This window comes from Esox lucius, chromosome 21, assembly GCF_011004845.1.
Source record: "Esox lucius isolate fEsoLuc1 chromosome 21, fEsoLuc1.pri, whole genome shotgun sequence".
In the NCBI taxonomy this organism is placed as follows: Eukaryota; Metazoa; Chordata; class Actinopteri; order Esociformes; family Esocidae; genus Esox; species Esox lucius.
The window spans coordinates 23018406-23081407 of record NC_047589.1 but is presented as its reverse complement, the minus strand read 5'-3'; the positions used below and the strand labels follow the sequence as shown (position 1 = coordinate 23081407).

Here is a 63002-nt window from a genome sequence, read left to right as displayed (position 1 = left end):
CACCTTGGCCGTAGATTCACATGATATACCCAAGACCAGTCAGGTACTAGTTTCACATGATATACCCAAGACCAGTCCGGTACTAGTTTCACATGATATACCCAAGACCAGTCCGGTACTAGTTTCACATGATATACCCAAGACCAGTCCGGTACTAGTTTCACATGATATACCCAAGACCAGTCCGGTAATAGTTTCACATGATATACCCAAGACCAGCCTGGTACTAGTTTCACATGATATACCCAAGAGCAGCCTGGTACTACTTTCACATGATATACCCAAGACCAGCCTGGTACTAGTTTCACATGATATACCCAAGACCAGCCTGGTACTACTTTCACATGATATACCCAAGACCAGCCTGGTACTACTTTCACATGATATACCCAAGACCAGTCTGGTAGAGACAGACACAGAGACATACACCTTGCTAGTCTTCCAGCTGTTGACCTCCACTGACCAGGGAGGGAGGCTTAAGTAATTAGTCTGGATTGAAGGACATTCAAAAGTAGTGTGCTATATACAGCATACTGCCAGTTCAGATGCGCCCCTATGGTTTCTACATAGATGGAAACCTAAGAGAAAGAGTGCATAGAAACTCTTCCTCTCTTTTTTAAAAGAACGGCAGATGTCCTAAACATATGAGCAGAGAAGGAAAAAAAAATAAAGAAAAAGATGCATGAGGAAATCTGTGTCTCTCGTTGCCTGAAACCTGGTTGCATAACCAAGGTAAATAAACCAATGACCTTGATGCAGTTGTCTACTGTGAGTGCATTCACATCTTCTGCACTTCGATGTCATGAAGGCAACATATTTCTAATAATCTGTCAAGGATATCTATTTTAGGTAGGTTAAATAACTACAGGACAGCTTATTATTGAAGAATATAATTTGGCTAACAATTGACCGTGATAACATCATTATGTTGTTATTATATAGTTATATAACACGTATTTCTACATACTCCATTAGGAACGTTTTTAAATCCAAGTGTACATCAATTGTCTAAAATTACCTCACCTTGCCCGAAAAAAAGTTATTCATAAATAGACTTGAGTGTAAAATAACTGGTTATGTAAACGCAGCTTTTCCAAGCATCAACAAGACGTCAATCACATCGCTCCCTCCTATCCGGTATTTTCAGATCAGTGCGGTTGTAGGAGATGGGAGGTAGTAACAACTGTGGATTACGAACACCTACCACATCAGTAGAGATGTGATGGACTGGCTGTGCCCTAACCTGACCCGAACTGGGAAATGTCTAAGTGCCTTGGACAACATCGACCTACGACTTGGTGCGAACTGAATGAAGGTACATGACGTACAAAACCACCGGCTGCACGCGCGTAAACACACGTCAGGTCAAGATGCAGGCTAAAATATGCGTGTTTGTTTGGATGACTCAGCAGCCAGGTTTCATGCTTTATTAGTTTTATATTAGGATATATAATGTGCAAATATATTCAAATAACATTTGAATTTGCAGTGTGCGAACTAAACATGACAAACAGGAATTATATTAACTGATCGCGAGTGGCCAAAACAAATAGGATCTGTAAAGTCGACTCTTAATAGACAACGTCCCTAGGTAATCACCCTATGGATTACATTAAAAGGCCCAGACGCTTGGTAAAACCAACAGAAAATAAATGATGGCTAAATAAGCAGGTGGGGTTAGCAATTAACCCAGCAGGTGCCCTGATCAATAGTTGTATGCAAAGATAAACATTTCTAAGCCAGGTTTGAAATAAATCCCACTTTTATACTCTATTGCAGTAGTATTTGAGTATTATAGAAACAGAAAATGTACAAATGTCATGATAAAAGCAATGTGTTAATATTATACAAACAAAATACCAGTGTTTGAGAAAAAGTAGTCTTGCACACACAAACACAGGAGGACAAACAAGTTGACAGGGAAAAGTAAGAAAAACAGCAGCGAAAATGTTGAATAGCCTGGGAACTCAACCACCATACGTCCTGATCATTAGTGTACTGTGGAAGGGAAATAATTGTGATGCCTTTAATGAGATCAGTGCTAGTACCCTATATCTATATTAGGGATGTATCAGTCAGAAAACTGCTGATAAAATCAGGCGTTACCAATGTTTCAACATTTCTATACCTGTACATCCTGGCATAAATGTATTTAATCTTCGGATGATGCTTCTAGTTTTAACAAACTCAAATTAAAATCTTTGCTATATTTTCTTTATTTTATTACAAATGATATGATATACACATTCTCTATCTGTAACGGTACATTATAAAATGCTTGGCCATAGCAAATGTTGTAAATAGCATATTAGACTTCAACAAAGACAAATATATAATAAAACAATAGGACACTTTAAAATTGTAAAAATTACTGGAACATATTAGATATCTATTCAGCACAATTGGTCTGAAATAACTGGACAAATTTAAAGCAATCGGTCAATACCAATTATTACATTTTCTTCCTATAATCAGCCAATACTGATTGCTGGTAAATGTACTGGTGCATCCCTAACATATATAAATATATAGCTTTAGGGTATGTAAGCACAAACATGACATGAATAGATGTATAGGTGACTCCCCTGCCTGCGTGGTCACCTCACCTGCCGGTTGGATGGTCCCCTCGAGGTGCGTCTGTCATTAAAACACAGTGACAGTTGTCACTTTGGCTCAGCGTGCGCGCCGTGTGTCTGACGGCGAAGACACCGTGCCCATTACCATACCTGCCCCGGCTCATTCCAGTCAATCACTCGGCGCTGTGGTCCGAACCCGTGGACAACGCTGACACAGCAGCAGTCAGGTCCGCGCGCGCTCATCGTGTCAGGTGTCCACAGATCCCCCGCCCCAGAACCTCTTATCACACACAAACACATACAGGCAACGTGGATCAAATCCCGTGTCAAGCTGCCACAGAATACAATCCATGCGGCATAGCGGTGTATTCTCCAACCTCCACCAGCTCCCTCTGGGTCTAGATGTGGCCTTGTCCGTCTTGAAGACACGTGGCTTTAACCAGTTGAGGTCGTCCAGTCAGCAATCGGAGGAGCCCGGCAGACCTGGCAGAACATCGCAGGGATGAAATGTGACCCCCTGTGGTACATCAGTTTTTTGTCTGCGGTGCTTTAAAATGTTTAACATGTCATAGTGGCTTCCATTGTAAGTCGACCTCTCGTAAGGCCGTGTCTGTGCTTCCGTTCACTTTATCACTTTATAACCCACAGCATCAACCTCAGACGACGTGAATGCTTCAGGCTACAGTATGTAGGACTGAATTGTTTATGTGTTGCATAAGACGAGGCCTGGAGAGTGTGCCATCCATCCTGCAACGATGGTTATTGAGTCGTCTCTCAGTCCCTGGGGGTGTTGGTCAGATATATGAGTGAGACAAGGGGAACTTGTGTTGTATAACTTGGGCTGTCAGTGAAGGTTGATGTGGCGGGGTGACATTGCAGACGGATGGGTTGGCCACGCCTTTCCCATACCTCTGTTAAGTGTACCGGAATGTGCCTCCTTTGCATTCCCATTCTCAGCCAATCAGATGCCACCCCACGGTGAAGACTACCTGGCGTGAGCGAATCAGTGGATGGCAATAAGGGATAAGGGAATGTGGGGATGACCACCAGGGATCAGCAGATTTGGGTAAGAACAGGGGATGAGGGGATGAGAGGATTACCGCTGGGGATGCAGGTATGAGAGTAAGGGATGAGGGGATGACCACCCGGGATGAGGGGATGACCACCCGGGATGAGGGGACGTAAGGAAACAGCAGGGTGAGCAGTAGATTGGAGCAGCGCCTGGAAAGCAGTGTTAAACAGAGAGGCAGTGGGAAGGGGCTATTTGTTAAGAGTATCAGTCTTTGGACCAGGATACCAAGATATCCAGACGAACCAGCAAGTGACAGCGCACTCTGACTGGGCACATTCAGCTGCACTGGCCCCATGGGTGTCTTGGTGTGCCTTTCTTATTAGAGCCGGCAGTGCTGTGTGTGTGTGTGTGTGCATACGCGCCAGTGGGAAAGCTACAACTGGCATTTGGGCTTCATTTGACCAGGCCTGATGCCGGTGAATAGACCCACGCACAATCACCACACCACTCCCACTTTAACACATGATTACACAAATGTTTTTAATTGTATTTTGCAGTGTCGTACATTTGTGACTGCTCGTCTAACCGGTTTATCAGTGTTGTGTTACCCATCGTGTTGTTTTGGACCCCTTTGAAGAGTAGCTGCTGGTAAGGCAAACATCAAGGGGGAGACAATTAAATAAAAAAATAGCTAGCAATAGCCCAGCAATTTTATTGGCCCAGGAGAGTGGGGAACCTATTGAAAATGTTACAACCTGGAATTCACTAGGGTCACATTGACATAGCTGGTGATAATGGTTAGGGGGATGGGAAAGGTACAACCCAATAACCAAGGGCTTGTATGGGAGGGAATTTTATTTCTGGTTTGGGTGAACTTTGGGCAAATGTTTTTCTGATGCTCTAACCAGAAGCTGGCGTGAAATTGTCTTGTCCTGTCAATTACTTAGTCTGGGGATTATTGGCTGTGATGAAACCAACTACGGTTGATTTAGATTTAGGTGCCATGGGACAGTCGACATGGAGTGTGGTTCATGCCTTAGTTATAAGACCTGCAGGCTGTCATTTGTTTTAAATTCATTATTATCATTAACAAATCAGGTCAACAAAAGACACTGTGGATTTATTACCAAGCTACTGTTGTATTTACTGTGTCAACACAAAACCCAATCTCTCCCTCTCCCCAAGTCTTTTACTCGGGATTCCTCTCTGTAATTTACATCTCCCTCTATCATTTTCTCTTCCTTAAGTCCCTCCCTCTCTCGCCATGTGTTAAAAGATATGGTGTGTGTGTGTGTGTGTGTGGTGATAGGGGGTGTCCGGGGGGAGTAGTGTGTTGCTGTATAGCGTTGCCATGGTAGCCCGTTCCTGATGAGGTCTTGGCCCAGGAAAATGAGTGTGTTCTCTGGTGGGAGTCTCTGACCTCACTCTCGTGGGTTAATCCTCCTGTTTGTCTTCCACCTAACAGAGATGACTACAAACTGCAACGCTCAACCACACAATCAGAAATTGTTTTGCACTTCGTATACAGAGTGTCCTCTAATCATTTGGACAGTGAACCCCCCCCCCCCCCCTTTTGGCTTTATATTCCAAAAGATTGGAAATCAAATCAAAGTTAATATAAGGTTTAAATGAACATTATTATCTTTCATTTGAGAGTATGGTTAGTTAATACTGAACATAAATCGCCTACCAGACACTGGATATGCGCTGCCAGACCTGCACTGCACCCGTCTTCAGTTATTTGTTCATTTTGACATCAAATTAAAAACACGTTCAATTGGATTTAAATCTGGAGGTTAACTTGGCTAATCAGAATTTTTGGCCCTGTTTTTGAGGCTACAGGTTTCTATCTGGCAGCGTACCCTCTGTAGTTCTCTAGGTTGGCGAATGGTCTTGGCTGACATCCACCAATACTTTCCAGTGTTCCCAGTGTTTCTTTTTTTCTTCATTATGGTAAGCATTTGTTACGGTTTGCGATTTGCTGTCCCTACCACTACTCTATTTTATCCCTCTATATAAATGATGTTCCAAATTGTTTAGCTAAATGTCCCAATACCTTTGTTGCCCTGAAACAGAGAGACAAATACCCTCCAAAACAATCTGCACCTTTAACCTTATAGAAATGTTTTGATTTCAAATCCAAACTAATAGATTAGAGAACCAAAAGAAGGCACAGATGCAGGAACGTCCCAATAATTTCAGAAGCCATTAATTCAAGTCCAAACACTATACCTATGCACTAACACATGCTCACAGCCCTGTGGAGGACTACCCTGTAGTGACTGAGAAGGACCTTGTTGAATCAAGGAAGAGACTGATTGGCGATACCATCATAGGCCTGGGACTCATTTGGACTGACACATTGACATAAATCAATGACCACGCATAAAAGCTTAACAGTAGCCAAAACCAAGCTCATCACTCTCAGCATGGCTTCCATTACTTAAATGTCTGCACTGTTGCATGAAATGACGCGCAAACAAAAAGGACGATCACGCGCTGCCATTCAGTCCACCCACCCACCAGGGTGCTCATCCCATGTGCTCTAATCGTTAAACACAGTTCATCCGTTGAGTTCAACGGCCCACAGAGTAAACAGTTAAAGCCATCATCCGCTACCGAATCGTGTGGCGAGGGTCCGTCCTCGACGAGCTTCCGGGAATGTCCAATCAGCAAACAGCGAGAGGGGGGCCTGGGACGACCGGGCCGCCGCAACAGCACCACCGGAGCCCCGCTGCCCCGCAGACAGTGTGTCAGCTCCAGCCCGGCGCACTCAGCCGTAATGTGAGTGGTCCTCAAAGCCCAGCGCGTGGTGCCATCCTCCAGGACACCTGACCTCAGAACATCTCTGCATTTCCCCCTGCCTTTCCGGGTGGCGTTGTCACTCTAATTTAATGAGACACCAGGCCAAGGTCAAGGGACAGAGAGAAATAAAGTGAGAGATGGAAGGAAAGACACGGAGATGGGAAGCAACTTCTCCTGAAGTTCATTATTTTGACAGCAAGGTCAAGGGAAAGTGAGATGGAGAGAACCTTACAGAAAGGGAGTGAGATGTAGAGAACGAGACCCTTCATGGAGTCCATTATGTAGACCATTATCCACTGGCCTTAACTTCTATTGGAGGCCCGGGATACACAAAGCATAATATTATCTGTCCTACTTCCCAGCACTTAAGAAAGTTAATTGTTTCTATTTTTGATGGGTCTAGTTTTAGGAATAAGACAAAGGAGGCAAAAGTGGCCTAAAAAAGACAGACGCGTATTCCAGGAGGCAGGACAAGTCAGCTATACAAGGCTATGCTATAAATATTCATGAACTAATTTCATCAGTTTGTATAGATATGACTGTGGTCATATTGATAAAGCACCAACCATACAATACTGACTGAAATGGGGTGGGACTACACTTCATTAACTTAATAAGATAACAATTCTTTATTTATTTCCATTGCAAAAAGAAATAAAACATCTTGCTACAACCGCCCTAATGAATATGACCATGGAAATAGTAAAGCAGAAACCAGTTATTATTCCCCCAGTCATTCTGTAAGCCCCTTTAGGGAGATGACATTAGGAGATAATGCGGAGCATTCCAAGGCCAATGTAATTTATGGCAATGGGGACAAAAAGGCTATTCTTAATCACAGATCCTTTGACCTGAGCCCCCCCCCCCCCCCTTTCATGTCCCTCAGCCCCACCATCTCACAGCTCCTGCGTCCTCTACATCAACACACGCACAATTCAAACCTGACTTCTGGGCTACAGAGCAGGATCATAAACCAGCTGGTATCAAACTGCACTGTCATGACCAACTCTTAAGACATGCTGTAATCGGCTCACTAATACAATTGCACCGCTAACACTCTAGAGTTGTGTGTGCATAACCCAACACCCCCACCTGCTGGCCACAGCGGGTAGAAAATCAGAGCGTCCAGAATAAAGCAAGCATGCTGTCGGCTTATGAAAACAACACAATGGGGGGGGGGGGGGATTAACGATTTCGATATATCTGTTTTCACTGTCCTTACCCAGCGTCTAGTGTTTTCAGATCTCAGCAGACAAAGGGGAAGGGGGCAAAGAGAGGAGAGGAGAGGAAGCTGGGACAGGACCATTTAGAGCCTCGATGGGAATGCACGCTATGGAGGTATTCAAGCGGGGAGAAACTGTGTTTGGACGTTGACAAATGTTTTGTCTTGGCTCTGTACTTGATGTGTTGAAATTGCCGCTAAATCAGATTTTTCTTTTAGTCCAGGATTAGGTTTAATCTGTGTCCGCGAAACCCGCATTTGGAGATCAATTTGTAGGTGGGGAGCGTTTTTTTTGGAAACGGTTCCTGATTGGCTGTGTAGTTGGGTGGCTGTGCGAAATTGTAACAACCTTTTTATATGAACAGGCATATAGGGGTCCATTCAGACAATCAATAAGTGCTCAAATAAATTAAAAGTATAACAAGTAATCTTTCGCTCTGTTAAGATGGAAATAATAAATAGGCTAATACTGGTACTGGCAAGCATGGGTTTACCTAACGATATCGATCGCATTTAATGCTTCATACTGTAATACAGCGAAAAACGAAAATATGCAGGTTCACAGAAAATATCTAAATAGATATCAACAAGGGATTCTAATTTACACAAATTGTTTGAAAAATAAAAGTTCTCACCCAACCAGAAGTAAACATAAACCACCCAGGTCAGTAAACATTTCTGCCCGTTTGCCATTATCCACCTATCCTAGGATGCCACCTTACATAACCTTTGCGAAGGAAGACGTCGTTCACTTATCATGCAAGATAGCGCTATAGTCGTATGCCAGCTATCCAACCATGACGGGCTAATTTTCTATCTCTGGGGGTCTTCACAATCCAGAGGACTGCTATCAAGCCATCTATAATGTCAAATTCCACCTGCTAACTATAGCCAACGTTTCCTGACTGGTAAAAACGAAATAAAACAAATGTAATGTCACGTCACAAACAAATAATGATGTACTTAAAATTGTACAGATTAATAATTATTAAGCAGTTAGCCTTCATTTGTCAGTAATTTTATATTCTCATTACTGGTTACTTTTCAGATACATTAATGTCATGGCATTCCTAAACGACTTCCACTGCCCACTGAATTAGCCTCTTCTGTTTCTAAAAGGTGGTAGAAGTGAAACAGGTGGAGGCAGCTACATCCTTTTGAGCGACGTGGACGTCCAGCACGGTCACATGGACGTCCTCGCTAAGGGGAGCCCTCGAGTAGAATTTTAGCAGGACGGACAAGCGACAAGTGACGTTGGGCGGGATGTTGAGTGGGACGGTATGGACGGGAGAGGCAGCTAGACCCCGCGTAGCGACGTGGACGTCCATCACCGTCACATTGACGTCCTCGCTAGGGGGAGCCCTCGAGTGGATGTTTAGCATGACGGACGGGGGATCGGGAATGATGAGCGGGATATGGAGCAAGACGGACAGCGATGAGTGATGTTGTGTAATGCAAGCCGGCGGATACCATCAGGGCTGCAGGTACAGGCTCATGCTACCAGTAGTGACAATGACACCAGTAAAACGCAAAACTAGAGAAGAATACGTCAGGAAGGATAAGGACACCATTATAAAATCATTACAGTTTTGAGGGTTGTCTAGGGTCGTCCTGCTAAACATCCACTCGAGGGCTCCCCCTATCGAGGACGTCCATGTGACCGTGGTGGACATCCACGTCGCACGGAGGGATGTAGCCCCTACCGAACAGGTGAGTAGGCTACAGTTCTTGCATTGACTGCATTACAACAAACGCACGCAATTCATCTAAATGTGCTGCAAGACAAATAATCAGTTGAGTTACCTTGCATTATGGCAAGAAGGCAGTCCAGCATGCATTTTAAATGGGCTTTCCTTGATTGCACTTTCCAAAATCTCAAAACGCCATGGTTCTAGAATTCTTTAATGTCCCCTGGCTAATCGCTATAACCCAGCGGTTTCCCATGATGAAACATCAGCAATACTTATACTTATGAAAAAATACCAGACTGCCTCAGTGGTGCTGCCCACAGACACCATAATAGGCCCAATATAAATATAAATTCTCTAAGCCCGAAACACCCTCATACTTAACCGATCAATGTTTACCTCGCCAGGCCACTGTATGGTGCGTGCATGGATGCGCTAATTGCTTCAATGACACATGGTTTTATAAGGGAATTCACTCCGCCACTGTAGCAGATTGGGGATGCTAATTACAGCCTTGGGTTAGACAACGCACCTGCTCCACATACAGCAACAGCACAGAGAAGAAACTCGTCCATGTCACACAAAGCCACCGCAGTACACGGGACACACACTTCCAGATTTGACGCACACGCACAGGAGAGACTCGCACGTCTCGACTGAAATAGACTGCACTCAGTCACACGGTGTCCACACCGCCCACGGCACCGCTGGAGTCCCATCACTTACTGCTCTGCGAGACTGGAAATCCTGGGGAGGTCGTGGGCAGCAACTAGTGGTTTCTACATCCTTTTTCTGATTGCTCTCAGCGGCGGAATCCCGCCGGATAGAGCGTTCCTGCTCGAGACACAGTTACAGGCAGTTTGATGAGTTTCAGCTGACTTTAGCTGCACAGTGATGCGCTCTGAGTTAATTTTGGCCAGGTTGTTGCTCTGACCACCAGTTACCGGTCTTTGCCAAGAAACGTAAACTTAATGCACATGTTTAAAGTAACCTGATATAAGGCACAGAGAGCCGTACACGTCTGGCGTAATATAAACAACAACGCCTCCTGGCAGCAAAAACATACGTCGCAATTGGAAGGAGTGCGGAGCAGGTCAATCTGAATTTTATACTCCATAGCGCTTAAGAGCCAAAACCGGTCCCTGAAAATGGTGTGCTATGTATGCCATGTACTGCTATGTATGTAATGTACTGCTATGTATGTAATGTACTGCTATGTATGCCATGTACTGTATGAGCCCATATGTCCCCTATGTCATGAAGACCACTCCCTTTCAAACATTTCATAGCTAACGGAGGCATGAAAGGGATCCTGCATGAACGCTGAACAATACATTACACCTCTGGCTCAAAATGGGATGTGATTCGCAAATAACCCAGACTTTATCTTTAAGAGTCTGTAACCTACTGTGTATCCTGGAATACATTACCCAATTTAGATTTGTCATGCCAATCCAAGAGTTTATTAGTCTTGTTAATTGTGTACAGTTCCTAAATCAAAGGGAATTCTACGTGAAACTGTCATCTCCTTCCACACAGCAGACAAGTGCAAGATATACCCCATTGGGGGCTTGAGACTCCCAGAATCAACGTGTGCCTTCATGGCCGGTGTTTAATAACTGTATTTTATACAGCCGCGGAGTGTCTATCACCGAGCGCGCCCGGGTTAGATGGCTTCATTGCACTTGAGCAATGCTTATAATTTGCTACCGGGTGCTTATTGCTGAGCTCACTGATGCTTACCTCATAGCCAACTGTAAATAGTTCAGACTCATGAATGCATGTGCACATCCAGATCCCCACAACGTTTCAGCATATTAATAATCCAATATCAGCTAAAATTATTCAGAATGTCTTTCGCTGTTTTAAAAACGAAATCACAGCAAAAAACCACTAAGAGCCTACGTATCCTTAGAAATAAGCTGTCAAGCCTCTTTCCACTTTTATATCTGGGGTGTGGAATTTAAGACAGGGTTGTGAAAGGCTGGAAAAGGTATTTTTACATGTGTTATTGTGTTTGTGCTAATAGGGCTACTCTAATAAAACATGAGTTGCAGAGCCAAAATGAATTTCATGTAGCTGCGAAGAACAGAAATATTGTTGGTCATGATAAGACATAGATATTGATACAATGACAGATGAGTATTTTACAATGTTACCATTGACAACAGCAATAATGCCATTCTAAATAAAAAAATTATCAATAATGTAACCCACATCCTAATGGCTATTTGACCAGTTGCTCACTCCACAGAGCCACAATGGACCTTCACATAATCCATGGTTGTGTTCATTAGTCAGCAAACTGATAAGAACGGGCAGAGCTGGACTTGTTTGCCTCAAGGAGGATGAGCCAGGTTCTGCTCTTTGTTTTCTAGCTCCTTCTTCTTCTCGTGGTACAGTCGGAGTAGGTAGTCATCTGGAACAATGCCCTTCTCTTTCAGCTCTGCCATGCTCTTCTCCAGCTTTGTTCTGGTGCGGGCACTACCCACCTTCCTGCCCGTGAGGTACAATGTGAACTCCTTAAAGTCCATCAGGTGGCAAGAGTCCTTCTCACACAGGTTAGGGAGGCTGTGAATCGTCTGCTCCACTTTGGGGAAGAAGATTAGGCCTGACATCTTCTCCAGCTCTGATAGGCTCACCTGGAAGTCTGTCAGCGGGCGTTCGAAGCCGATAGGCTGGTTGGGTACGACGAAGGCTCCAACAGCCAAGTCCTCTGATTGGTTGTTTCCCAAGGTACCGGAAAAGGATTTGTTTTTCCCAGCAAGAATGATTTTGAATAGGTGAGTGGGGACTGCCACGTCATCTTTGCCTATAAGCTGGACAAAAAGAAGCAACACACGGAGTCCAATAATGTTAAAATGAACATTTATGCATATGGCTTATTTGGTTTCTATCTGTGCCACTGAAAATCTTGCACTATGCTGTTGTGATGCAGGGCAGCCTGTTAGTTATGGCAGCCTCGTAGAAGAACAGATGGACCATATCCCTTCAGTGTCCTGAGAACTTAAAGACAGGTACACCCAGATTCATGGTCATCGTTGTTTGCTCATGTCTAGATTAAAGTAGCCTCTTAATTGCTGAAATAGTGAATACTGAAATGCTTTGTTTCACAATAATATCTTGGTTTTTATTTGTCTTTTAATTCAATGAGCAATAACAATTTCCTGTCTCACTCAAGTACAGCATGACACCGAATCTTTTTTGGCTCAGGGATATGATCCAGTATGCCTTCAGTTACTACTCAGCTGCTCTGACTGGTAGTCTATCTGCAGCTCAAAATCATAATTTCATAATGATTTTCCAAGAGTAGAACATTTTACGTGAACACAATTTGTTGTATACAGTGAAATGTATTTTAACCACAGTCGCTTGCTTGATTGCCTTACTAATACAATGAGGCCAGGTGCTACAAGTATAACGGCCCGCTATGACAAAACCTAATGCACAATGGTGTGTGTCCAATCAGGTTGAAAGATTAAAGTGAGAGGTGGGGACAAATCAATAGAGAAACTTGGCATACCATTCCCTGCTTTCTGTCCTCCTGAAACAAATTCATTAAAATGAATCCTTTTCAAACAATGTAATCACATCCACAACAAGACATCTGAGCGCAACGGCAGACTGGTGATGAAGACTGGATGGATATGAAACTTATTACTACCATTTCCAAACGAGTGTGTTTGCTCAAATCAGAGTTCCATTGTTTGTGATTTTGTGGTTACAAAAATATATATTTGTATGCATTCTAGAGCACTGACAGCACCCATGCATTTGTGGAGTCTGTTAAACTAAATAAAATCTATCAAAAGCACGGATGTTTGGAAATCCGGTTTGCACATCGGCTAGGAAAACTGCCTAGTAGGGTCCAAACTTGGGAAGAAACCTAGAGAGGAACCAGACCCTGAGGGGTGGTCAGTCCTCTTGTGGTTGTGACAAGTGAAAACCGCTGCATAAACTGTACGTGAAATATTACACTGCAGAAAAATGTCAACAGTATGGGAATTGGACAAGGACTAATGCAAAGCAATGGGGACTTCTCAATGGGTGAAAAAACAATCAATGGAAAAAAACAATAGTCTTCCACTAACCCAATCTCCAAACAGTGATTTCCCATAAGGACACAGGGCAAGCCTTCTACACAGAGATTTCACTGCTCTCTTACACTCTCTATTCTCTCTTGGTGGGTGCCCTGTTTCTGCTGATAGGGGGGACTGGGGACTGTGGGGTCTCCCTGATAAACCGCAGGGAGACCCCACTTCTGAGGAGATCATCTGGAATTAAAACTTAAGTCTGCACCCCGGGCCTATTTCAAGGTCACCTCACGATTGTTGTTAGGGGCTGGCAGTGCCAACCTCAAGTGGGCAACCACATGAGTCCCGTCAAAACCTCCCAATCCCTTAGGGAAGGACTGCCTGGCACTACACAGGGGGCACGGTCATGGCAGAGCGGTAGTAACAGGAAATCCTAAAAGGATCCATCTGTGTGGTTCAGCTCACAGGCAAATCCCAGGTGGGTGGAGTACAGCCCCTTACATGGCAGATCTGAGTTATGGTAACAGGCCCTTGGAGAGCTTCACCGGCGGACGCAAACACACTTATATCATCCTTTTTCTGGTGGGGCTTATATAATATGATAACAATACAAATAAACATTATGACACAGATTTACGATTGTTAGATTATTTTTTCTCTGTGAAAATAACTGAACAACCATTAGCAGAACATAGCAAGGGTTGTACGATGTGGACTAATTATTATAATATTGCGAGAGAGGAAGATTCTCTCTCATGACAATTTGGATGTCGTTGAAATGTCTCCCAGAATGAACAACAAATGTGTAATTGAGCCATCAGCGAATGTGATGTTTTGTTCACCAGTGCCATCTAGTGGCCTTGAAGCAGCAATATCCCCAAAAAGAACCATGTGTAGCTTTCCCTCTGTTCACCAACTTGTGGTTAAACTCCTTAATGCCGACGGGTTGGTTTAGTACATCGGCAGTATACACTCACTAGTCACTCCATTAGGTACACCTATCTAGAATCAGGTAGGATCCCCTATTGCCTCCATCTGCTTTAAGGTTTGACGCACTGTTTGTTCAGAAATGCCCTTCTGCAGACCACTGTGGTAAAGAGTGGTTGTTAGACTGTCGGCATGATTGATTCTGGCTATTTTCCTCTGACTGGTCTCATTAACGAGGGGTTTCTGTGGCGCTCACTGGACGTTTTTTAGTTTATTGCACCGTTTTCTGTGACATCAAGAAACTGTAATGCGTTAAAATACCAGATCAGCTGTTTCTGAGATATTTAGAGCCACCGCATCTGGCAACAACAATCATATCACAGTCAAGGGAACTTAGACCACATGTCCTCCACATTCTTATATCTAAACCTAATGACCATGTCTTCATGCTTTATATATCAAGTTGCAGCCTCATAATTCACTGTTTGGCTATTGGATTTAACAAGCAGGTGTACCTAATAAGGTATGGTGATGGTGTACCACAGCAAAGTGCTGTCTACAGGCACTTGTTTTGTTGTGCCTAAGAACAGCTCTTAGCTATGGTGTATTGGCCAAACACCACACCCCTTGTGTCTGGTTGCTGAATTATACCAATGATCATTGCCATAACATTTGCAGTAGGGGCTATCACACAGACTAGGTTGACTGCCAGTGAGTGGACTGTGGTGTAGGGTGAAGTTGCCCCAGTCAATAATCTTGGGTCAGATTTGTATTTTCCCAATAATGGTTCAAGTTGGATATTAAAGTGCTATATTTCCAAAATACTCTGTTACCTGGTAGCACACAGTCTTTTTCCCATCCTCCCCTTCTTCAGGGAGAGACAGAGGTCCTGATATCACCCACACGTCGTCAAAGCGCTTAGCCAGATCCCGGCAGTACATTTCCAGTCTGAAAAATGAAACAGTCTTTATTTTACTGGGTGTTACACACAATCAACAGTCTTTATTTAAGTGGGTACTACACACTCAACAGTCTTTATTTTACTGGGTGCCTAATTACAGTCGAAAGTGAAAAAACGATTAATTCCAACTAATAATGTGTCATTTAGCAGATGCCTTCATCCAACTCATAAACATGCTGCACACATTTTACATACGAGTGATTCCAGGAATCAAGAATCCTACAAGTGTCTCAAATGCCACGTTCTACCAACTGAGCTTCAAGGAGCTAAAATTAGGCTTCAGCTTTCATTTCATCATAGGTTGTATTCATACAGGGTTTAGAGCCAAGAAATATAAGAATATCCATTTTTAGAAATAGGTTGCTATCTACCTGTTCCAAAAGCCGGCGTTGTTTTCGTAGTTCTGGGGAACAATGTTCGACAGGTAGAAGGTCTCAGCCATTGCCTGCTGTTAAGGGGTAAACAACAGGAGAGAATTAAAGGAGACTAACTCACCACCAAAAAAGCACTGACTAATAAAAAGAGAACCAGGGGTCTCCCAAATTTCATAGTCACTAATTTGTAGAGCCAAGCTAACCAATGCAAACTAGTTTGATTCTTGGAGCCAGGAGTGCCCTGAAGGCAGAAACTAATATGATTGGTTGACTCAATGGAGAGGGCGAAGCTTACATTCCCACTCGTATATCATATAAGGATCTTTCACCAAATTGGCCATCATTGCCAGGGAGGGAGAAACATTGTCAGCAGGAAATGTTCTGGTCTTTCAAAACAGCAAGGAATTTCTTCATGTGTGATCAGAGGACAAATGTTGGACGGTATATATTGGTAGCCTACCTCTGAAGACTTGTTGTCTCCTGCAGGAGCCATGTGGCCCCTGGACCAGCCACTGCCCAGATAGTCTGTGTTGTGTGCAGAGAAGGATTCTGGGATACTGGGGTCTGGCTTGAACTTACAGTGCTTTCTGTCAGCTTTTCCTGGGGCACCAAGGACAAGGGAATTACACCAAGGATTTCTCTCGTACTGTATCTATCACTGTTAGAATCAAATAAGTAGCAAAATTAGCCTATTACCTAATAGTTTCTCATGAGACAGGTGCTCTGCCACCCATCTTGGAGTTTTCCTGGCTTGGTCATAAGACAATGTATGGTTGGCGTAATAACGTATCTCAGCTCCTGTCAAGGGGAAGCCATACCGGCCTATGTCCTGCTGGGCCTGAGGAACTACAACAACGCACTGATGTAATTTACAGACAGACCTCACACACAATAGCTACATTTATGCAGTACGTGAAAATAAATCGGATCGGCGTTTGAATATGGTTGAGCTTGTGAGCATACGTACTTGGCAAGTAGCTATGGCAGCTGCAATTTTTTTAAAAGTCATGTTTCACTACCTTTCTCTCTCTGGTCCTCTGCATCTTCTTTGTAAAGTTTAATAACTGCAACACATGATCCAGTGGAGACGGCAGCTCCTAACACAAAACCGCCGACAAATCTGAATAATTTAACATTCGCTGCCATCTTTATAAAAATTATTGGAGAAAAAGCGTTCAATTGTTCTTGTTTATTTGTGGAACAAAATTGCGCTTAGTGTTTATAATTTGCCGGTTTCGATTTTCATGAGCTTTCTCTAGACCACCAGAGCTGAGAGTTTGGAGAATCAAGATAAGCAAAAAGTGATTCTCAACCGAAAACCGTATTGACGCTTGTAGCTGGCACAATGGCGTCAAGGAAGCACGTCATCGGGTCGTGTCACAAATTATGTATTACTTCCATATAATTATGCAATATTTGAAACTTTAATTTAACTTTACAAAGCAATGCGAACCTTATGTATATGTGAAGCCTTGTGTCTTTTTGTCTGAATGTATACCCCTGTGTTCAATGTTCTTGGTAGTTTTTTTTGTTTTTACTTTTTATTAGTCTTTTATTAGTTATCCCAGGAATATATTTATTGTGATTATTATTTCTAAAATAAAATATATATATTTAAGTATTTCTCCCATTGACCTGGTTTGCTCGAGTCTGCCTCGGGTTGTGTTCCCGGAAGTAAAACGATGTTACGCTTCTGAGTGTCACATTTTTCCAGAGATATTAGAGAACCGAGGGTTAACGCCAAGGTACTTGCAGAAGAAAACATCACCCTCTGCTGTCGGCGAATTCCATACAATATTAAGTTATTGAAACAATACTTTTGGAAAGGCGTATTTTATTAACCGGAACACTCTGCAACAGCACTTTTCAATTCAATTCAAATGGTCTTTACAACTGAACAATATTGCCAAAGCATTTTACATTGTAACGATAATCATTAAAAAAAATTAAATAAATAAAAAGGTTCATCCAGTTATTAACACATTTCTATATATATATATATATATATATATATACTTTTAAATACAATAAAAGAATCACATATAATTATTTTGTGTGTGTTGTTGTGCATCTAGGTGTAGTTAGTGTAAGATTATTGGGTGCAGGATTATTGGGTTAACTGGCTGTCCCTACGGGTATGGCATGATGCAACATATTTTGCACCATAAATGGCACAGTGGGTCTTCTCACCCAATATGCATTGTAATGTTTCTACTTCAGTCCCTGTTCTGAATTCTCTATGTCGTTTTTTCAATCTGGAGGAAGAAAGTTGCCTGCAGTTCTACATAATTATCACACCTTAGGAGAAAGTGTGTTTCAGTTTCAACTTCATTCTGTGGGCAGAGTAAACACAACCTGGCATCTCCAGGTTGCCAGACTTGTCTGCGACTGGTCTCTATGGCCAGGCTGTGTTCGCAGAGTCTGTATAGTCAGTGCTTTCCTCAGTTTTCGATCAGTCACAGTGGTCAGATAGTACACAGTGGCAAACTGTCTGTTTAGAGCCAAATAGCATTGAAGTTTACTTTGTTTTTTTGTAGTGTCTTTCCAATATGAGATATATTTTTCCTTATTTGGTTGGGCCAGATGTTTGGGTGCTGTCCTGAGGATTTGTTGAGTTAGCAGGTGTTACTTATCCTCAGTGAACTTATCCTCAGGACGAGTTGGGTAAGGGGCCTTTTTTCTATGTTCAGGTCTTGGCATTTCAGGGCTTTATAGTGGTAGGAGTGGGGGTCACTGGTTTGTAAATTATTATAACATTTGCTGACTCTTTTTTGGAAATTAATAATTCTGCTCTGCAGGCATTGTTTGGAGTTTTTCTCTGTACCTTTAGGATGCTCTTGCAGAATTCTGAATTAAATACTTCAATTGGGTGTTTGTCCCATTTGTCAAATTCTTGATTTGTTAGCAGACCCCACACTTCACTGCCATTGAGTGCAACCTTACTTTATGTGTTTTTCAGTGTAAGCCCTGTATCCCCAGTTAACACAGATCTCTGGCCACATGAAATTAAGGCTATTAGTAGCGTCCCGTTAAACAACCCTCCACGCTATTCTAAAAAAAATGCATATTAGTTCTAGTGGGCTTATATTATTTTCCAGAATTACCTAGATCTTACCTAGATATCTTGCCATTGGATGTGCTCTCAAGGGGTAATAGAAGCCTTAGCTGATTGAAAGTTCTATTAAATGTTTAAGATCACTACTGTTATATTTTGATGAAGCGTGTAAACGTTGGCCACCCAAAGTAGGCGAAGGACACGTTTAAATGAAAATTAATTTACAAAAAAAAAAAACATCAGGAACAAGAAGAGATTACACATCCTGGTCCACTAGACAACTCCTTTCAGATGTCCTTAGAGGAAATTGGGTGCAAGGGGGTGAAAGTGATCTATAAACTGTAATGTTGTTTTGAGTACACATAGTATCTGACACCCTCAAAGCTGTTAAACTCTAGGCTCGGGCTGGGGCACTCAAAGACATTCACAGACTTGCCATGAATAAACATTTATAGCCTTGAATTAAAATGAATTGTTTATCTTGAAGTTGTATGTTTTATGCCATGTTGCTTTATCTCAGGCTTATCCTACCTACCAGAATTAAAATGTGGATTGAGCAGCAAGCTAACAGCTATGTGGGAACTAAGTAAACAGCGAAGTGGGTACTTTTCCACAAAACACCTCAAGCATTGATGTGCAATGCCAACTTCTCCAGTGTTTCGGTAATGTGGTACCACGCTGTAACAGCATGTAGCAAACCTGTTTAGATGCAGTTTATGACAGAGGGGAGCCATCTTGCTCATTGCAATATCTGCAGGGCTGCTCGTGGCAACATCCTTTCACAGAACTGACCTTGAAATGCCTTCTGGCAAAATGAATTCATTCAGTTTTATTCAAATATTTAAACAGTTTTTATTGTTTACTTTCATATACAAAAAGATAAAATTGAAATAATCCTTTCTAGTTTTTTCCCTCTAACAGTCAGGGTGTTGTTGTTTCACACTGGGCAAATACTACATTCATACTGGTTTATTCTGGCACCAAGTGCAAAGCAAGAAACAGCCACACCCCAAAAAAACTAGGCAAATCTATTTCAAACTCTGGATACTGAGTTCTAAAATTACCACAGTAAAAAGGAACAATGATCCACTGCAAATTAAAGAACTATGTTACAATGATCGTTCAAAAAGTCCTCATGTCATTACAGCAATACAATGGATGTTGGATTTTTCCAGGGCATTTCGTATATAAAACTTTTAAACATACTCTTCAATCCAAAAGAGGGGTTACAGCAACAAGCTCAAATCTCTGTATACATTTTGTCTTATACAGATTGTTTTTAGTATATTTATGTTAAAATCAGTAGTACAAGCCATCTCTGCTCTACAATTTAGCTACAATAGTGAAACTTAACGTACAACATTTACATTTCACATACGTATCCTGGTCTAGAAATATAACTTTTAAATAAGACCCCTTGACAAAACAATAAAGAACACCCCCTGATCCATTTGCCGAATCCTGCACCCTTCTTTTGGTGGTTCTAGGAGAAAAAACAGTGAATCAATCCTGGTGGTGGAATAAATATATTTTTTGTTTCGATTGGTTGAATACCTCCAATGTAGAGGAGCCACAAAAGAGCTGGGGGGGGGCATTATGCGTTATGTTCTACCAACCAAAAAATCCCACCTTGTTTTAATGAAGTTAAAGAAACAGGCACTGTATGGAATAGTGGCGTTTTGAGGCACAGCACAAGCTTCACTAACCTTGAAGCTACAAATACATTTTGGAAGTTTTTAGCATGTAGCAATTGGCATTCAGAATCAGTAGTTCTCCCCTACTGGGGACTATCGTAATACTTTAAGGAGGAAGTTGAATGCTTGGCCTCATAGCTCCCTGCTGCTGCTGTTTGACACCAGACCTGAACACTGATCTCTGGGAAAATCTTCAAATGGCTTCAGACAGTCTCCCTGTGCACAGTAAATAAGGTAGAAACACAAAAATATGCTCATAAATAGTTGGGAACTATAAAAATAAGAATATATGAGGGATTGATAACCAGTCTAAGGGTAAATGGTTATTAGCGTGGTAAGGGCATTTTTGCTTAACATAACAGCCAACGGAAAGTTGCAACAAATTAAGAAATCCTCAGTCAGTAGCCATCACCAGAAACAATGTTTCAATAAAGCCAGATGAAATATTTAGCTGTCAAACCAGTGTACACTAACAATATTAGCGGGGAAAGTAACGGAGGAAGCACTTGAAAATGTTTTTCCATACAATACAATTTCTTTGCTGAATTGAGGTGGGATGGGGGGTTAGCGGCAAGGAAACGTTTTTTTTCACATTGTCAAGGGGTTCATCATACATGTTACACCAGTACAAACGAGGTTTCTTGTTGGTATGACGAAAGTGTACATCATTTTTCTGTAGCATTGATGACTATCCAGCTAGCAACACTGTTTCACATGAGGTCTGAGGTAATTGGTTCCTGAAAAGCCTGGATCTAAGACTGCATCCAGAATTACAGCTGGTCGCTTTTTAAGAGTTTAATATATATATATGATAAAAATGATATATATATATATTTATATCATTTTTGTCAGGTACTGATAACATAAAGCGAGTGGCAATGCAGCAGTGGCTTAAGCAATAATGAGGAAAATAAAGGCACGATATCAGAAGACCTCGGGTATTCACTCCGGGATAGCAATGTTACTGATATTACATGCTGTTTATATTCCAAGACTTCCAGATTTGTCATTATGAACCCCAATGTGAGTACTGGTAAAAATATACAATTGATTTTACCTAATTTACCATGCACTAAAGCTAAAATATTAATTTGGAAAGACCAGTCCGGCTCCCATCCCTCCCATCTCTTCCTGGTCCTAAGCTCTCAGATAAAACGCTCAACTAGAAAGACGCAGATTCATTAAAATGGCACTAGAGTAAAATCCCAGACAATGATGAAAGACCAGAGTAATACTTGCCTCTCCCGTCATAGCGAAAATTCCAAAACCACTGATTGGTAATGCTTAATTAACTTTAACACTGACCATAAAAAATGTAAAAAATTAAATCTAACTACACACAGCATATGTAATGCTTAGAGTGCTTTGAGGACACTATTTGGATAGAAATTGCAGAAATGTACATTTTGAAGTCTAACAACTCTTTTCGCAGACCTTAGTCCATCATGAACTCTCCTTCCTTCTCAAATGAATTCACTAAAACAATTAAAAGAGGAACATTTGTTTTAAAGCAGGTCAACGAACGGTCAAAAATGTAATATTCATTTAAAGGGTCCAAAGGGCAGAACAATATTTTGTCTGAGCTGTTAGAAATGTTACCCAGCCAAGTTTGAGTGAGGACTCATTACAACACAAAAAAACTGAAACTTTGGTTTCACTTTTTGCAGACATCGGTTAAAGCAATTTGGCTACATGTTCTTCCGTAACTCAACAAGCACTACGCCCAAAACAACGACTTGGGATCCACAAACCCATTAACTATCCTCTTGACAACAGCACATCTTAAAGATTATGTTTGGTTGGTCTCTAGCTCAAGAGCCTACTACAGTACCTATGAGTTCATTAATTCATATAAGAAATAATCCATTTGACTATTGCTGTAGATATTGCTTGCTACATTTTATATCCAAACGAGCAATTTTTTTATATTGATACATTTAGCAAAAATCCTGTAAACCAATGAGCCATAAGCTTCCTGAAAAGATGGACATTGAATATCAACCTGATCATTTGACAAAAACATGACCCGGATTTGCTTAAAACATATGATAAAATGGTGAATTAATTCAGAGAAACCTAAGCACTAAACGGGCGTGCTTGACAGAGCAAGGGTTTCTTCTTTATTTTCTTGCCGTCTTGGCCAATATGAAAGAGGCTTTTTTCATAATTTCTAAGATTTCAAAGATTCACAGGGCTCATATCAAACACTGGGGTTCAAAACAACAAGTAACTGTAGTCATGAGTCTCTTGCTTTTAACCATGGGTATCTCCGAAAACACCCTGAATACCTCTGTCCACATGGTCCCACTTACACACATACCCACATGTGGAACACTGCTAAGAGATGCAGTACCTCATAAAAAAAAAAAAAACACATGGCAACATGAAAAAGAACATGTCTCGTCAGTAGGGTGTAGCATTTTTCTAAGGAGCAGAAGCCACTCTGCCTCATGTCAACCAATGTGTGCGGAAAGGAGAGGAAGGGCAGGAGAATCTAGAGACACTAAACCATTCCCCCAATTAAATCAATCATCAATCGGAAAGCAATTTAACAAAAATATTACTTTATGCTTCAAAAGGTTAGATGCTATAAATTGTTTGAGTCTATCTAGGAGATGCGCTGCTTGTTTAAGGAATTTCTATGATATCTGTTGGTACTTCCGTATAAATACCATTTACGGAATGGGATGAGTCATTAAAATACATTTTAAAAGCAATGTCAAACCCACAATATATCATGGGATATGCAAAACTATTACACATTGACTTGTGGTTTGTTGATATTTGTTTTTGTTTTTTTTGAGGGGAGGAACCAAAATGCAAGGTTCAATGTCCCTTTAGGTAACAGATAGGAAACGAAGAGTTGAGGCAAAAGCCAGCTCAAATAATGAATAATGCCCAGTTGTCATAGGCATAATTCTACAACTGTATACAGCTATTTACACGATATTCTTTCATTTACATAACATGACGTGGTAGCACTTCTTTTGGACATTTTATCTTCCAAAACTCCCATATAATAAAGTCCCCCGCAAAACTCACATTAAAATATACTTACTATAAGTCAACACAACTAACAAAATATATAACAGAACTCATACACGTAGAAAAATCTGAGGTATTTCTGGTTTGAGGTGGTCTGTGGTTCATGAACAATAGTTTTTTTAAGCATTTTTGTTTTATGTTCTCTCTCTACTCAATGTTATTGTTTATGTTGTTCTCTTTCAAATCGGAAGCCTTGTCATCTATACCAACTTACTTTTGCTCTTGTCTTGTGCACAGAAATAAAGGAATATACAGAAATATATTCATCTTTGAGTTGAAACAGCAGCATTGTGGACATTCACTGTTACATTATGGCATAAGGAAATGTGATTTCTTGTGTGCCACTTTGGCTGCGTTAACACAGGCAAGCCCATTCTGATATTGTTTAACCACTAATCGATCTGGCCAATCAGATTAGTTCTGAAAAACGTGATGTGAGAAAAGCACCAGACGTGTTGACACATACATGTGACTTCTGCTATCAGGACACAAAGATTGCATTAAAAATACACGTCAGGTGGCCCAGGGCGTGTCAAGGGTTTTAAGCCGTAGCCTCCTGTCAACACGTTCTGCTGCAGAATAGTTTAAATCTGGCCCCCTACTCTCTTCTTTTCCCACATTCTTTATGAAAAAAAATATATATACAAAATGCTAAGCAAATATATCTCTAAAAACATAGGTCTAGACAAAAAGTCACATTGAGGACTGAGTGTATTCAGATCCGTCTGACCACTTCAGGAGATGGTCAGAGATGCATTGGGAATGGACTTCTTCTCAGACTAGGGGCAATCCGGCTACTGAAAGTGCAAATAGCGGAAAACGCCATTAGCACTCTATCCACAGGTAAAACCTGTATTTTGGGCGCTTTTGATCATAAAAGTTTGTGGAGACGCTTTACTGGTGTGAGAGAAAGTTTTTTTTTTCCATTGATTCCGTTTAGCTAGTTACATGGATTGTTACACACGTTGCAGTCTATTCATCTTTGCTAGCTTCTTGACTGGCTACAGGTGGTAGCTAGCAAGTTATTAGCTAGTAGGTAATAAATTGCTGTTATTCAATTTTCCTTTTATAATTTTTTATGAATACTTACAGGCATTAAAAAATTCTCTGTAAATCCAGGTCAGGACAAATGGGTTTGAAATTCCTTGGAATTCAATGAACAAAAAAAATTGCCTAACGGTCAAGCGTCGACATGACCTGATGTGATCGGTCAAAAGGCCAATTAGAGTCAATTTCAGAAAAGGGTTACCCATGTAAACGCAGCCTTTTAAGACAAAAAAAGGACCTTGTATGTTTTAAATTTTTTCTTCTAATGAACAAGAAAGTGTAACCAATAGTTATGTTCAGCGCACTGTCAGCAACCTTTCAACAATGCAGGACCTAACCGGTCAAAACTCTATGTTTGGTCCCTGTGAGAAAGAGGTAAACACATAGGAACCAGGCTGTGATGCTTCAACTGTACTATGCCCTCCAGCTCGCCAGCAGTGAAGAATCTAAACCTTTGCTGAGGCCTAAGACGGGGCCTTGTGGATAGAGTCTAGGTCCTTAGCTCCCAATGTCCAATATACTCACTGAAATAAAAAGAAAAACAGAACAGAAAGACAACATCAAAAAAGAAAAGAAAAACATTTAACCTAAACCTCAGTTGTTTTCGGCTGAAACTTTTTTCACGATCTTAATCGCCATTTCTCATCACCATGCACGCACACACACACACGCACAAACAGTCACACACGCTCAATCTCAGGTTCATGCATATCTTCACCACGGTCACCTATTTTGTTTCTTGTAGTTTAGTGTTTTTGTGGTTGTTTGGGCACATTCCATGATGAGGCGCCACTGTGATCTCAGCAAAAAATGCTCTGAACTGTGTCAGAAAAGCACCCCCGCCATAGTTCTCCCCAGCCGACACGTCAATTACGCCGATTCTGTTTCTCGCCCAACTTTATGGGACACATTGCGATATCACCTCAAATCAGCATCTCCTGCCCCCTTGAAAATGGTTACCTGAGAAGTAGTTCTATACCATACCAAATACACTATCCAGATCCTATGAAGTCCAATCTCTGAATGCAGGCCATTATCTTTTCAACATCCACTCATATTTTTTTTTTGTTGACCCCATCCAGACACCAGTCTGAACACAGCAAAAAAAAAAAGAAAAAAAAAAGTCCAGTTATCCTACACTTTTTCTTGTGTTCTGGAGACACCCGTTAGTTCCAAAGGTTTGTATAGCACACAATGTCGGAAAGTAAAAGTTTTCAGAAAACTAAAATTCCTTGAGGAAGGTTAGTTGTGTAACAGTCTCAATGTTCCTACAAGGTTTTTGCAGCATTGTTGTATTGTTCAACTTGGTAGATGGTTAAATGGTTTGTTGGTTTTGTCACAGGCAATCCTGTCCAGGAGACAGAAAAAGAGGAATAAACTAAACCAAAATAATCGACTGAGAGCTGAGAACGGTTGAGGTACCTGCACCTTGTCAGCATTCATAAGTCGGCACCTGAATGCGCTTTAAGATGTCCATAAACTCCTGATAAAAGAAAAGCAAACAGTACAGAAGAAGTGTGCTGGTAATTTTGATCCAATCAGAAAGAAAATAACAACAGTAATAATAAGAAATGTCAGGATAAAATAGCAGCTGCATTCATGTGGGTTTTTCTGAGATCCGCTGAGGCTGAAGGAGAAGAAAAGCGTGGTTTCGCTTGCTTGCCGTCAATGCGTTTTAGTGGGTTGGAGGTGGGGGGGGGGGGGGGGCAGTGGAAGTGGAGGGTTGGGAACTAGATACTGGACTCTTTGGGTGGCAAGTCCACATTGGTGACAGAGGTCACCATGGAGACCAGGCAGTCCGAGGTAGGGGGGCTGGTCAGCCGGCGAATCTGAGAGATGCGCTCCTCCACGCAACCGGCCGAAAGGCGCGCCTCCGCATCGTGGTCCCAGCACTCCTCTATCGTTTCACACATCGCCTCCAGGCCCTGGGAGACATCACAGTTAGCGCCATCATGTTCCCATCCTAACTAAACAAGTCTGCTCATTTTGTGCTTACTCGTTGTTTATTAACTCTGAACGACGTGCAAGAACTGGTTATCCTGTGTTTATCACATAACCGTCCATTAAGTGCGTCACATTCCGCGGAACGGGAATCGGTTCTGTTCCACCTCGGGACTGACGCGTCGCAGTACTCACAGGGTGTTTGAGCCAGCAGTCCTTGAAGACCGGCCTCATCTTTTTGTGGACCACCACCTCCTGCAGGTCCTCCAGGGACGGGTGCTGGCCGATCTCCTCCTCGAACGGCAGCATGTACTCATCCACCGGGCCTGCCAATGCAGCACAGAAAACACACATCTCAGATAGGAACGCCGGCGGGGTTGCGCCTCCCATTGGCCGATACGCAGCACCCACGATTCTCACAGGCCGCGTTCACACAGGCAACCCCATTGAGGCTTCCACTAACGGAACATTTGTGTTCCACAAATCTGAACAGTCACTGGTCTTTTTGCCCTTTGTTCAGAGCTGATTTAAATGTCAAAAGATCAACTGGTGAAGGAAATCAAATCTGAATGTGGAAGCCTATTTACGCAATGCTATGCTTACTCCAAAGTGATGGGATCCTCAGTGTCTGTGTGTGGCGGGTGTTTTCTTCCCACCCGTCACTTTCCCTTTCCTGCAATTTTATTTAGAATGTATTTATTCATTCATTATTGTCCCACCTGCATCTCAACATCATTGTCTCTCTCTTCTCTAGGACATTTAGAAAACAAAACGTTGGTGATTTATACCTCTCTAGACACTTTAGAAGGCCTAGTGATGTGCAGTTTGCAAACTACTCTTTCCTAACTACCTTCTGTATCTTGAGTCAATAACCCCCCCCCCCCCCCCCCACCTCCACCCACTTTTGACCTTATGACTGCAGTTAATTCTACAGTAGGATTAGTAGCGGCAATTATCTTACTAGACCGACAGACTAGCGCCATCCGGCAACTGACCAGCATGTTCGCACAGAACTTAATTATATTTTTGGACAGAGCCTTGTTAAACTACAACAGACTACAAACACAGCAAAAGCTCTACTGATCAACTCCAGAAGTACACACTTGATTCTTCTCATCCTTGTCCACAACAAACATTACAAGCTTTTTCTCGAACGTTTTGCATGAATCAAAAAAAATAAAAATAAAAATAAAAAGGCCTGCATCTTTGCCATTTGGCAGCCCGGACAATTTGATTGGATACATTTAAATGTTACAGACAAGAAGCTGGAAGTCGCCTGCTGACAAAAAGCTTGGTGTGTGTGTGTCTGTGTGTGTCTGTATGACCCACCGTCAGCCGCCTTGCAGCGTGACACCAGCTCCCACAGCACCAGTCCCATGGCGTACATGTCTATCCTGAGAAAGGCGTCCCGCTGGAAGTTGATGGCCCCTTCCAGGACCTCTGGTGCCATGTAGCGCCTGGTACCCACCTGGTTGACAGATATACGAGACACAGTCAGATAAGGTCAGACCGACAGCCCCACGCACGAACGCGAACACGCACCCACTCGAACGCACACACCCACTCTTTCCCTGTCGTGCGAGCACAACGAGTACATCATTTATTTTGGCTAAAACTGCTCTTTTGGAGGAAGACATTCAACGTTATGTGGGCTGCTCTGGTTAGCAGTAGCCCTCACCATTATTCCTTTTAACATAATGAGGTTTAACAAGCTGCCAAAGCTACACCATTAGCTAGTAGACTATATTTCATGCCTGTCAATAAACTTGTGGCTAATTTTGGGAGAAATAAATTCAAGGAAAATGTTGTGTGCCATTAGGATCACATTGTGTTTAGCCTATGGGAATACATAATGTCAGGAAAGCCCACCTTTAATTTGCCATGTCATAAAATATACAAGGACTGCCCACAGAGCTTTTGTTTGGTAAATCAGGAGCCAAATTAGGTAAAAATTAGACTGGAGTGCCACTTCATCTCTGTGAGAAGAGTACCAAATTGGTATGTAACCAGACTGGCGTTTGTCCGCACACCTGGCCGTGAGTGTCCCCCGGCGGCTTGCCCGGCTCAAACCGCACCGCCAGACCGAAGTCTCCGATAATGGCTGTCAGGTCCGTCCGAAGCATCACGTTCTTACTTTTGAAGTCCCTGGAGGAGGGAAGGCAGATGGGAGTTCAGTGACTGAGCCTAGAGACGTTACGCTCGTTCAGGCCAAGTGGGGTCAAGTAGGGAACAGCACAGCCAAACCTTTTACACTGGATTTATTATTATAATATTTTTTTATAAATACAGTGAAAAAGTGAAAAGTATTCACCCACAAATATATATATTTTTTTCTGGAATCAAAATGTTCAATTAGGTACTTCCCCACTGGATAACACCACATAAACAACACTGACTGCTAAATAGTCATTTAATTTGAAACAACTAAGATATTAAACATACACAAAACAAATGAATAAGGGTAGCTATTTTTAGACTTTTTTTCTGCTTTTTATAGACTGTTGACTCTAAAAATGTAAAAACATTAAGAAACCCTAAACCCTCTGCTTTCAGACAGAGCTAAGATTCTGCATAACGCTTCAGTATTTTAGGATTAACAATTATTTAGAGAAGAAAAAAAAGATGCTGTTCAAATAAAGGCCCAAACTGAATGTCTCTCTCACAAACAAACAGCCTGATATTCTGGAGTGTGCCTAACCTGTGAGCAATGGCTGGCTTGGGCCCTTCCCCTTTATAGCGGGGCACATCCTCATGAAGATATGCCAGCCCACAGGCCATGGTCTCAGCGATGTGACACAGCTCAATCCAGCTGATGACATTCCCTTTCAAATAGTCTGTCAGGGAACCCTGCAAAATACACAAACAGAAAAGAAAGAGAGAAAGAAAGAAAGAAGTGGATCTTTTAACAACATCCACAGAGCATACACAAAATAACTTGCCAATGACTGAACTGAGGAAAAAATAAGTGTATTTGACTGCAGAGACAGGGTTGTTATCATTCATATATAGTTTATTGTCCAAGATCAATGGCCAGCCAGCCACTGTGGTCTGTAAAATTGAGTGCTATTAAATTGTAGCCAAACATCTTGCAATTTTCCTCGCTGTTGAAAATTCAACAGCCAGGAAAATTAAAAGGCAATGCCCCTTGGAGCAACAAAACAGTTTTCTCAGAGCCAATAAATATATAAACATTGGGATTCTCAGTAGCAAGCCTGATATGGAAACAGAGAACATTTCCAAAGCGCAGTGAATGGAGGCTAGTTTTATACAGCGTGCAAAACGAAATATAATAATGAATGTAATAACATAAGCCCATTAACCCCCCCAACCACCACCTCTTCCCCCCAACACACTAACCACCACCTCTTCCCCCTCCCCGTCACACTAACCACCACCTCTTCCCCCTCCCCGTCACACTAACCACCACCTCTTCCCCCTCCCCGTCACACTAACCACCACCTCTTCCCCCTCCCCGTCACACTAACCACCACCTCTTCCCCCTCCCCGTCACACTAACCACCACCTCTTCCCCCTCCCCGTCACACTAACCACCACCTCTTCCACCTCCCCGTCACACTAACCACCACCTCTTCCCCCTCCTCGTCACACTAACCACCACCTCTTCCACCTCCCCGTCACACTAACCACCACCTCTTCCCCCTCCTCGTCACACTAACCACCACCTCTTCCCCCTCCTCGTCACACTAACCACCACCTCTTCCCCCTCCTCGTCACACTAACCTCCTCCGACCACACACACACACACACTAACCTCCTCCGCCCACACACACACACACACACTAACCTCCTCCGCCCACACACACACACACACACACACTAACCTCCTCCGCCCACACACACTAACCTCCTCCGCCCACACACACACACACACACACACACACACTAACCTCCTCCGCCCACACACACACACACACACTAACCTCCTCCGCCCACACACACACACACACTAACCTCCTCCGCCCACACACACACACACACTAACCTCCTCCGCCCACACACACACACACACTAACCTCCTCCGCCCACACACACACACACACTAACCTCCTCCGCCCACACACACACACACACACACACTAACCTCCTCCGCCCACACACACACACACACACACTAACCTCCTCCGCCCACACACACACACACACACACACACACACACACACACACACACACACACACACACACACACACACACACACTAACCTCCTCCGCCCACACACACACTAACCTCCTCCGCCCACACACACACTAACCTCCTCCGCCCACACACACACACACACACTAACCTCCTCCGCCCACACACACAAACCTCCTCCGCCCACACACACACACACACTAACCTCCTCCGCCCACACACACACACACACACACACACACTAACCTCCTCCGCCCACACACACACACACACACACACTAACCTCCTCCGCCCACACACACACACACACACACACACACACACACACACACACACACACACACACACACACACACACACTAACCTCCTCCGCCCACACACACACTAACCTCCTCCGCCCACACACACACTAACCTCCTCCGCCCACACACACACACACACTAACCTCCTCCGCCCACACACACAAACCTCCTCCGCCCACACACACACACACACTAACCTCCTCCGCCCACACACACACACACACTAACCTCCTCCGCCCACACACACACACACACACACACACACACACTAACCTCCTCCGCCCACACACACACACTAACCTCCTCCGCCCACACACACACACACACACACTAACCTCCTCCGCCCACACACACACACACACTAACCTCCTCCGCCCACACACACACACTAACCTCCTCCGCCCACACACACACACTAACCTCCTCCGCCCACACACACACACACACACACACACACACACACACACACACTAACCTCCTCCGCCCACACACACACACACACACTAACCTCCTCCGCCCACACACACACACACACACACACACACACACACACACTAACCTCCTCCGCCCACACACACACACACACACACACACACACACTAACCTCCTCCGCCCACACACACACACACACACACACACACACACACACACACACACACACACTAACCTCCTCCGCCCACACACACACACACACACACACACACACTAACCTCCTCCGCCCACACACACACACAGACACTAACCTCCTCCGCCCACACACACACACACACACTAACCTCCTCCGCCCACACACACACACAGACACTAACCTCCTCCGCCCACACACACACACACACACTAACCTCCTCCGCCCACACACACACACACACACTAACCTCCTCCGCCCACACACACACACACACACTAACCTCCTCCGCCCACACACACACACACACACACACACACACTAACCTCCTCCGCCCACACACACACACACACACTAACCTCCTCCGCCCACACACACACACACACTAACCTCCTCCGCCCACACACACACACACTAACCTCCTCCGCCCACACACACACACACACACTAACCTCCTCCGCCCACACACACACTAACCTCCTCCGCCCACACACACACACTAACCTCCTCAGCCCACACACACACACTAACCTCCTCAGCCCACACACACACACTAACCTCCTCAGCCCACACACACACTAACCTCCTCCGCCCACACACACACACACACACACACACTAACCTCCTCTATCATGACCTCCACACACTAACCCCCCCCGGACACCCCCTTCCACCTTCCTTACCCTCTCATGGAACTCAGAGATGAGCCACAGCTCCATCTCTAGGTTCGTCCCACGTTTTTCGGCGGCAATGTACCGCAGCAGGTTCTCATGCTTCATCCCTGGCGTAAGGAACACGTCTCGCTCGTTGGTCCAGGACTGTTTGTCCTGTGGCGAAGTGAATGTCAAATTAAACACTTCAGAGGACAGACAGACAGAGGGGACCTTACATCACAGTTTCAGCCACATACTTGAATGGGGAAGATCTTGACAGCAACGTATTCATTCATCATCTGGGCCTTCCACACGCAGCCAAAGCGGCCCCTGGCCTTGATCTCCAGCAGCTGTAGGGGTTTGAGCCCTACCAACGGGGAGGGAGGGGGCACAAGGCCTGGTTCCTGTTGAGTAAAGAGCAGCAAGGTCAGTACAGAGAAGCACTGGGTCGTTTACTTTAACAAGGCAGTGAGGAGGGATTGCCACTCAACTGACAACTTTGTCCTAAGGGGAACATTCATATCGATGTAAAATGTGAACTCAAATATTCTACAGAAAAACAGTAAGCATTGCTTAAAGCAAAAATCTCAAGCCTGACAGAATTTGGCTAGTATAGAGTGGCTCTAACCACAGGCCGTGCTATAAGAACACCGAACCTGTAACGCCATCCTGAGTCACAATGCATTGGCACTCAACTACCTCTAGATGGTGCTAATTGTTAACAGAGGCGCTACATGGGCTTATTGGCAGCTTCGGGGGCTGCTAACAAGATGGCCTCCGAAGAACAGGGGATGAAACGAGCGAGAGTATCGAGGGAACGGAGGAGAGACACAGAGAGGTTACCGCAATAAGCAGGGCCCGCCCGGTTTTTAAACGTTAATCCTGCTGAGGCAGGCCTAAATGCCTTTAGTTCAATTCAGTCGCTACATACACCGATTAAAACAGCGGGGTGATTGCAAGCAGGCGGCGCAGGAGACCGAGAACAGATACACAGGAGCACGCGGTGAAGAGGCGGCGGCTGACCTCGTTGACGTCCACGTGGCCATAGGGCGGCTTGCGGTGGCGGTACATCCAGAAGGCCAGCAGCAGGGCCATGGACAACATGGTGACGGGCAGCAGGGAGTAGACCAGCACGCTGAGCAGCGTGGGGGTGGGGGGAGGGGCCTTGATCACTGCAGGGAGAGAACAGAGTTACCCAGCGGCCGTCGAGAGGCACAGGGACACAGGGAGGGGACGGGAGGAGGTAGAGAAGAGAGAAGGGGTGAGGAGACTGTAGAAAAGGGGAAGGGAGGGAGTAGAGAAGAGAGAAGGGGTGAGGGGACTGTAGAAAAGGGGAAAGGAGGGGGATAAGGTACAGAGAAAGGCAGTCAGTCACACTGTACAGGTTCTCCTTGACCCTAGTGGGGCTTTAACAGAAAGACGGGTGTCTGTTTCCGTGATCCATAATACCTGGATAGAAAGGGGAGCTGTGCGAGTTTGAAGTCGCTACTCTCCTGGGCAGATTTACCCATACCTTTTCCAGATTCCCGGTCTGCAAACAGGGGTTGTACTTCAATACTCCTGCGGCTTCTCGCACATTTCAGTCAGACATGTTTAAGACCTTACATGCCCTACTGTGAGGAGCGTTTGGGGAACAGAGTCAATACTAAACCCTGGATGAGGCCAACGAAGCATCCAGAGATGTTACCGGTATTACACAGATGTCAAATAAAATATCAGCCAAGTGCGTTTTACTTCACACCAGGCAGAAAATACCAAATGAATCAACTGACGGTCACTGACGGTGAAATGCTTACCTACAAGAGAACATGGATAGCTTGAGTATGACGCTACAACACAGTGTATGATATTTGCATGGAAACCAATGAACAGAACAATGATTTGGACAACATAAGCCAATTCAGGATATCCAGTAGTTTTATATGACCCCTACATTTGGTAAGACCTCGACCCGCAATGCCCTGGAAGTAATTAGATGCATGTTTCAGAAACAATGTACACAGGTCTGAAAAAAAGCCTGGAGAAGTGGTTTAATGTCTGAGGAATGGGATTCCTATTATACAAGGGTATTCGGATGTGCACGGGCCAGTGCAGAAATAATGTCGAACCAAGCAAATGAGGCGTAGCCTAACGATAGAATTTTAATTACAAAACAAACCTCCACATTCAAATTCATTTTCTGTGATAAGTGACGGAGCCGCCGTCTCCCCCCCCCCCCCCATTCATTTATATGGGGGTAACACCAAAGAAAAGGAAAAAGATGAAGTCCTCCTCCAAAGAAAAGGAAAAAGATGAAGTCCTACTTGTCCACTTACTCGGTCCGTTGACCTCAGGTAGATGGGTAAACCGTTCGTTGCAGAAGTTCCCCTCGCAGCAACAAAAGAACACCTGAGGGTTCTCCTCCGTTGCCACACACTCTTGCCTGAGAGAAAAGAAGAATATATACTTGTTGTTTTACTTCAGCACTTGAGAGAATGTCGTACACCCTACGACACCATAAAGGGGTCAAACATTCGTCCCAGCCTGCAGGGGGACCAATTTGAACCACAGGTTATTTCAGTAAAAATAAATAAAAATGTTAAATATGGAAGGATCATGATATTCAAACTATATATTTTTTACTTTATTTTGTCCAGCTCGCTAACAATCACATTGTGAGCTAGTGAGACTGAAATGAAAGCTAGAAAACTAAAGCAATGGCCCTCTGGACCTCAAACACCAAACATGGCCCCTGTGGAAACATTTCTCTGACATTCATGCCCAATCCCTTCCTAGTAAATAATGGACTGCCTGGGCATTCTTCAGTAGGAAGAACACATTAATTTATGAAAAAAAAAGAAAAAGCGTGAAACAGGAAAAGGACTAGGGACAGGGACAGTTACACCAATATGACATGCGTTCCCTCACACGTGTTTGTTGTTTATGTTGGTTAATCAAAGCCGCACTACTGGTGTGGTGGCCAATCAGAAAGCTGCAATGGGTAATGTTAGCAAGCGGATGACAACTCCCTAATTTAAAAGGAGATGGGATGAAAGACAAATACTTTGCCAATCACCTCATCCACTCCCTTCCCTCAGCAAGGGTTGCCAGTTAGGGCTCAGCTGTCCAAAAAGAAACCTCAGGCCAGAAAACACTCATAATCACAAGACAAAATTTGTACATTGATATCTGAAGCTATTCATTGTACACGTACTTCGTGATTTCTCTGACATGGTTACCAACACCAGCAGGGGTACTTGGCCCATCCACAGGGGATTTGAGAGATCCCATGAGACCACAGGGTTTGTAGTAAAATGTATGAGGGGTTACCTTGGACAGAGCTAAGTTCAGTTGGTGCTACAGAAAAAAAAAAAAACATTAAGATACGTGGCCTCCAGGATTTCAATGCTTTACTCTTTTTTTATGCAGATACATCAGTGAATTTGAGGAGCCAGGGTCACAGCGTTGCTGGGTAGTATGGAGCACAATGTATTCAGAGCATGTCAGACCACCTCACTGGTGCCAGCAAATAACATATCATTACCTAAATCTAATCTTAAACAGTCCTCAGCGTTTAAAAGAAGCTTTCAGATGAAAGCCTGTCACTCAACACACTTTGATATAGGGTGTTTGAAACATGCACCTGAGGCTCTGCTAGTCTGCCATTTTAATAAGTAGCGACCTCTAGTTTAAGCAACCTGGGACTGTCGGCATTTAGAGTTTCAAGATCAACAATTGTTGCTGGCCCAATTTTGCACTGACAGTCTGTATGAGGATTCCGGAAATCGTTTGCCTGACAGCCTTCATAGCGAGATGCTAACACAGCTTTAAATGTAAATTGTAAATAACCTTTGGAGGGAAATGGCCAAACACAGGTCCAATACACATTGGTACCTTGGATTTCTCCTTGAACACAGCAGTGTTCTTCAATATTCTGCATTCCATTTAATTTAAACTCCTTGTACACATCCACATGACAACCGAGTTTCGCTCTGTAAACAACAAAGCGATGGATTGGATCATCTCCAGACCTAGGGCTCTCTCTCTAATGTGTATCCGTGGAAAAGGGTCTATTCAAGCTTCTCATTTATTCAAGCATGTTACTGGGTGTCGGGAAGGTTGGAAATAGACTGCAATGGCAGCAATCGTTTGGAAGATCTGATGCACCACTCCGTCTGACTTTCCCTGCGAGGGCAAAGCCTTGGTTATCAAGCACCTACGGGACTCGCAGGTGGCGAAGTAATTGAATATTCCAGTTTGACGGAGAGACATTTAATATGGAGTCCATATTCTGATGAATTTAATGAAAAATGAATTTCTCGGAAAACACAAGCAAATGACAGAGACAAGCTCATGTTATTTTGCACACGGATGCAAGAGTGGACGTCAATGCCACAAATGGTGTCGGAGTGACAAACCAAGCTGTAATTGTTTATACTTTTATGCATGTTCATATGCAAGTAGATTAACAGAAGTCATTATTAAATTAGTGAACTATGGGACGCCATTATGCTTCACTCCACCACTTTGAGACTCTGATCACATCAGGAGAATGAAAACATTTGATGGCCTCAAGTCAATATCAAACCCGCTTTGACAAACAAAGGGGGGGCACACTGATTCTACCAGCTGCACATAATAAAGATTCTCAGAATAAATGTGCTGATAACGAATCCATCGGTGCCATTACATCTTAAGGATTAGGGTTTGGTCTTCGGGCTGTTGCTTGGCCCAGGTCTTTTATTGGCGAGTGAAAATGAAATTGTTGTCTTGGACGGAACGGTCTCATTCACACCTGTATCAGGGGAAGGCAACAAGTCTGTCAACCTCTCACTCTCAGCGACTCGTTTAGGGGAGACAGTTTGGAGCGGTCAGTCATGAGTCTTGATACCTGGCTCCTAATATGATAATAACTATAATAATATTGATGCTCCTGGAGTCATGTGTTGTTTCATCATTCAGTGTCCTTTGAAAGTTTCTGACAAGCTCAGTGCGTATGGATTGTATCAAAACATGGGAAACTTAATATTTAAAATAACGTCTGATCGACTGCATGGAGAGAGAAAATACCAAGAACTTCTTTACTCGGGTACAGCTCCCTGCAAGAACATTAACCAAGGAATTTAGAATCAATTCAATGATTTCCTTTGTATAAGGCCAGAACGGCAGGATATTCTACCTGTCATAGCAGTTGAAGTCATCCAGCCAGCAGCCCTTCTTCACCAGCTCGATGGTACCAGAGTTGTTGCGCCATGAGGCGTAGCAGTGCGAGCGCTTGTCCTTCTCACCCTCACAGCGCTCTACCCCACTCTGATTGGTCTTCTCAATCTCATAGTTGACGTTATAGAACAAGCACTCCCGTGTGTCCACTTCTCCATGGCTTGGTCCTGCCACAAAAGAGAAAGACAAAGCTTTAGTACAGCCATCCATCAAAACAATACTGCCGGAAAGTGGGTTTGGATTAAATTCACACAATTACATAACCAAGGCATTCAAAGCTCTGTTTGGTGCATTCAAAGCAGTCAAAAGAGCATTGGTAAAAGATGTTCTTCCTACAAACACACAAGAATTTAGACATTACTTATATAGATATCAAGTTCGCAAGAATCACAGACTACGTCTGAACTCCAGCATCCCTCTCCAAACAACGGAAAAGGCTTCCTCTGTATAACAAAGCGGGGTGCAGTCTCATGTTTTATGGGGGACACGGCAAAAGCCACTCCGCTCCAAATAGAAGCACTAGAGTCATGGCTCTGCAGTGCACAGAAACCCAGATCACTTTCTCCTTTGATCAGAACGCTATCTTGTGCCGCATTTTGATGACAGGCTGAGGTGTGACATTTTCTGATCATGAAAGCAGAGAGCATGTGAGGAAAAAGGGAAAGACAAAAGTAGTTTAGAGGTGAAAGAGAAACAGACAAATGGAGAGACAGAAAGGGGGGGGGGGGGGTGTCTTTAAACTCAGCACTACCCAGCGGACTGTAACACACTGCAGCCATGTCACAGCATTGGCCAGCACACAAAGAGGCGTCAACACGCCTCAGAGCAGACGTAGAATTTCATCAGCATCGAAATCCAGGCCTGTGACCATCAAAGCACGTGGTTCGAGGGGGGGGGGCGGCGAGGGTGTTGATTGGGTTGTGGACATGGTCAGGACAGGAACATCTCAGATTTGAACTTTGACCCTTTCTGAACCAAAAACAGTGTAGGCTCATTGATAGAACACAGGATGAAGGATGGATATGGAAGACAAATTTGTCAAATGGGATTCAGGGGGAACGCAACCTTATTCTAACACCTAAAACCTAATTTTCCAACCCCTTTTTTTCCTCGACCAGTGTTGACAGATCTTCACCTCAGAGGTCTCAGCTCTACCATTTCCTGGAATATTCCAGTCGCTTGACAAGGGCAGCGCATCCTTACTCTGGCAGAGGAGCAAAAGGTCATATGTGAAATTACCCTGGAGGTGTGTGTGAATGGAGAGAAGAGAGAGAGACAGAAAAAACACTGCTCCTTCCAAAAGAAAACAGCCCAAAAGAACAGCAGGATGGAGAGCTCTTCTTCCTCTCCCCACCGGAGGGAGGGAGGGAGGGACGGGGGGGAACCAGAGAGAGAGAGAGCGAGATTGCAGAGTCGTGTTTACTATACAACACAAATTTGGCAGCACCGACCACGGCAGATGTTCTCGCCAATCTGTGCATTACCGTCGCTAGGCGACGGGAAATGTGGGAGTACACGCCGTCGCCCCTCTCCCCCAGACAAAGCCCTATTCAACCCCTTGTTCACACACACACACACTACATTAACACTCCCAGCAGAAACACACACACACACACACACACACACACACACACACACTACATTAACACTCCCAGCAGAAAAACACACACACACACACACACACACACACACACACACACACACAAGTTTGTATGGCTATCCTCATGGGGATCAGAAAATAGAAATTGCATGCTCCCTTGCATTACTCTTAACCCTAAACCTAACCTAACCCTAACACCAATAAAGTAACATGTATGCCTAAACTTAACCTAGATGTAATGCCTAACCTTAACCCTAAACTTAACCAACAACGCCTGGACCTTGAAGAAACCCCAATCCTAACTCTAAAATGAATTTTGACCCTAAACCGGAAATTGACTTTTGCCTCATGGGGACTGGCAAAAGGTCCCCATGAGTCTAATTTTTTCTGGTTTTACTATACTCATGGGGACATTTGGTCCCCATGAGTATAGTTAGACATAAAACCTGCACCCCCCCCACCACACCCCACCCCCCCCCCACACACAAACACTACCCACCCCCCCCACACACAACACACACTACCCACCCCCCTCACACACACAACCACACAACCACACACACCAGCAGTGTGAGACTGGAAACAGGGAGCTCGATGCCAACGTCCTGTTTGTGTTGCTGCATGAAGGGTTGAATACTAAAAACCCAGCCGCCTCGGCAGTGGACCCTCATCAACATTCAGAAGCTGAATTTACAGGCTTCCATGGGGATATGAAGGCTAATGGCAATAGCACATGTCATGACCAACAAAAGGAAGTATGCACACTAAACACTGCTTCAGACACCGGGTCATGGCGGTGCACCCTCCTCTTTACACAACGTGGGAAATTCTACTGTTACCAGAGTTTCTTTCTAGCCTGTGTACAGAAGATCATCGGATCCAGCCAAACGGAGACGGTCACTCATACGTACAGGCACAAGAGAGAAACCATCCGTTTCTGGCATTCAGAAGCTAGCAGATCTTCGGCACTTCAGACAGCGCGTCTTTTTCACTACTGACTGCCTGACGCGAAGTGACTGAACAACAAAAATGATGATCCCAGGAGGACAATGGATTGACAGTCCGATGTTCGTTAAGTTGTGTGACACCAATCTGGACAGGCCGAACCAAAACAATGCTTTTATTCACAGTAAGTTCTGGCGATAAGTAGAAACTGGTTAAGGAGCAAATAATGCTCAGCAGCAACCAATTCACACTGAACCGACTGCAAATTCTTTTGGAATTCCACACATTCATGACATCTCTGTTAAGAATTTCACAGCTTTTTGTCCATTAGTACAGTACCAGTCAAAAGTTTGCACAAACCTACTCATTCAAAGGTATTTTTTGTTTTACTATTTTCCACACTGTATAATAAGTGAAAACATCAAAACAATAACACATGAAAGGTAGTAAACAAAAATAAGTGTTAGACAAATCCAAATCCATTTATAATTCAGATTCTTCAAAGTTGCCACCATTTGCCTTGATGACAGCTTTGCATACTCTTGGCATTCTCGCGACCAGCTTTATGAGGTTTTCCAACAGTCTTGAATGAGTTCCCAAATATGCTAAGCACTTGTTGGGGGTTTTCCTTCACTCTACAGTCCAACTCATCCCAAACCATCTCAATTGGGTTGAGGTCAAGCGATTGTGGAGGCCAGGTCATCTGATGGAGCACCATCACTCTTCTTCTTGGTCAGATAGCCCTTGATGGAAGTGGGTTTGGGGTCATTGTCCTGTTGAAAAACAAATGATTGTCCCACTAAGCACAAACCAGATGGGATGGCATATCACTGCAGAATGCTGTGGTGGCCATGCTGGTTGAGTGTGCTTTCTAAATAAATCACTGACCATGTCCCAAGCAAAACAACCCCACACCATCACACTGCCTCCCCCATGCTTAACATTGGGAACCAAACATGCAGAGATCATCCGTCCACCCACGTTGTGTCTCACAAAGGGTTTGGAACCAAAAATCTCATTAGACCAAAGGACCAAAGACCAGTCTAATGTCCATTTGTTGGGTTTATTGGCCCTCTCTCTCAGTCTCTCATTGATGTCGTTCAGTAGCTATAACCTTTCCTTTCTTATGAAATACTGTAGTTTGTCAACTCTAGCCTTTAAATAATAGTTTGTCAAGCTTTAAATAATATTAAACCCAACAGTTTTCCAGTTCTGAAGACATTAGAGTCTGATGGCATGGCTGGGTTTTAAAATTAAGTCCATTTTGAGCATCGTAGTGTAATTTAATGTTTTAGCATTCAGTTCGGATTCTGAGACTTTTCAACAACAATCAAGTATGTACAGGTTTTGTTCAAGCCAACAGGGATGCTGTCAAAAAAGAGTGCATAGTACAGAATCTAAAGATTAGCCAAGAATGATTTGACTCCAAAGCACAACAAAGGACTAAATGTTTTTTTTTTCCAGAAACACCTCAAGATATCCCTCTATGAAATTAACCAAAACTGAGTATGAACAAACGAACAAGCAACCCCCCAACTCTTAAAAACCCAGGCGAGAACATGCACCGCGCCTCCAAAGCAGACTTGCATGAAGACGGATGGGTGGTTAGCTAAGAAAAATGTCTGGAACAAATTTCATATATCCCATTAACAGTGTCAGACTGCACTACTGTGCCACAAAAACACAGGCCACAGGAACACACACAGGCACAACCGCAAGCGGTTCACCCACATTCCTTACATGGACCCCAGTCTGTAATTAGAAGCAGAATTTGGCAAACCACAAGCACACAAAACTAAACGAGTTCTTCTCGCCTCGCCTCCGAGACTTGTTTGCTATATAAACAACAGAAGAATTATAATACAGGGCATATTTATTATTTTGGGGAACATCTGCAGCCTCAGAATGAGCCATGACTTGGATTTTACTTGGTGTCGGGCCAATCCACGTGGTTTCCTTGTGCCTAGCCGTGGCTGGGTTCGCCAAGCATTCTCCCTAACAGGTCAGGCTTCATGAGGATCCTAAAACTTAACACCACACAGACAGCTCAGCCCCACATTTCTTAACCAAATTACTCTCCTAAAACAAAAAAAACTAACATTGTGTGAACAATATACTGTACCAATCAAAAGTTTGCAAGTTAAAATCAATATATGCAAAAGAAAACTGAATTGTTAGTGGTAGGCCAATTCATGCATTCTTACTATCATTTAGAATCTCATTTATCAAGCAAATGTGTTGATTATAAACATCCAGTCCAGAAAAAAAAGAAAGGCAACAGGGCTTTGGATGTGAACTTGTCATTTCCATGGATTCCTGCAAACATGGAGGTCATCACCAGTTGTTGAGTTGTTGACTGTGCTAATTGTCTAGCCTCTGGCTAATCAGGAGCCTTGTATGGAGGCCTAATCTTTACTTTAGCACCAGAGAGAGAGAGAAAAGGAGATTATGTTGGACTCACAATCTGTCATCACTTCTTTTTCTTTGGCTTGGGGTTTGGCATTGCAGGCGGGCGGACGAGACCACATGAAAAGCCTGCGCTTCACTCACGGCGGTTGAGACTCATGTCTCCCCGGGTTCATTTCCAGGCCTTGAGCCCAGGCTTCTGGTGCATTGTAATTTATAACCAGTGGAACGCAGACTTTCTGCAGCTTCACTGACATAACATTACAGTACGCTTAATCTTGTGTTACCAGACTATCAAGATATTTTCAAAAGTGCGTCTACGAGCCCTGGAGCAACAACTGGCAACAAGCCTAAACACACTGCTTTAGAAACCTATGCCCCTTGCTTTCAGGCAAATTAATTATTACCGGCCCGGCATCAAGACCCCCCCTGAATTTTTTTTTTATTGGTTCTGCAGTGCATGGCTTTTTTTCCCCAATCCATTTTCTATATGCAAAAACCTGGGAAGAAGTCCTAGACTATGTGAACTGATACACAAAAAAATGGTAAAACCAATCACAAAAAATGAGGGTTGGACTGAAACCAAATTGTCACATTTTGCAACCTTTTAACTTGGCTTTCGGAGTTAGCCTTTATATTTTATTGGTCCCCTCAGTGCGAACTTCAAAAACAAACTATTTATGGATTTTGCCAGAACATTACTATCCTTATAATCATTCTTGTGCAGATATAAAGATCTCTACTTCTGTCTGTTTTGCAAGTAGCGTGTGTAGCTGTGTGTGTGTGTGTGTGTGTGTGTGTGTGTGTGCGGGTGCAAATGTGCGCGTGACAATCTTCCTCCCTCACTTCCTGACGAGAGTAACTATAACCACAAACGAGGCAGGACAGATCAAATAAGGGTACCGAGGTCAAGGCGAAATTCAACAAGGCCTATAATAATCACCAATGCCAAGATGCCACTTAAAGTTCAAATCAAAGATCGTTGTATAAAAATAAAATAAAAAGAGGCTCCCTCACAATTCAACTTACATTAAATACAAAGCATGTGCCTGGTTTATTGGTGTCACACTGGGAAAAATATATATATATAAATATTGCAGATTACGTTGCCTTGTCCCCTTACATAGAGTTACAGATATCTCTCCATGCAGTAACGCAAGACTGTATTGTGAATGTACGCACGGATCATAAGGTAAGAGAAACTGGGCAAAGGCCTTATTAGTTATGCGCAGTTGGTGAACAATATTCTTCCAGAAATGCTCTGCAGTAAAACCATGGGCCATCACAGCTTTCAAGCAAAAAACTTTATTAGGGTTGCAGCTGCAACTCGGCCTTGTTGCACTGATGGCATTAGTGGGAAATGTTAGTTTGAAGTCTTTATGAATGCACACCATTTCAAAACTAGACTAAAAGATGCCGAGGCCACATACAGTACCAGTCAAAAGCAGGGAGAGATGCTCATTCAAGGGTATTTCTTTATTATTACTAATGTGCACATTGTAGAATAATAGTCAAAACTATGTACAAACACCTAACCACTCATGTAGAAATCCAAATAGATTCTTATTTTAGACACTTCAAAGTAGACACCTTTTGCTTTGATGACAGCTTTGCCCACTCTTCACATTCTCTCAACCTATCATGAGGTAGACACCCGGAATGCTTTTCCAACAATCTTGAAGGAGTTCACAAATGTGTCTTAGGTGCAGTTAACTGACAATTTCTGAGGCTGGTAAATAACATACTTATCCTCAGCAACAGAGGTAACTCTGGCTCTTCCTTTCCGGTGGCGGTCCTCATGGGAGCCAGTTTCATCAGAGTGCTTGATGGTTTTTGCGACTGCACTTAAAGAAAGTTCTTCAAAATGTCTGGATCGACTGACCTTCATGTCTTAAAGAAATGCTGGACTGTTTTTCATTCATCAAGGAAAAGGACGCCTACTTACACAAATCTACAAGATGAAATGTATTTCGAGCTGTTTAACGCTATTTCAGTTACTACATGATTCCATATGCATTATTTAATAGTTTTGATGCACTATTATTCTATAATGTGGAAAATGGTAAAAATTAAGAAATTAATGTGTAGGTGTGCCCTCACTTTGGACTCTACATGGGCATCTGCATAATATCATACAGACAAAACATACCAATAGGTTGCTTACAAATGAGCAGTAAAGCCTTGACTTTCATTTTTGAATCTATTGAATTTATAAGGTGAAATTAGAGTTAATCGGTCTCATTTATCTGCTATGTGGTAATACAGGGCACAGCCACAGCCCTTTCGAAAACCTTGTTATAAATCAATAGGCTGAAGCCCCTGTCCCCTAAATTACAATTTCGCTGAGGCCTGCATCAGGTTCAGAAAGGCAGTATAGTATAATAATCTCAGTTTCAGCACTGAGTGACACTGCAGTAATGTCCAGGCTCCCTGATACTGCATAAAAACTATGTTTAAAGAGACACCTAGAAAGGCTAAAACAACTCTTTTAGGCTTTAGATATCAGTGAGATAAGGAAATTGTAAAACAGGGAGATTCTTAAATCAATCATAGACTTCCAAACAGTGATCTCAATCACGGAGCCTATCGGGATGAAAAATGTTTACAGAACTGATACAAGCTTTGAACCTTAAAATATATTAAATTGTTAAACTTTTATCAGAGCTCTTCTTCAGCACTATTACAGAAGTGTCAGAACAGTAAAGATTAAAACATGTGATTAACAGTCTAGATCCTCTTGGATCTACAGGGGCAACATTTGAACAACTCCAGGACATATTAGGGATATTCTAACCAAGTTGCAAAATGACCCTGAAATCAGTCTGTGCAAGAGAAATGTAGACCATTTGCTGCATTGTCATGAAGTTACATGAGCCACTATACATGAGAAAGACCATTGTTTATACAGCGGTCAATACAATCATATGCAACGTCAGGGCTTGTGCAAGTCAAAAGACTACTAAGATAGTTATCCTCAACCACAATGTCGCGGTGTCAGAGGATTGATTACCTAGAAGTATCAAGCCAGTGAGGCAAGGTAAAATATCACATACAGCAAGAAAGCTCAAAGAGTAATATTATACTGGTTGGACATAGCTATAGTCATGTCTTGTGTTTTCAGGGAGATTCCAAATTCAGTGTTATCAACGGCACATTTTCCGCCGAGGCTTTTATTAAAAATTGAAATATATATCTATATATATCTATATATCTATATATCTATATATCTATATATATCTATATATCTATATATCTATATATCTATATATCTATATATCTATATATATCTATATCTATATCTATATGTCTTAACCTAGTATTTACAAACTTTAGGTGACAAGTTCTTTTCCCCACTGAAAAAGCGTCACACATTCACATTTGCTTCATTTCTCCAACGTCCCAAGATTTTTCAAGTCCGCCTTTAGCAATGCACACGCTGGAACTGCCCTGGTGCTTCTGAGGCGATGCAACGCTAGGCCATCTCTGATAGCAAAGGCCTTAAGCATCCCTGAGGGACAGTGCAGTGCCGTGACTTGGTGAAGAAACTACCCCATATTGACAGAAACAGGCCTAGTATAACAGGCAAGACAGAAGGTTAACTTCCAGAGGGCAGGAACGGAAATCTAATGAGTTATAAACCAGACGACTTAGTAAAACGCCAGCCAAACAGAGCCTACGGAGCGTAACAGATTGTTGCAGCGCCGTTTGCCCCGTCACAGAAAGGGCGGACGACTTGCTGGACCCACGAACGCGGTGCACAGAGGGGCGCGCGCGTGCCCTGGAAATGTACATTTAGCACAACACATCACTCCTTGCAAATCCGTCAGGCAGTGTCGTTTGTGACATTGATTTTATGGATTTCAGGAAGGCTGCAAATGTTGTTGGTTTGAAAAGTTGCAAAGGTTATTTTGGGCTGTGGAAAGAGTCTACTTCAACGCACAGGTTTAACAATATTGTAGCCTTCCTAAAATCCACCCAAGCATTCATTGTGTGAAATATGAAAATATTCTACTTAAGGCTGATGAGAGAGAGAATACATTCAAGCAACATGGAACTGGATTTATGTTGGTGGTTACAGTGTTAGGCACACAAATATTTGCAGACGACTATTTTATCCTAATGCCATTTTTATATATTTTTTCCTATTCTTTGTAAAACACACTGAATTGCTTTCATGCACAATAGAAGTGCTTGCTTGCTATGAACTTGATTATTTTACACAGAGACAAGGGAAGCTAAAAAGGCAAGCTAGCTTGTGATGGTTTTAGCCAAAGATTACTAACAGCAAGGGAATACTTATCTGCCTCTGTTGAGCAGCGGTGGGAACTACTTTACCAAAAGGTGTCCGCTGCTCCAAAAACCTACAAAACTACACAAGACCAAGATCCAGGTGTGTTAAATGTGGGGGTTTTGTAACTGAAGGATACTAGTTGTCAAGAGACTAAATTCCATTGCTATTGTGCTTGGATGTATATCAACCAGATTTCAAATGATTCTTATAGTCCAGTCAATAATCACCACTGGATAGAATCTAGTAGGGTAACGTCACAACATAACTGTAAATCATGTCATCAACCTGGATGACATTGCGTAGTGACAGTCGAAACGTTTCATTTGGCGGAATGAACACACCCCCGTTGTGCACTTGCGTGACTCTCATGACAAGAGGCGTGTCCGCAGCAAGGTAGGCCACTCCCCGTCTCCCACTCCGGGGTAATGAAACGGAATAATGGGCTGTCACTGTGGATTCTGTATCTCTGCGTGGCCAAGAGGGGGCGATAAAATCAGATTACAATTTAGAGGAACATAATCGTAATGGCACAAAATATGTCATCCCCCAACCATAAAATCCAGCCGATAAGATATTTGGCTAACCAGGAGAACGGCTACCAGGCAGCCCAGGATGAGCGATGTGCTGCCGTAGAGAGTAAAGTGTAAGACCTGCCCACCTGCCACTGCATAACAGTGCAGGGAAAAGGCTGCAGGCTACGTATTGACAAAAGCCTGGGATTAGCATTTTCTTCTTCTAGGTAGAAGAGGGTCTTCCATGGTGCTTACGAGCAGGTCCATCACATGAGCAGGTGAGGAGGCCGGTGATTTATCCTTAAACCAAACTGACAGCTACACGTCCAGAATGGGGAATGCTTTTATCAAGGTTTTTAAGGTGTAAAGCATTTACCTTTTGTGCTTGTATGAAGCACAAATCATAAAATGTGTCCCGTAACAGTTCGGTACATTGTCGTTATCATCTAAATAATGTGGAGCGAGTTGTAATACCACAAATCAGTTTTGTCACATTATCTAGCATTGCCGTAGGGGGAGGAATGTTCTAGGTCTACCTGGAGAAACGCAAAACACCGTTTCAGATGTTTTTTTTTTTTTTTCCACCAGGCAAGACGGGTCTTTCCTCTCCAGTTAGCGGACCCTCTCTCACTCTTCCCTCCGGCCGTGTAAATACAGTGCTCCATAAACTGCCCTGGCAAATCCCACCACCACTTCAGTCAGCTCAGCTGTGTTCTTGGCGGCTCTGGACACACTCGCACACCACCCACCGCACACTCCCTTCGTTGCGTTGAGACTCGGCCAGCTGGTCCCGGACAAGTCCACACACTCGCACAGTCCCTCACACACAACCAACCATCCACTTCTGGCATGGAGACTTTTACTCGGTCCCGTTCAAGCCACTGGAGGGGCCGGAGAAGTGCTAGTTCTGGCAGAAGCAGCTACCTGGGCAGAGAACACATCCTTCGCTGATCCCCACGTTGAGCCGGTCCAGCCCCTTCGGGAAACTGTGCCACTGGATGAGGTCAAAGGGCAGACACATTCGCAAGCGCGTTTCTCTCTGAACATCGGTGTTAACACAGGACATGCTTATGCCAAATGCAGCAGACAACAAAAACATGCATATATGCATAAAGAGCATACTGAGACTATATGGAAATTTTTATATATATATGAAATGCAACGTATTTTATGAAGCCCTTTCAATGTCAGCAGTGGTCATAAGGGCTTTTACAGACACCCAGCCTGAAACCCCAAAGGGCAAACAACAATGTTAACACACACTAGGGAAAACACCCTAATATTCGCAGCAGCCTATAAACTTAATCCACTAGATCAGGGATCAGCAATCTTACTGAGTGCAAGACTTATTCACAATGGTTTCTTTTAAATATTGCGTTTAGGGAAGGGAGTTGCACAAGAAACTGGTGCAATATTGAAGCCTTTACCAACATCATATCTGATATTCACTACCACGTTTAGCAGTTGGATCAAATTACCACATAATATGAAGTTCAGGGACACTGACAGTGGACTGGACACAGCAGCTGTGTGTCGCAGGGAGAATCAAATCTCGTGAACATGCAGAAACTATATTAAAGTGACGTTGAACAACTGTTGGATTGAAATACCAACCAAGAAAGGACACAGTGTTTAATAGTGATCAACCGGACAGGCAAGTCCACATCACGGTTAGACCATAGACTGTATATATAATGGACGACGCCCTTTCGCTCTTTTCCATTGGTGAAAAATGAAGCCACCAGTGTCCTGATACGGCGCTGACATCTTGGACTTGCGTCTGCGCAGATAGCGTTCTTGGGACCAGTTCTGCGCAGTAGTTATGCGCAGTAGCGAGAAGGAAGTAAAGCCCTAAAGCCGCAAAACCAACGGCCCCTCCCCTGTGCCCCGCCCTCACTCTCCCTCGCAGAATGCGCATACCGTAATCAATCGCAAGTCCAAGTACAGTACAACCTTTGCTTGTTAAACCTAGACGATATGTTATAGCCTAACTTACATCATGTTTAACCTTAATTTAGAATAGGCATAATACAAAAATAATTGGTAACTTCTAGCTAACGATCACCTGCTAGCTATTAACATGGCTATTAACGAGGCTTGTTGTCTTTTAGCTAACGTTAGCTAGCCCATTACATTTATTTACTAATTAAATAGCTTATAAATGTAACTTACCGAAAAAAATTCAAAGATCGATTGGAAATGCCAGATCGGTTAGCACAATGTACTGCAGAACAACCCATTATGTCCGTGTGAAATTATAGAAATTTAGAGATTAAATGTAAAGTTCCAATCTCCTCAGTCCTCCGAAGATTCAGTGGCTCCTCGGCTCAGATAGCTGTCAATCACAGCTGTGATTCACGACGTCACACCACCGTTTTTAGAGCATTAAATAACTAACTAAAAACAAACTTATTTTAAAAACAAACTCTTGAATTTACATTAGGGTGATACAAACTACAGTAAATGACAGAAACCAGCTTCGGAAAAAATATATTTGAAGGGTAATTTAATTGTTTAGTTGGTCTCGCGTCCCATTGAATAACATGGGGAGGGCGGGATTTATGACCTATACTGGGACCACTCACCAGGGGGCGATCGAGACGTTTTGGCTTCACTTTTCAGGGCTTGTGCGGCACGCTTGGGTTAGACAGGAATCAGTGTAATACAGAACTTAGCTAAAAACTGTGGTGTCTGTTTCCTTCATTTATGTTTGTAATTACAACAAAATATAGAATGCTAATTTAATGACCCAGGTTATAAGCCTTGCTGTCTGTAGGTCCTTTCATCTCAGTTGAGAATGCAATATTGTAAAAATGCATAAAAACTGCAGTTAGGCGTGAGTGCGTAGCAGAGGATCACAGGTTAAAGATCACAGGTTAAAGCCCAGTGCAAGGCCAGTCCGTCAACGGAGGAAGCTATACTGTTATCGTCAGCACACTCAATGTTTCAAAAGTGTTTGTGTGGTGGCTATAACAAAGCTCTATTGGCTATCTATAGCTCTATTGAAAAGGTGAATAGAAGTGTTTCTGGAATGGCTAACAGTAGGTATTCTAGTGGTCTCCACTGACCTGGCGCCATATTTGTTAAACATATTTAATCCTAAATTGTACTGGTGCCTCAGAGACCATTGATTAGAAGACCTTGTTGATGATAAATGGGTTTGCTTTTCATGGCCGTGTTTTGTTTACACTGGCCTCAGTGGGACTCCTTCAAAACAAGTTCAAATAAATATTAGAGCGAATTAATTCTTCAACACAGCTGTCCATTCTTCCACAAACGCAAGACAAGTTAATCACAAACATCTGGCCTTCAAGCACTTTTTATGAGGGATGACAGAGCAGCAGAAAGTACATTTGAAATGGATGCAGATAGCTGGTCCGATGTGAGGGGAAGGACTGTGTACACTGGACTGTATTACCAGCTCGGCAGAGGAGCCACTGCTGCCTGGTCACTGGGCTCACAGTCAATTTACTGTTGTAAAGCCGAGGTGCCTTCCACAATTTGAGGATACTCAATGACTCCATTCATAATTCTTGGATTATTCTACCGACAGCGAGGTTTGGTGGACGGTCCTTGAGCACCAGGGGCTGTGTATTCGGAGCCAGATGCATTTTCTGTAAGAACCTTATTTTCATGTACAACTAAAGACCACAATTAGGCTCTAATCGAGTGATTTGTTTGATGGGTCTCATTGGTTTCTGTCTATGTAAATGTGGGCATTGTGTATGACAATGTTTGGCATTGAGGGACGGCGAAAAGCTATCGAGATGGCTACATCTTCAACTCCAAAACTGACTCATGTAATATGACATTGAAATTCTGCATTTACATCCCTGGAATGTAGCACTGTTACACTTACTGTAAGAATGCACATTTGATTAATATAAAAATACTTTCAAAGCAATCTTATGACCTGTAGAGTTACTGCCAAGTAACCGCGACACATTTAGTTAAGCACAAACAATTATGTTGAAGAAACGCACATCTTTCAAATATTTTCAGGTTCCTTTACCACATATTAAATCAAAGATTTGTTTATCTAGGATAATTTTGTGTTATAGGTAAAGTGGGAGTAAAGACCATGTCATAATCAAAATCACAATGTAATGAAAAGGTATATGGGTTTTTCCATGACACAGAAGGTAGGCATTTCAAATGGAAAGCTAAAAATAGGCCTTGCCTATGACAAACCTGGTAACGTTCAACCATTTTCTCTACATTAATGTCGATGGCCAGCGAACAACCTTTAAAAGAGGTCTACAAAAAATAAATTTTAAAAAGGGTATAGCAAATCACGAAGAAGCAAAATTCTACCTGTTTGTTTACATTGATGTCAGAAAGAACTAGCGAAAGGAAAAACCCACAATGAAAAAAAGGATTCATGGGACTTGTTGAACAATGCGCTTGCAGTGCCTAGACTAAGTGCAGGACTAAAGAACAACTAGAACTTTGGAACATAATTTTTTTAAAGCCCATTCATGTCAGGTAAAGCAGGTGACCGAAACAATATAGAAAGAATCTAAAAGCTGTTATACCATAATGTACGTAACATCCAACCCCGCATATCTTCTGAACATCAGCAAGTGCCCCAAAAACTAAACTATACCTTTATATAAAAAAAAAAATCATTTCAGGAAGATCATCCACATTTTGTAAAGGAGCAATACAGGGTCCTACTGCTGAGAAAAACATAATCGCATCCGAGTGCGAGGTTGGAAAATAACATTGTGTGTAATTTAAGTAATGGCTAATCCAAATGCTCACAAAGCCCCATTCTGTTTTTCAAAATCCTCACAACAACGAAGCCCCATGTTGTCACTATGGAGATAGGCCTACATTTAAAACACATTCCATGTCCCTGAATAGGGGCCTGACTGGACCTCTGAATTGAAGCTCATAGCTGAAGAGTAGGGCAAGGTCATCTTTCTCACACTGTGAAAAAGCAGTTTGTGGCAATGGCACGAGGCTGCTCTGTCCATTAGCTACATGCATGTTTTCTAAAACTGATAACATACTCTCTAAAAGCCCATAATTCTGTGAGATACTGCCGATATGAACTGAAGTGAAACAGGCTAACGCTTTCATTCATCCACTTCAAAAATGTAACTTGGTTGTGTCTTTCAGAACCAAAGCCTATATCCCAGTTCGAGCCATAATGAGGCTCCACAGAAGAGTTTCAGGATCACGCAAGGTCATAGCATTTTACCCTACCTCAGATGACGAACGAGTGCTAATGACATAGATATGGACATTTCGCACCACAACATTTTGCTCAACAAACAGAAATTCTTTAAGAACAGCAACCAAATGCTTGGTGGCAATGTCTCAACACTACACCCATCCCGAAGATTGACAACAAAATCCCAGAATAGCCAGTTCTCCGGTTTTCAACATACGTTTTAAAATATAAACATTCTGATCAGAGAAATCATGTTGTTTGCTTATTTTAATAGCAGGGATCAAATGTTAACCACAAATGACTGAGGCCTTCTAGAGAAATGCTCTCCGTGGACTGCAAAGACATTCGTTGTAGCATTAAGTAGCTCCCTAATTCAACACATGTAACCTCCGCCTACTCAAGGAAACCATCAAGGACAGCAATCAGTAACCTCAACGTTACGAGTTAACGGAGCAGTGACCCGGCAACAATGCAGGCTTAGGAGAAATAAACGTGAGAGCTTCTTTCCATTCATAAAGATTCCCTCATTTAGAAAAATAAAAAACACACCACACCCACCCAAATACATAAAATAAATGTTAAAAAAAACCTGCTCTCCATTGCTCTTACTACGCCACCTCCAAAAACACTCTCCGCCACTACGCTCGGCCAGGCCTTGGCAGGCAGCCAGCTGGATGCCAAAAAGTACTTTTCCTTCTGCACTGCTCCCCCTCATTCAAATACTAACTCCAACAATCTATTTATAGCCGCTGGCAAGACACCAACCACAACGACCGCATAACCACAGAACAAGGCAGAAATACGAATAATCCAGGGGCAAGAATACATAAATACATAGAGTGAGTATGAAAGAAGAAGGAAAGGAGCGGAAATGGAGGGCAGTCAATGGAGCCCTGCCTGCTTGTGCTGAAGCTAGACACAGCAGTTTGTGAGGAGGACCAAGAGGCAGGTCGACCCAGGTTGGTGGAGGGGGAGAAGACAGCGGAGGATACAGGCCATCAGACCAGACGCTCAAGCTCAAAACCAGAAAGCATCAGGGTCTGCAGAGGGCGTCCGTGTGAATAGCGAGGCGATGGAAGTAGGTCAGAACTAGGCATCAACGGGAATACCTTACGATGAGTTGGAGATGAGGCGTTGCTACGGATGACAGTGTTCCTGGGGAACTTAACCTTGTATTAAAAATTGGCTCAATAGTAACCCCCACCCATCCACGATCTATTCCAGATTCAGTACACCTGATTTAACCAGGCCACTCATTATTGAATAGGTGAATCAGATAAGCTAGTTCAGAGGTAAATAGGAGTGGTCTCATAACCATTTAATTACAGTGTCTCTCTGTCTGGAGGGTCTGAACATTGACGTTTTGAGGGAAATTCACCCAGCTAGCATTCTGTGTCTCGTGTGGTTAGGCAAAACACAGACCCCATGTTCACCCACCACATTAAAAACAACATACGAGCTACACTGCATACAGAACAAATATACTCTGGCCAGTGGCCACATAGCTGAAAGCAACTCAGCAGAACAGTTTTCAAAATGGGAATATGATTAACCTCGCTCCAGGACTCACTACAACGTCTCAGCCTCACATCGGGTCCGCATGGCTCCTAATTCATAGCTACCCATCTGACAGTGACAGCATAATATTATGCTCTTACTCAATGTGTGGCGATCAATCAGAGCCCGCCGTCAGTGACAGTACAAAGGACCCTAGACAGTGGTCCCACAATGCACCAACTGGGCCTCAGCAGGACCATGGAGAGAAAGGCACAACTCCTGAGGTTTCCCGCTTCAAAGCTTCTCACAACAGACAGAGAAATGGTAGGGGTCAATTCCTTCCTGAGGCAAAAAAGTTTTAGTTGTGTAAATATTTGGTTATAGGATTTGGCCTTGGGTGAAGTTTGCTGGACCCGAGAGTGATCCTAACAAATAAATAATTTGAAAAAGCTGAGGACGCTGTTAACCAGCTTCTGTTCGCCATGCCTACGTTTAGGCTACCCGGCTCAAACACCGTGGAACCGCGGCTCTGATCTGAAATTAAGCAGAGACACAAAGATAATCGCCAAAACATTTCAGCGTTACATTTTCCCCCCAAGTGGTGTGATGACGTTTTCAGAGTCTGCCTACATCCTAAGGGGCTGTCCATTTCCCTTACAGCTGTAGACAGCCATTGTGTGGGACTTATTCACAGCAGGTGGTCAAGTCGCCGGGTTTACCATGACAAAGACGTGCCCCCTGTGACCTCCTCCCCCTGTCTCTGCCCCCCCTTTCCTCCACCCCAGTTCCTCCGAAGAGGATTTTTGCTCATCACCATGTCTATGGTTCAGCCTCCAACCCGTCTGAGAGCTGGGGAGAATTTGACCTTCTCCCACACTTTTCAAACTCTGCATTGTCCATCAAAAGTGAAAGGCAATTCGCTAGACTAAACTCACAGTTGCCTTCGATTAAAAGAGGATAGAACATAACCAAGAGAATCCGGCCGCATGTTGTCCGTGGCCTTCGCTTGCTTACAATATGATATAAATGTATGATTAAGCGGCGAAACCGATAGTATGACAAGAGGAATCCATATAAAGCCACGGAAAAATTGCTTCAAAGTCTGAAATCTTTCCTTTCTGTGCTTCACAACCAACATTTGCGCAACAGGTCTTTCCATCTTTTACTCCCTCTTGGCCAAATCAAGGCACTTATAGAAAAGAATGCCAAAGACATCAGAGAAATGGTCAAACAGAAGGGCGTGTAAGTTTGTGTGTGTGTGTGTGTGTGTGTGTGTGTGTGTGTGTGTCTGCGACAGCTGGGACCAGGGCCACCAGAGGAGCCTGGGAGTCGACGTGAACCAGCATGCGCCTCCATCTGGAGACAGAGGACGAGGGGGAAACCAGACAAGCATCTGCCACCATCTCCATCTCAAAAAAAAAAACAAGTTCAAGGAAGGGAGGGAGGCCAGGACAGAAATAATGAGCTAGCTCCGCAGCACACAGAGACAGAGGGGCGTAGGGTTGAGGAGACGAGGAATGGAGCCTGGAGGATGAAGGGACAGAGTAGTGCTGAACGAAACCAGTCTGGAACCTGCTCAAAGACCATGACCTATCCGACAGACACCAACCACAACATCCAGATACCCGGAAGGAAATTATACGAAAATCTGTTACAAGATACATTTCACGCAATAAGTTGAAAGTTGTCCACATATTAGCCAGATGTAAAGGCCTGCAAACCAAGGGAATGGGAAGAATTAGCCCCATTTAGAGGACATGAATGTATTTTGGGATTTGAGGGTGAACTAGCCTAATGATAGCCAAATGCTTGGGTGGTGGAAACACAGGCCAAATCTAGGACAAATGTAACATTGCTTTCCATTGGAGTATGTTGCATCACAGTCCCTTCCCTGACAAAAAAGTTAAATTAGGTCTTGTATTAAGGCATTTAGAGAAAATATTAAAAGGGAAGTGGGTTATGTTGAATGAATTGGAAGTGATTTTCTGGGAATGTTCTGCATCTCACATACGTACAGACACACTTATAAGCATATGCATATACATTTATGTAGTGGTCTGATTAGTTTCAACATTAAAATACAATAGGAAATCATTACATTAAGTGATGTGGGATTGGTTGTGCCAAGCCAATGCGGCAGTCTATTTTGCTTACATTCCATGATTCCATTTCCTGTACCCCATTTCACACACATTTCAACAGTCTACAATAATGCTTTCAAAAACATGGACTGAGGCACCTTGAAAGACTTTCAGTTATGTCTGCGCTGGAATAGAATGAGCAAAAAACTTCCTAAAGCCCAGAATCCCAAGTAGTTCATTCCGCAATATATTTTCATTCATTTTTTCCAAATAAATGGCACACTGAACAAAAAAATTTATTCTGGAAGTTATCTAACTGACATTGTTTAAATAAGCAATTCACATAGCAGAATGTTTCATCGAACGTTCAAAGAGTGACATGCAACAACTTTTACACCTGTTTACAGCAAAAAACTGTCTCCCCCGAGGCAAATGGTCTTGTTCATCTAAATAAAAGATTGTGATAAGCCTCTAACCCAGAAGTAGAAGGGGAATCGCTTTTTCTCCATGCCTTTAGCCTTGACAGAACCAACATGTGGATCTGAGGCAAATGATAGCCACCCCCTCCCAGCCATTCCTAGGCCAACCATCAGCCTGAAACACCCAGCATGGGGTCCTGGGGCTCAACAAACAGGGATCAGCAGCAGCCTGCCTGACATCTAAGAACAGAAAGGGTGAGTCAGTGGATGGGACACAAAAGCAGAGGGGGGCCCTCCGTTGGGGTTGGGTCTTCCCCACCAGACAGGGCCCCCCAGCTCTCAGACAAATGGCCTCTTGAGAGGAGTGGCCAGGGTAGGGTGGAACACCCCACAGGTCCTCTGGGGGAAAACAAGGCTTTCCCCCACCCCAGACTTGGGGGCATGGAAGCCCATCAATAACTCCAAATCCAGTGCCCAATCCTCTTCCCATTTACCAGTCCAAGTAAGTGAAAGAGACTCTGTGCTTCATAGAGAGCAACCTACTGCTCTCTAAAATGGGTCAGAAATCTGAAAATGTGTCTAGCGTGAAACCAATCACTAGTTACATCCTGTAGAGACACAAAATGGTTGATTTAAATGTATGATTATGGATAATGGTGGTAATCTCAAATGCACATAAAATAATCTGTTGGCAACTTGGACATGGTAATCCTCCCACAAGGCAGTTTAAAGGCAAAAGAACCAATACTAAATTCTTATCAACTAATAATTCTTACCATATATTAATTAAATTGAGGCAGTCAGACAATCATTTTTAAAATCACTTGTTTTTTATAAAATCAGCAATTTGGAGTCAAATTGGAATCTCTTGTTTTCTGAAGAGAACAACGATAAAGGGATATTAAAGTTACTGCAAAAGCTCTGCATTTTGTTGCTAAACAGTTCCATTTGAGTAATGGAGGGTACTTGAACCACGTTGTTCATGTTTCTTCTGGTCAAAGGTAAACAAAATTATGTAATTTGTCCTGAAATTAATTTATCATAATCACCTTCCATGATTGATGTAATCAGAGCTGGCAAAATATTATCATGCTATGAAAAGAGGCTTGTATCCACTGGAGCTGAACAAACAGCAACAACTTGGCCAATCTCTTCCAACCACATGTTCAGGAGGACTTTGAGTGCTGTGTATGATGTATGACACGGCCTACACTAAGATAAGACCCTGCCGAATATCATTGTTTACATACCACATTCCACCCATTCAGCTTTGCCCAGATAAGTGTTATCGGCAAGGGCTGAGACTGCAACTATTTACATGCATTTGGTGACCTTTTGACTGTGCAGGTTTTCTACCAGATCATCTCAATCAAAACATTAAGGTAAAACACACATTTATTAGAAAGTTAAGTGAACTCTATTTGAACATTACAAGTGAAGTTGACTGGGCTTTCTATAACAGTTTAAAGAAATAAAGTGTAAGATTCTGAATTTGGGATACAAAACATTGGTTTGGTGTCTCTTGCTTGAACTGTACAAGAGTTACTATAAAAAGGATACTTAATGAAAATTAATTGAGATCACCTATACTCTTCCTAAAGCTGGTTGTCCAGCCAAACATAGGGCTTTTTAACATTACACCAAATTTTACAAGAGATATCGAAAAACAGATTATTTTGTTGCACAAACTTGCAGATATCGATAGCTCTAGACAGTACCTTCTATGGAAGCATGTGCCACATTATCGATAGAACCCCCCAGAGTTCGGCAAGAGTGAAGACAATTTTGTCTGAACTGTATCAAGTTTCTGTTGAGCACATTCAGTAAATTCAGACACTATGGAAACCAATCTAAATCGGTTAAATTCTCACTCTCGTAACATAAACAAGCCCTTACATAATATGGCCCCTTTAAATATCTGGCAAATATACCTTGCTCTATAATCTCCACGTAGCCACAGTGTCAATGCAAATATGTTCCATTTCCTTTTACGCTGTATCTTTGGCGTGGTGGAGAAAAGAGGAATCTTTTACTGGGCCTCTGTGCTTCATTGATTGAACTTTGATTCGGTTGAAACCTTGCCAAAAAACCGTAGCAGCAGAACATGGATGGCTCATGTTTCACTCTGACAGGGAGCCACAAGGACATCCATGTTGCAACAGTCTTTCATGATCGGTGCTTTTACAAATTAGACCCGGATTTGAACTGTGGGTTCTAAAGATCCGCAGTTAATTAGGAGGGAAGCCAGAATAAACCGACACATTAATGAGAGACGCGTTTCTCGACTGAAGCTTTTTACATAAGGAAGGCGTGCGAGCAGTGCATTGTGTACATATCTTCCTGTGTTCGCGTAACATGTGATGAAGGACTGCGCCAAGTCTCGCACAGCGTGAGGCGGACGACACAAGGAGGAAATTCCAGAGGCAGCGTTCAGATCACTCACTGCTCAGCCAAAACCCTCGTCTCTCACCGCCGGAGCGGTCAGATTCTTAACACTACTTAGACACCTTCGTGCCCGTCACTGACAGACCAGAAGATAAGAGTTCCCTTTGACCACGCACCACACTTTCCCCATTTTGTTCCATAGTAGGAACCTTTTCTGTTGGTTCAAAAATCTTCTCAGAGGGGGTACAGCATCTCTGTTGCAAAAGGACAGGATTATTGTTTATGTGCATGGTGACCAACAAACCACAAAAGCGATAATGCACGGTAACAGCAAAGCTTATCATAATGTCACATTATCATAAAGCTTAACACGTGGGCTACATTACACATTTCTCACTGTAGTGTAAAAAACTACAATATCTGAATCTCATGTTTTATCTAGAAAAACATCATGCCTCAGTTGTCATCACGTGTCATAATTACCAGCAGTCCCACTAAAATAGCTTTCCTATTATTATTCCAGGTTTAATTGTGTACAGTGAAGTGCTTCATTGCCTGCTCCTTACAAACAAGTTAACAAGTAAAACACAAGAAACCAAGAATTGGCACATCTTTACCATGACTCTCCTACCGCACAACATCTTTCATCCATGCCAAAGGGGAAAAACACACCCTGTCACTTTAAATCCCTGCTACTGCTAGAGGCTAACCCTTCCCCCATCTCCCAAAGTGTTTCCCACCCTCTTGTACCCCCCCTCCACACACACACACACACACGAAAATGTGAACAAATGCATTCAAAGACAAATCTCTGAATGATATGCAGAACTAAATGTGTTTCTCAGGTGGTGCACAGAGCAGTGGGTTAAGCAGTGGCCATTAAAACTGAGAAGAGTAATCCGTCTTTGCAGAGCCACCCCTCCCCCATTTCCACCACACCAATAGGCCAATGTTTGAAAATCCAACACGCACAAAATATTTACTGATTCAGTGAGGCTGCGATGACAGCGCACCGTAACAAACAGCTTTCTAAACCCCAATACTTCCGCTCACGCGTTCACTAAAATGCACACTCATGGATCGGCGGGCAAGGCCAATCGACACAGGGTGATGCCGCCTTTGCCTCCACAGACGCCAGGCTGTCACTGACGACACAGGGACAATTGCAGTCTCTCCACTCAGCAGAAGTGCACAAAACGACTGTAGAGATGGAGGAGAGAGGCGCTATGACTCCTGTGAGCGTCTCACGCTACGAGAGAGAGAGAGAGAGAGAGAGAGAGAGAGAGCTTGGACGGGGCTTCTATTGTCTCAACCATGTGGACCATCAGCTGGAAGGACCAGAGCACTGGATCTGCCTTTTACTATTGCAGCATGTAAAACATTTTTGTTTACATGCTGGTCTGGACCTGAGAGCAGTTCCCACTCTGTGCTGCTAGTAAGAAACCAAGAGAATAGTCAGTGACCTATCAACTATCCAGTGATCTGTAGAATTGGATGGTTGAAGGGATTACGATTGGCTTTGTTTGCGGTGTGCACAGTTGCATAGCATAATATGAAACAGACATGGGCATTTGTACTGGATGAGCAAGAACCCAGTATCTAAGAAATGTGTGCTTTGTACCAAGTCACACAGAAAGCTGCAGGTGCATTTAGCTTTTCATTAAGCTGAAATGTCAAGGAGATTCCAAATAGCTAGCCCCACGTGCTGAGCAAAGTACCGTAGGCTTCTCACAATCATACAACAGCCCTTGTATTAAACAGTAGGCTACTGTAAACATAGCTACATTTTGAAACTCATAAATATATAGTCAAATGGAAACAGTGTTCTTGGTCAGCCGCTAGTCTGTCAAATTGCATTACCTAGTTCTGTCTTGATCAATATGTCGAACCAATTTCCTTCAATTCAAGTCTAAAGAGAGCAAAAACGACTACACCATAATCAAATGGAGGACTAGTTTAATTTACAACAGAGCCTTGAATTACAAAATAAACTTTGTTTTGGAAGGTGTCTCAGACATATCTGACACAAAGTTTGATGAGATTGAAGAAACTGAAACAGTATCAGCATTTCGATGTCGGCTAACCGAGTCACCGTTGAAAGCACTGAAACAACATCAAATGTGTTACATTTCCAGAATGGGTACTAATCATCAGGATGTTAGGATAGTGTTTGACAACATGCATGCAGCAACCAAACACAAGGGGACTGATTAACGTTTCTTTTTTTCGCTTCTAGGTAAGTGGCGAATAAACGTGCTTTTTTGCAAAATCGAAAATAAACACAAGAGCCATTTTATACCCCGTACCCTACGCTCCCCTCCCCCAAAGTCGACTAAACAAGTAGCAACTACACAACAAAGCAGCAATGATTAACAAATTGCCCCAAAGACCATCTCTGAGCCAAGTTTGATCTAAATATATATGCTATAATAACGGACAATCACGTAGGATTAACGACGAACAATCACATAGGGCATTCCATTAATTTCCTATCACGTGGAAATCAAACGTATAAAGCATACATTAAAATCAAAGATCAATTTGGGTGACTATTTTTGGTTTTACTGCTCTGCAAGCAAACGCATAATCTACATTCTTGTTTGGTACATCCACTAAGTGTCACATTTTACTACCGATTGTGTTCATCTGAAAACATCATTCAAATTCAGTATCAACACCTCTGTCAGAGCGCTTCAAATGGGAGAAAGATTTTAAATCATGGTTTAATTTAGCTTCTACAGGACAAACTATACAGGTAAATGTAACTGACAATCATGAAAACTAGGCTAATTCAAATTACGCTATATCAACTTGGGGATCTTCATCTATTTTCTAAAAGCCCAACACTTCTATATTTGCAACATAATGAGGCCACATGACTGACATCGTAGGCTAAACAAATCGGTACTTCATTCATATTTTAGCTAATACGATAAGCTTCCATATGGAAATTAAAGGTAATAGTGGAATAAAGTACACCAGCTTATTTAATCACTGAGTGAAAACATTGATTAAACATTGATACGTTAATCATAATCATTCTAAATTGCTATCTGGCTGCAAGCATTGATCTATATACAACAAACCACAGCATCCTAAAACCACAGCATCTACAGCCTAAATAACCTCTCGCATTATCGGTCAATTTAATAAATAAAAAATGTTTAACAATTAAATTATTGCAACATTTAAAAGACATTTTGTAAGTGTCATTTCTACAACTCAATAAAGCTATTACTGTAAGCGTTCATAAGCGACTACCTAGTTGCTATGCCTGGATTGCCTAAAAATCCGTAGACTTGGTGTTCTGTTTTTGTTTGAAATCACTGGATACGTAGGTAAAAACAGCCTAGCAGATTGACCATTCACAAACCCCAATAAACGTTAGCCTATAAATAGGGTGCTTACCTGCACAAAAAGTTCCCAGAAGAAGTGCAAAAGTCAGCCAGGAAGCAAACATATTCCTTTAATTAAAAAGAAACACACCAGATTTTCTCCTTTTCCTTTGCGAACATTTAAAAATATGATCCGTACAACACAACGAGCCAAATGACCCAAGGCCTTCGATGTCCACAGCAACAAGAGTTTGCGTTGCTTTTGTATACAGCCCCCCAATGCAACAAAATTGCACGGGCTAAAAATAAGTTTTAAATATATACAAATCCATTGGGAATTAATCGGTCGATTGCAAGACGTAAAACCAACCGGGTACAATTTAAGTCGACAAATTTCTCTCTAAGCGGTGCGCATTAACCTTCTCTACTTTGTAATTGTAAATTGCTGAGGACAGTGTCCGATATTCACATGGAAGAAACTGAACTGAGTCCAAAATGGCTTCTGAAAGGGGAGTAAGCCAGAGTAAGCGCAGTCACTGGGAAAACCCGGATGTTTAAATACAAAGACAGGAATGCAATCCAAGAAGTGCGGGTAGGGTGTAGTGCAGCTCTGCAATGGTACTACAACTGCTTAAAATCCTCGGCAAGTATTTCAATTAAATTGTATACCTTGTCAATTAAGGTGCAGTAGAACAAAATAAATATCTGGAGGTATTTGTCCATGTCCAGAATAAAACATAAAAACAGCGGTTGGAAATAAGACCAGGTCTGTTTTTAAAGCTGCACACTTTTAGTTCTAGTACTTTATAGGAGGGTATGTTGTCTGCTTTCATTAGGCTGCAACATGTTTATTTATCTTAGTGTATATAGCTACAACCAGTTAATCAATTAAGTCATTTGAAAAAAATACCAAGTGATCATTGAAAGGTTAATCATTTAGACTATAATTTAAAATTGCCTTTTAATTGCTCACGTATGATAATGCCTATCAAAATCTAACGACCCTTTATGAATACCTGGATCCCGAGCTTCATCTAA

General features: G+C 42.9%; 2 protein-coding genes across 3 annotated transcripts; both read right to left on the bottom strand.

Annotated features, from left to right (window-relative positions):
* Positions 1-11233: 11233 nt before the first annotated feature.
* On the bottom strand, positions 11234-16965 carry LOC105030613 (exo/endonuclease G). Of its 2 annotated transcripts, XM_010904573.3 has the most exons (6): positions 16619-16965; positions 16296-16445; positions 16060-16199; positions 15597-15673; positions 15098-15212; positions 11234-12122 (listed from the first exon to the last, which is right to left on the bottom strand). In XM_010904573.3, exons 1-6 carry the CDS (start codon positions 16743-16745, stop codon positions 11643-11645), a joined length of 1089 nt encoding a protein of 362 aa, XP_010902875.1. In that variant the 5' UTR covers positions 16746-16965; the 3' UTR covers positions 11234-11642. The 2 variants fall into 2 exon arrangements, with proteins under 2 accessions (XP_010902875.1, XP_012995085.1); XM_013139631.3 differs by lacking the exon at positions 16296-16445 and having other exon boundaries at positions 16060-16257; positions 16619-16708.
* A 2525-nt stretch (positions 16966-19490) lies between these two features.
* acvr2ba (activin A receptor type 2Ba) lies at positions 19491-62451 on the bottom strand. The gene is made up of 11 exons (XM_013139687.3): positions 62038-62451; positions 37274-37481; positions 34431-34537; positions 33139-33287; positions 32373-32519; positions 32146-32289; positions 29080-29228; positions 28412-28526; positions 27711-27849; positions 26577-26707; positions 19491-26365 (listed from the first exon to the last, which is right to left on the bottom strand). Exons 1-11 carry the CDS (start codon positions 62087-62089, stop codon positions 26171-26173), a joined length of 1536 nt encoding a protein of 511 aa, XP_012995141.1. The 5' UTR covers positions 62090-62451; the 3' UTR covers positions 19491-26170.
* Positions 62452-63002: the final 551 nt, after the last annotated feature.

Excerpts from the sequence above, each read along its gene's own strand:
- LOC105030613 (XM_010904573.3), bottom strand. The coding sequence starts at position 16,745 with ATGGCAGCGAATGTTAAATTATTCAGATTTGTCGGCGGTTTTGTGTTA. Across the intron at positions 16,200-16,295 it reads GTCTCATGAGAAACTATTAG|GAAAAGCTGACAGAAAGCAC; the intron begins GTAATAGGCTAA and ends TTGGTGCCCCAG. Across the intron at positions 15,213-15,596 it reads AACGCCGGCTTTTGGAACAG|ACTGGAAATGTACTGCCGGG; the intron begins GTAGATAGCAAC and ends TTCATTTTTCAG.
- acvr2ba (XM_013139687.3), bottom strand. The coding sequence starts at position 62,089 with ATGTTTGCTTCCTGGCTGACTTTTGCACTTCTTCTGGGAACTTTTTGT. Across the intron at positions 34,538-37,273 it reads GACTTCAACTGCTATGACAG|GCAAGAGTGTGTGGCAACGG; the intron begins GTAGAATATCCT and ends CTTTTCTCTCAG. Across the intron at positions 33,288-34,430 it reads ACCTGAGGTCAACGGACCGA|TGATCAAGGCCCCTCCCCCC; the intron begins GTAAGTGGACAA and ends CTCTCCCTGCAG.